Source organism: Rhinoderma darwinii, chromosome 5 (assembly GCF_050947455.1).
Source record: "Rhinoderma darwinii isolate aRhiDar2 chromosome 5, aRhiDar2.hap1, whole genome shotgun sequence".
In the NCBI taxonomy this organism is placed as follows: domain Eukaryota; kingdom Metazoa; phylum Chordata; class Amphibia; order Anura; family Rhinodermatidae; genus Rhinoderma; species Rhinoderma darwinii.
In genome coordinates, this window is record NC_134691.1 from 139,801,544 (window position 1) to 139,873,632 (window position 72,089).

Sequence of the window (72,089 nt, forward strand, 5' to 3'; positions counted from 1 at the left end):
TGTCACTTCTCGATCCGTTTTTGGAGCAGTTTTTCATAGACTATAGAAAAACAGCTCCAAAAACGTCCGTTAAAAACGCAGCGAAAAACGCGAATTTGATTTAAAAACGTCTGAAAACTAGGAGGTGTTTTCCCTTGAAAACAGTTCCGTATTTTGAGACGTTTTTTTTTTTTTTTTTTACAGGTTTGGTTGTTGGACTACGTCGTATTCGAGCACTACCTAGATGACGGCTTTTTTATTTTCAATAAAATGGTTAACGAGGGTTGTGTAAGTGTTTTTTTATTTCAATAAAATATTTTTTCTATGTCTTTGTATTTTTTTAAACTTTCTTGCTACCGCCTTAGTAATGGAGAATACAAAGCAGCTGTAGCTCAAAAAGTGAAACTTATTTTTAATAAAAACAAATTATAAAGTTTCACCAAACACACTGATCGACCTTTTTTTTTTTTTTTAAATCCCTTTCAGAGGCTTACATAGTCTTTAAAGCACGTGACATAAGATTCATTGTTTTCTATGAGAGGGTGTTGAGAACATGGTCTTTGTCAAGTGCATGAAGAGAGAGGAGGGACTAGATGAGTTACCTTTTAATTTAATCCTGCCTTGTGATGATAATGATATAACTGTTGAGCTTGCCCCTAGTGTATAGTGTACCCAGCACAAGCTGAGTGAAAACTGCAATATTTCAGAATAAATTTCTTTGTTTTTTAAAATAGGTAAATATGTTTTATTTCTGATGATAGATTTGCTTTAGCTGTCAGGATGATCATTGGAGCCTCCATTGTCAATAGGTTGTGTCCCTGAACACTGATACTGTCCAATCAGTGCAGACCATGTCAGACTGTGTAGGGGCACAGCCTATTGACAAGGGGAATGGTAACGCCCAGTTGTCAATTTATTCATACATTTCTGGGAGGAACAACAGAGGATCAGCGCAATGCAGAGTTCTTACAAAGATGCTACAGCATTGTCATGGGAAATACAAGTTTTTACTAAAACAAATATAACAGTAGAGCTGACAGCTCCAGAGAACTTCATCCATCAGAAAATACAACTCTACTAGATCCTAATCCAACATTAGGAGAAAAATGCAGGAAAAGTATGATTCCAGGTCACCATCTCACAGAGTTATGAAAGCTCGTTCTACTACAACAGTAGAAAGTGATTCTGCATCCGCTGAATAGGTCTGCAAGAATGTCAATCAAGACTTCTCGTTTAGCCACTAAGGTTTACATGTTCTGGTGGTACTGTCTTGGTGCTGTAGAGGGCATAGAGTGGGCAAACAGGGTACTTTCAGTTTTTGGAAAAAATGCAATAAATAGGCCACATTTAGTTTTTGGTCAGAGAACACTGGTGGCATTGTCTTTATTATCTGTAGTGTAACTGACAGCTGATGGCGCTGCCTCCAGCAGCCTGTGACTCAGAGACTGACCTGTCTATGAGATCAGATTCATTGTCAAGGAGACTATACGATAACTTTTGTATGTTAGTAGGGCCCCCTTGAAGCACTGAATTATGACCACAGACCCAGATAAGTCGTGTTTTTCGTTCTTTCGCAATATGTACAATGACAGAATTTATGTCTGCAGCCTATTAATTGTGGGGATGTAAAAAATGTAATTTTATGCCTTTGTTCATCAGGAGACTTATGGAGGGCATTTATTTAGTAGTAGTGGAAGATAATAGAAATAAAAAGCTAAGTAAAGGGCTGGTCCGAGGAAGGCATGAATCTTACCACTACTATCACTGTAATATAAGTTCACCATAGATGTTATTATAAAGGTTACAAGTTGTATTCTGGTTAATTAATATCATTTTACATTTTTAGTTTTCACATTTCTATTCTATACACCAGATGTATTTTCCCCATTATTTCTTATCCAGTACCTCTGTACTTTTTCTAGTTTGATATTGACTGAAGAAGCATGTGATTTGTGGCCGATCAATGTCATATTGTGCATATGGCCTTGTTTGCTATATAAGTCGCAGTAGACGACTCCATAAATGTGTTCTGAAAAAGCATGACAGATTTCTAATAAGCAATAGAAAATGTGTTCTTAATCTGGCAATGTTTACATGGCATAAATCATGATGTTTACAACTAGGAACATATGGTTGTATAGCCATATTGGATGTGTAATATTGGTGTATATTTAAAGAACTCCATTAACTACACAATAAGGTTACGTTCACATCTAGCTGGAATGCTGTGGATTTTACGTCTGGATTTGTGGATGGAAAACCTGCAGCAAAATATAGTAACAAGTGTATAAGATTTTAACAAATCTCATGCACAAGCTGTGGAAATTCCTGCTGTGGATTACCTGTGGATCTAGAGCAAAATCCACAGGTGCGGACTACCGTTTAATATAAAAAAATTCAGTATACTCACCTTACCAGTTCTCTTGCGCTCCCATGGCGATGCTTCCCTGGTCCCTCACCTGCCCACACTGCCAAAAGTACCAATACCTGTATCACTGCGCTTGATTTGCCAGAAATCTCACCTGGCCTAAACCCCATAGAAAATCTATAGGGTATTGTGAAGAGGAAGATGAGACACCAGACCCAACAATGCAGACGAGCTGAAGGCCGCTATCAAAGCAACCTGGGCTTCCATAACAGCTCAGCAGTATATTAAAAAGAGCAAAAACATATCTGACATTTGTGCTTGATCTCGATACCCTAATTTAGTATATACTGTATATCGGCTATTCTGTGCTGCCCATTGGAGGAAGCCAAATCTATTCAGATTCTAGTTGAGAATAATTTTTACCAGCAGTTTCTTTTTGAAAAGAGATATGTTATTTTCTCTGCAATATTATAATACTTACTGGAAATTTTGAAAAGGCAATGTGATACATACTTTTATAGCCTGTAAATTCACTATTGTGATCACCATTGTGGCTCTGTCCCCTGAGGATAAGTGCTGGGTCACAGTGGAAACTGAAACAGTGAAAACTGAAACCCGTAGAAACCAATCTGGTGTTTTCTCTTTTTTAGAAAATAAGTATATTGCATGCTGTCAGGATCAAAGCACCTGTTGATGGTTTCAGGTTTTTGCTTGTTTCTACAGGGTAAGGAGGAGATAGGCCAGATGGCAGGTGGGTGAGTGAGCAAGCAGCGAGCTTTCATAGAAGTCGCCTGAGGCACATGCTGCAACAAGAGAGTTTCAAAGCTATGCCTGACTTCGCTATTACTGAAAATGTATGTGATCAAAGATCGGTTAATTTCTCCATAGTTATTAGTTTAATTTACTTATTGCTTTTATAGACATTTAACTTTGTAGCCACATGTGTATGAACCACATCAATATCACTCTTTATCTCTGACAGATACAAAACATTGCATGTGAAAGGGTTTGAAGGTTTTACACAGGCGCTTAGACAGTATTTTAGAAGTGCAAAGTAATATTGCAGAAATTATTTCAAGACATTATGCAGAAGTATTGGACATATTTTATTCAGGGCATTAGGAAATGTTCACATGTTGAGGATACGGCGCCTAAGGCATCATGTATACGACCGTAGCCGTGTGCACGGCCCGTGATTGCGGCACAGACGGCTGCGGAGTGTCATCTGCGAGCCGCCTGTAAATCACAGGCCGTGCACACATTGTTTTCAATGAGCCCGGACCAGAAATGCGGCCCGTATAATGACAGGTCCAATCTTTTTGCGGTCCGTGCTCCCGGCCAATACACGAACCGTGGAAACCACGGTCGTGTGCATGGGCCCATAGAAATGAATGGGTCCGCAATGGGTGAATTGTGGCCGCAAAAACACGTTTGTGTGCATGAGGCCTAAATACTTATCAAATCCACTGACTTTCTGCATTCAGTGAATGGGGTATTTGTAACCCCATTCACATGCTCTGGAAATCTTTTGCGGATTAGCTCTATTGAATTACAATGGAGCTAATCCACATGCAGATCAGCTGGAACATCCGAGGCAGAACTCCGTCTCATGTTTCTGCTGTGGATTTTCGACAGGCAAATCCCACACTTGTGAGCATAACCCATAGTTTTGTTCATCTATTCCTTGTCTAGCCCAGTAAAATTAAGAGTTTATTATGCTCTGTTCGCAGCGGCATCATGAGTTCCATCTTAAATCTATAATGGATCTGACGGTCCATCTTAAATCCCATTTTTTTTTTATTACTGGGCAGAATAGTGAAGCAAACTATGCTACTTTGCATGTTGAAAAAAAGTATATTACTAAAATTCTTTGTAGTTTAGTGTATTTCAAAACCCATATTCTAGCACGGTGGCCAAGTGGTTAGCACAGTGTACTACACATTAATGTTAACACATTATTACAACAATCACCATTATGACAAAACAGCAGTGACCATTGTGACAATGTACTGTCAAATCTCTATGTGACAGTACATTACTGCCTGTGCATGTAAAATGCACAGACATGCTAAGCATACCTAAGTTATGGAGCCTTTATTAGGCCAAGGGCTGTCATGATTTGCTGGTCAGCCCCGGCAATCGCGTAACCAGGGCTGACAGGGACAAGACAATCTCAGCCGTTAGTGTAGGAGTGGGGCTGTCAATCACACCCACCCTCCTACTGATCGCATGGGCAAAGTTGTACCTGTGTAGTCAGCAATAATGTACATGTTCGGCATCATGCGGGAACGACATTCCGCCGATGACGTACATATGCCTCATTTTGGGTTAAAGGTTTTAGTCTGTTCTACTAATTTTTGCAGGCACTGCAATAGGAGATATCTAGGTACAGACCTGGACCTTCCAGGCCAATAACGTCATGATATAAGTACATCATGGTGCTGGAATGTGGCTTGTCCTGCACAACCGATGATCTCTTTATGTGAAATGCTGTATTATGCGAAATATGGCTGTTGTGCAAAGAGTTCTGCTTGTGATAATTTTTCCTTAGAAAATGTTGTGCAAATTATGTGTTTTGAGTTTGACTGGATAAATTTATGTATGTACAGTTTATTTATTTTCATTTTCTTATATAGCCCCAACTATATAGTCCACAGAACTGCGCGGAGATTGCCATCACTCAGATCAGTCCCTCATAATTTCCCTATCTCAGAAACACACACTAAGGCCCCATGCAAACGACCGTGCATTTACATCTGCATATTATCCACAATTTGCGGATAGTACAGGGCACATTATATGCTATGGGACAATGCACACGACTGTGGTTTCCACGGTCCGGCATTTGTCTGAACCGCAAAAAAAAGCTGCATGGCAATCAACCACAGTGATACTGTGGTTATTAACCCCTTCCCTCTTTGGCCACTTTTGACCTTCCTGACAGAGCCTCATTTTTCAAATCTGACATGTTTCACTTTATGTGGTAATAACTCCGGAATGCTTTCACCTATCCAAACGATTCTGAGACTGTTTTCTCGTGACACATTGTACTTTAAGTTACTGGCAAAATTTGCTCGATATGTTCAGTATTTAATTGTGAAAAACACCAAAATTTAGCGAAACATTGCAAAAATTAGCATTTTTCTCAATTTTAATGTATCTGCTTGTAAGACAGGCAGTTATGACACACAAAATTGTTCCTAATTAACATCACCCATATGTCTACTTTAGAATGACATCGTTTTTTGAACATCCTTTTATTTTTCTAGGACGTTACAAGGCTTTGAAGTTTAGCAGCAATTTCTCACATTTTCAAGAAAATTTCAAAATGCTATTTTTACACGGGCCAGTTCACTTGTGAAGTGGCTTTGAGGGCCTTATATATTAGAAACGCCCAAAAAGTCACCCCATTTTAAAAACTTTACCCCTCAAAGTATTCAAAACAGCATTTACAAAATTTCTTAACCCTTTAGACATTTCACAGGATTTAAAGCAAAGTAGGGGTGAAATTTAAAAATCTCATATTTTTTTGCAGAAATAAATTTTTAATACAATTTTTTATATAACACAGAAGGTTTTACCAGAGAAATGCAACTCAATATTTATTGCCCAGGTTCTGCAGTTTTTGTAAATATCCCACATGTGGCCGTAGCGTTCTACTGGACTGAAGCACCAGCTTCAGAAGCAAAGGATCACCCAGAGGATTTTGGGGCCTTATTTTTATTAGAATATATTTTAGGCACCATGTCAGGTTTGAAGGGCTCTTGCGGTGCCAAAACAGTGAAAATCCCCCAAAAGTTTTGGGAAACTACACACCTCAAGGAAATTATCTAGGGGTGTAGTGAGCATTTTGACCGCACAGGTTTTTTACAGAAATTCTTGGAAGTAGGCCATGAAAATGACAATCTAAATTTTTTCAAAGAAAATGTAGGTTTAGCGATTTTTTTTCTCATTTCCACAAGGACTAAAGGAGAAAAAGCACCGCAAAATGTGTAAAGCAATTTCTCCCGAGTAAAACAATACCCCACATGTGGTAATAAATGGCTGCTTGGACACACGGCAGGGCTTAGAAGTGAAAGAGCGCTATTTGGCTTTTGGAGCTCAAATTTAGCAGGAATGGTTTGCGGAGGCCATGTCACATTTACAAAGCACCTGAGGGGACAAAACAGTGGAAACCCCCCACAAGTGACCCCATTTTGGAGACTACACCCATTGAGGAAATTATCTAGGGGTATAATGAGCGTTTTGACCCCACCGTTTTTTTGCAGAAATTATTGGAAGTAGGCCCTGAAAATAAAAATCTAATTTTTTTCAAAGAAAATGTAGGTTTAGCAAATTTTTTCTCATTTCCACAAGGACTGAAGGAGGAAAACAACCGCAAAATTTGTAAAGCAATTTCTCCAGAGTAAAACAGTACCCCACATGTGGTAATAACCGGCTGTTTGGACACACGGCCGGGCTTAGAAGGGAAAGAGCGCTATTTGGCTTTTGGAGATCACATTTAGCAGGAATGGTTTGCCGAGGCCAGGTCGCATTTGCAGAGCCCCTGAGGGGACAAAACAAGGAAAATGCCCAAAAAGTGACTCCATTTAGGAAACTACACCTCTTGAGGAATTGATCTAGGGGTGTAGTAAGCATTTTGACCCCCACAGATGTTTCATAGAATTTATTAGAATTGGGCAGTGAAAATAAAAACAATCCTTTTTCTTCAATAAGACGTAGCCTTAGCGCAAAATTTTTCATTTTCTCAACAAATAAAGGAAAAAAAGAACCCAACATTTGTAAAGCAATTTCTCCCGAGTACGGCAATACCCCATATGTGGTCATAAACTTCTGTTTGGGCACACGGCAGGGCTCAAAAGGGAAGGAGCGCCATTTGGAGTGCAGATGTTGCTGGATTGGTTTTCTGGGCGCCTGTGGGCCCAAAATAGTGGAATAATAGATTTGTTTGATTATTGCTGGTGTTTCCATTTATAATGTGGGGGTACATGTAAGCTGGGCAGAGTACATCAGGGGCATAGTCAGGTGGCATAATAATGGGGTAAAAAAACAATAAAATGATCCATAGATGTGTGTTACGCTGTGAGGCAATCCTTTCTGCACAGGCCTGTGTCGCACAGATATATGGTGTCCTTTCCTATGCCCCTTTTGGTCCACACTTCGCACCTTTGCAGTTTGGGGAATTTTGCTGTGAAAGTGTTGTCCTGGTATAATACGGGTACCCTCGCTTCCAGCAGATATGTTTGGGCCCTCCCCTTCCTGGTTCCCTAATTTTAGGTCCTTGATAAATCGCCTCTTGAAACAGAAGAAATGTTCCCCTCGGGCCGGCACAACTGCATATTTTTTAGTTCCTGAATTATTGGAGCCTTAACTAATTTTATTTTTTCAAAGACGTAGTGGTATGAGGGCTTTTATTTGCGGGACGAGCTGTAGCGATTATTGGTACCATTTTGGGGTACATGTGACTTTTTGATCACCTTTTATCCTATTTTTTGGGAGGCCAGGTAAACAAAAAAACGCAATTCTGCCATAGTTTTTTTAGTTTTTTTTATACAGCGTTCACCATGCGTTATAAACTACATGTTCGCGTTATTCTGCGGGTCAGTACGATTCCGGCGATACCTAATTTATAGAACTTTTTTATATTTTACAACTTTTTGCACAATAAAATAACTTTTGTAAAAAGAATGTATTTTTTCTGTCGCCAAGTTGTGAGAACCATAACTTTTTAACTTTTTTGTCGACGGAGTTGTATGAGGGCTTGTTTTTTGTGAGGCAAGCTATAGTTTTTATAGGTACCATTTTTGGATACGTGCGACTTTTTGATCACTTTTTATTCCAATATTTGTAGGGCAAAGTGACCAAAAAACAGAAACTAGTTTTTTTTACGCTGTTCACCGCGTGCAATAAATAGTATAATATTTTAAAACCTCAGGTCGTTACAGTCGCGGCGATACCAAATACATATGGTTTATTATTTTTCTTCAATAATAAAGGACTTGATAAGGAAGAAAGGGCGATTGTGTTTTATTTTATTACTTGAAACTTTTATTGTTTTCAAACTTTTATTTTTTTCACTTTTTTGTACACTTTTTTATACTTTTTTTTTACACTTTTTTTCAAGTCCCACTAGGGGACTTGAAGTTCCAACTGTCTGATGTTTTTTTTCTAATACATTGCACTACCTACGTAGTGCAATGTATTAGATCTGTCAGTTATTCACTGACAGCAAGCCGATTAGGCTTCGCCTCCCGGCGGGGCCTAATCGGCTTCCGTAATGGCAGAGCAGGAGGCCATTGTGTCTCCTATTGCCATAGCAGCAGTCGCCTGTCCCGATTGCCTGTCAGGGCTGGAGATCTGCTAGTAACCGCTACGATGCAGCAATTGCTTTCGATTGCTGCATCGAAGGGGTTAATCGCAGGGATCGGAGCTAGCTCCGGTTAACTGCCATTACAGATGGATGTCAGCTGTAACATACAGCTGACTTCCACCGCTGATGACGCCGGATCAGCTCCTGAGACGGTGCCATTTTGCCGGCAGCTACGGAAGCCGATCAGGCTCCGCCGCCGGGCGGATCTTGACCGGCTTCCGTGCTAGGCAGAGCGGGAGGCCAGTATTAGGCCTCCGGTTGCCATTGCAGCCACCGGAACCCCGGCAATTTCATTGCCGTTGTTCCGATGAGCTGCAAACAGCTTAAATGTAGCGATCACATTTGAACGCTGCATTGAAGGGGTTAATGGCGGGGATCGAAGCTAATTTCGGTCCCCGCAATTACAGCCGGAAGTCAGCTGTAAGATACAGCTGAGATCCGGCGATGATGGCACCGACTCAGCTTCTGAGCCCGTGGCAAACATTTGTCGTAAGTATACGACATTTTGCGGGAAGCACTGGCTTTCCATGACGTATACTTACGACAAATGTCGGGAAGGGGTTAAACCAGGTATTAGTACTTTTGGCAGTGTGAGCAGTTGCCAAGTCCTGCTGGAAATCTTTAATCCATAATGGATCTGATGACAGTAGAATGCGGGACTATAGCTACTAACATGACTGTCCATATATGGACAGTGATGTCAGGAGCTTCCTTGGGCACAACGTTTAAGGTAGCGCTCTTCCCGGGGGTTTGGGCATCGTATCCCACTTTATACCTATACAGTGGGATGCATGTCAACCTTCTACCTCTGACGGAAGTCTGTAAAGTGATGTGAACAGAGCATTAATGATAATAAAACTTTGTGTAAAAGAAAGAAATATATGTTTATTAAAAACTTCATTTGACTAATTAGGCGCAGCTGAGTCATTAAATAAGCATGTGCTAATTTTTTTTACTCCTTTTCTGGAAAAATAAAAAATAGACCCCTGGGGTCTGTGATAACATGAGCAAAAGTTACCTATCCCCCAGCATGCTATCAGCATGTCCCTCCGCTGCCCCCCCCCCCTTGCTCCACTTAGATTACAACCTGTTGTAGCTCGGGCTTGCTGGATGTGATTTCTGTGAATCCAGAATGCTGCTGCCTTCACTAGCTCAAGGGTCAGATGAGAGAGGGATTGTAGCGTAGGTGACAGTGGTATCGTTGGGTGACCCCAGCACTGGGGTACTTAGGAGCGGTAACTGTAGGCTCTGGTGTGTTGCAGGGTCCCATTCACTAATACACCAATGTTTAAACGCTGATCCCATATTTTCAAGTATACTCAATTAGAGGAGGGTTCACAAACGAACCACCAATTGCAGTATACATTTAATACCTTTTTTAACAAGCACTGTGGGCTCTTTTCACAGTGGTGATTGTACCCCTATTTTTAGAGAGTTATCTAATATAAATTATAAGTTTTACTCATTAATCACTTCAGTGAATTGCCTTCACTAGCTCACATGTATCAGCACATCTTCATTCATGTACTGCTTTCTCCTTCTGCACACAAAGATACAGTCTCTATATAATCTCCTTTCAACTGTGCACATACTGTTGCTGAGGAGTTCGTAATTTCCTCCCACCTCGCCCCTACATGTGCTCTTCTTTCTCTCTACACTCTCATACAACCTGTGTGATCTCTTTCCCCCCACCCTCCCCCAAATACTCTGTTGTGGGTTCTCTCTTTTTCCATCTTCTATAAACTGATACAGCCTGCTCTGCTTTATACAACCTCTACCACTGATCTTATGCTGTTCTACTATTAGAGGAGTAGAGGAGAGAGCAGGCTCTCAGTATGGCAAATAAATTATGTGACACCTGGGCCGACCGCAGACACAAGTTGTGTGCCGTCAGCAAGTATGTCAGACAGCACCACGACCAGCCATGTAGGGCACAGACTGGTCTCAAGCACGCGGACTGCAGGCCGCATGCGGCCCCTCAGGCTGTCATCTGTGGCCCACAGGACACAGAGCCGCTAATACAGGCTCTGCTCCAGGAGTCTGTGGAATTCCCTGACATCGCTGTCCATATATGGACAGTGTTGTCAAGGTCTTCCCCAGAGCAGAGTCCCGGGCAGAGCGCTAGTATAGGCTCTGCTCCGGGACTCTGTGGAATTCCCTGACATCGCTGTCCATATATGGACAGTGTTGTCAGGGTCTTCCCCAGAGCTGGAGTCCCGGGCAGAGCGCTAGTATATGCTCTGCTCCAGGACTCTGTGGAATTCCCTGACATCGCTGTCCATATATGGACACACAATGTCTGGAGCTTCCCCAGAGCCGGAGTCCCGGGCAGAGCTCTAGTATAGGCTCTGCTCCGGGACTCTGTGGAATTCCCTGACATCCCTGTCCATATATGGACAGTGTTGTCAGGGTCTTCCCCGCCGGAGTCCCGGGCAGAGCGCTAGTATAGGCTCTGCTCCTGGACTCTGTGGAAATCCCTGCAAACGCTGTCCATATATGGACAGTGTTGACAGGGTCTTCCCCTGAGCGGAGTCACGGGCAGAGCGCTAGTACAGGCTCTGCTCCGGGACTCTGTAGAATCCCCTGACATCGCTGTCCATATATGGACAGTGTTAACACTTTCTTCCCCAGAGCGGAGTCCCGAGCAGAGCGCTAATATCGGCCACATCTATCCATATATGGACAGTGTTGTCAGGGTCTTCCCCAGAGTGGATCCCGGGCAGAGCGCTAGAATAGGGTCCGCGACTCTGTGGAATCCCCTGATATCGCTGTCCATATATGGACAGTGTTAACACTTTCTTCCCCAGAGCGGAGTCCCGAGTGGATCCTGGGCAGAGCGCTAGTATAGGGTCCACGACTCTGTTGAATCCCCTGATATCGCAGTCCATATATGGACACGCGATGTCTCGGGCTTCCCCAGAGCCGGAGTCCCGGGCAGAGCTCTAGTATAGGCTCTGCTTTGGGACTCTGTAGAATCCCCTGACATCGCTGTCCACATATGGACGCGATGTCTTGGGCTTCCCCAGAGCTGGACAGTGATGTCAGGAGCACAGCTGGAGTCCCAGGCAGAGTGCTAGAAGCGGCTCTGCTCCGGGACTCCATCTCTGGGCAAGCCCCTGACATCACTGTCCATATTTGGCACTGTAGCAGCATCTACAGAGGGCACTGTGGCAGCATCTACAGAGGGCACTGTGGAAGTATCTACAGAGGGCACTGTGGAAACATCTACAGAGGGCACTGTGACAGCATCTACAGATAGGCACTGTGGAAGCATCTACAGAGGGCACTGTGGCTGCATCTACAGAGGGCACTGTGGCAGCATCTACAGAGGGCACTGTGGCAGCATCTACAGAGGGCAGTGTCTACATAGGGCACTCTGGCATTATCTGTAGGTGGGTCTGTGGCAATATCTACAGAGGGCACTGTGGCAGTATCTACAGAGGGCACTGTGGCATTATCTATGGGTGGGTGTGTGGCAGCATCTACAGAGGGCACTGTGGCAGTATCTAAAGAGGGCACTGTGGCATTATCTATAGGTGGGTGTGTGGCAGTATCTACAGAGAGCACTGTGGCAGCATCTACAGAGGGCACTGTGACAGCATCTACAGAGGGCACTGTGGCAGCATCAACAGAGGGCACTGTGGCAGCATCTACAGAGGGCACTGTGGCAGTATCTACAGAGGGCACTTTGGAATTATCTATAGGTGGGTGTGTGGCAGTATCTACAAAGAGCACTGTGGCAGTATATTCAGAGGGCACTGTGGCATTATCTATGGTTGGGTGTGTGGCAGCATCTACAGAGGGCACTGTGGCAGTATCTACATCGGACACTGTGCCATTATCTAGGGGTGTGTGGCATTATCTACAGAGGGCACTGTGGCAGCATCTAAAGAGGACACTGTGGCAGCATCTATAGAGGGCACTATGGCAGTGTCTACAGCTGGCACTGTGGCATTATCTATAGGTGGGTGTGTGGCAGTATCTACAGAGGGCACTATGACACTGTCTACAGAGGGCACTGTGACATTATATATGGGTGGGTGTGTGGCAGCATCTACAGAGGGCACTGTGGCAGAATCTACAGAGGACACTGTGGCATTATCTAGGGATGTGTGGCATTATATACAGAGGGCACTGTGGCAGTATCTACAGAGGGCACTGTGGCATTATCTATGGGTGGGTGTGTGGCAGTATCTACAGAGGGCACTGTGGCAGCATCTACAGTGGGCACTGTGGTAGCATCTACCGAGGGCACTGTGGCATTATGTACAGAGGGCACCATGGCAGTATCTACAGAGGGCACCGTGGCAGTATCTACAGAGAGCTCTGTGGCACTATCCTAAAAGGGGCTGCCCAATCTTGACATTTGTGTGTCTGCCAAACTCTGCCAACTGAGCCGCCGGACTGCATTTAGCGACACTTAAAGAGGCTCTGTCACCAGATTTTGCAGCCCCTATCTGCTATTGCAGCAGATAGGCGCTGTAATGTAGATTACAGTAACGTTTTTATTTTTAAAAAACGAGCATTTTTGGCCAAGTTATGACCATTTTCGTATTTATGCAAATGAGGCTTGCAAAAGTACAACTGGGCGTGTTTAAAGTAAAAGTACAACTGGGCGTGTATTATGTGCGTACATCGGGGCGTGTTTACTACTTTTACTAGCTGGGCGTTGTGTATAGAAGTATCATCCACTTCTCTTCAGAACGCCCAGCTTCTGGCAGTGCAGCACTGTGACGTCACTCACAGGTCCTGCATCGTGTCGGCACCAGAGGCTACACTTGATTCTGCAGCAGCATCAGCATTTGCAGGTAAGTAGCTACATCGACTTACCTGCAAACGCCGATGCTGCTGCAGAATCATCTGTAGCCTCTGGTGCCGACACGATGCAGGACCTGTGAGTGACGTCACAGATCTGCACTGCCAGAAGCTGGGCGTTGTGAAGAGAAGTGGATGACACTTCTATACACAACGCCCAGCTAGTAAAAGTAGTAAACACGCCCCGATGTACGCACATAATACACGCCCAGTTGTACTTTTACTTTTCAACACGCCCAGTTGTACTTTTGCAAGCCTCATTTGCATAAATACGAAAATGGTCATAACTTGGCCAAAAATGCTCGTTTTTTAAAAATAAAAACGTTACTGTAATCTACATTGCAGCGCCTATCTGCTGCAATAGCAGATAGGGGCTGCAAAATCTGGTGACAGAGCCTCTTTAAACTGGATTGTTGAAATGCGGCCCGTCAACTTCTTTCTAATTTTTTCTGTATGTGGCCCTCTTACCCGGACGAGTTTGAGACCCCTGCTCTACAGGAACAAAATAATAGGGAATTTTTTATTAAAGACTATTTGGAAAGGTGCTTCATTTAGCAAGCATGTAAACAAGAAAAAAAATCAGTGCAAAGGGGTCCAAAGCCTTTAAAGGTTTTATTTTAAATGTGTTGTAACCTCAATGCAATCGCTTATTCTCACAAATCTAGTCAGAATGTTATATTTCACATTTTTTCAGTTCACACAAGCACAATTACAACTCAGAATAGTTTGTACTGTAGCAGACATTTATCACGTTGTTGCTTACATACTGTTATAGAGTCGGACTGTACTGGCAGGTTCTCTCAAGTCTTGATTAATGTAAGAAATAAAAGAGAACAGAACATCCTAATCATGCAGGCAGGCAGATCCACATGATGCACACTTCTTCACAGATTGTTTACTTGTGTGTTAGTTAATGGCATTGAACTGTTAGGTAGTATATGGAAAGGCATATATAAACCTACAAAGAACCTTAACAAAAGAGAAAGAGGGGTTCCCTACAAAACAAGTAGACAACCTATAAGCACAGAAGCACAGGGAACATAGCACCAAAAAAATATATATAACTACCAAGTAATGTAAAAAATAGAAATCTTTATTAATCATAGATATCAACAATATATGGTATCACAACAATAAATATATAGAACCTGGATAAAAGAGTTCCAATGCAGAGAGCAACCTCAGTAAGGTATAGAGTTAAGGACTAACTGAACAACCCATCTCAGAAACAGCGTCCCATACACTACGTCACCACTAATGCATAAAAATACTACCATGCAACAATTGCTAAATGCTACAATGCATAACTATAGGTACAAGAAGTAGAATGCGACTGGTAAGAAATATGTATAGCAAAACATGGATGCAGCGAAATGCAAAACTAACCAAATACAAGGCTAAGTGGACAACCAGAAGGATATAAAGGAAGATGTACCCAAAGTCATGGTAGAGGAAGGAGGGAAAGGTCGAGAGAGGTGGCACAAAATACCGCGTCGACGTGCGTTTTGCCTAAGACCGGCTTCGTCAGGAGGCGAAACGCGCGTCGAGGTGGTATTTTGTGCCAGATCTCCCGACCTTTCCCTCCTTCCTTGCCCAGCGCGTGTACATTGTATGTTACTTGCCTGTAGTGAACGCCGGAGGGGAGAAGTGGAGCAGTAAGATGAGTATATTTTTTTATTTTTATTGTCCAATTGGGGGTAGTTTGATCTGGGGAGTGCAAGGTACAGGCACGGGCCTCTACTTTGCTATGCCCCATAGAGTGAAGTCTATTACAGCTTAGAGCTGGCGCAGATTTCCGCAATAATTTAAGGCACCTTTCCGGCATAAGTTATAATAAATGTGTTGGCCAACTGCAACATGTCAGCGCCCCTTTTGCTTGTCGAGCCCCCTTTTTCAAAAAGTGCCGAAGGCAGCAAAAAAACCCAAGTCGTAATTTTCTACGTAAATTAACTTTTTGTATAGCCAGACATAAAGAGGGAGATTTATCAACCTTTCTATGCCAGTTTTCTGTCGTTGAAAGGTTGATCAATTCCCCCCTTTATGTCTCGCTAAAGAAAGAGTAAATTAGTTTGAGCCCAAGAATTTAATTGTCTTCTCTGTGCTCTATAACCAAGCTAACCAGAAAGAGAGACATCTGTATACTGCTAAAATGAGGCAAAAAAGGATAGACCGGCCCAAGATTTACATAGTCAATTGTCATTAAGAGTTTACCCCCAATATATACAGTGGAGGAAATAAGTATTTGATCCCTTGCTGATTTTGTAAGTTTGCCCACTGTCAAAGTCATGAACAGTCTAGAATTTTTAGGCTAGGTTAATTTTACCAGTGAGAGATAGATTATAAAAAAAAAAAAAAGAAGAAAATCACATAGTCAAAATTATATATATTTATTTGCATTGTGCACAGAGAAATAAGTATTTGATCCCCTACCAACCATTAAAAGTTCAGCCTCCTCCAGACCAGTTACACGCTCCAAATCAACTTGGTGCCTGCATTAAAGACAGCTGTCTTACATGGTCACCTGTATAAAAGACTCCTGTCCACAGACTCAATTAATCAGTCTGACTCTAACCTCTACAACATGGGCAAGACCAAAGAGCTTTCTAAGGATGTCAGGGACAAGATCATAGACCTGCACAAGGCTGGAATGGGCTACAAAACCATAAGTAAGACGCTGGGTGAGAAGGAGACAACTGTTGGTGCAATAGTAAGAAAATGGAAGACATACAAAATGACTGTCAATCGATATCGATCTGGGGCTCCATGAAAAATCTCACCTCGTGGGGTATCCTTGATCCTGAGGAAGGTGAGAGCTCAGCCGAAAACTACACGGGGGAACTTGTTAATGATCTCAAGGCAGCTGGGACCACAGTCACCAAGAAAACCATTGGTAACACATTACGCCGTAATGGATTAAAATCCTGCAGTGCCCGCAAGGTCCCCATGCTCAAGAAGGCACATGTACAGGCCCGTCTGAAGTTTGGAAATGAACATCTGGATGATTCTGAGAGTGATTGGGAGAAGGTGCTGTGGTCAGATGGGACTAAAATTGAGCTCTTTGGCATTAACTCAACTCGCCGTTTTTGGAGGAAGAGAAATGCTGCCTATGACCCAAAGAACACCGTCCCCACTGTCAAGCATGGAGGTGGAAACATTATGTTTTGGGGGTGTTTCTCTGCTAAGGGCACAGGACTACTTCACCGCATCAATGGAAGAATGGATGGAGCCATGTACCGTCAAATCCTGAGTGACAGCCTCCTTCCCTCCACCAGGACATTAAAAATGGCTCATGGCTGGGTCTTCCAGCACGACAATGACCCGAAACATACAGCCAAGGCAACAAAGGAGTGGCTCAAAAATAAGCACATTAAGGTCATGGAGTGGCCTAGCCAGTCTCCAGACCTTAATCCCATCGAAAACTTATGGAGGGAGCTGAAGATCCGAGTTGCCAAGCGACCGCCTCGAAATCTTAATGATTTACAGATGATCTGCAAAGAGGAGTGGGCCAAAATTCCATCTAACATGTGTGCAAACCTCATCATCAACTACTAAAAACGTGTGACTGCTGTGCTTGCCAACAAGGGTTTTGCCACCAAGTATTAAGTCTTGTTTGCCAAAGGGATCAAATACTTATTTCCCTGTGCACAATGCAAATAAATATATATAATTTTGACAATGTGATTTTCTGTTTTTTTTTTTATATAATCTATCTCTCACTGGTAAAATTAACCTAGCCTAAAAATTCTAGACTGTTCATGTCTTTGACAGTGGGCAAACTTACAAAATCAGCAAGGGATCAAATACTTATTTCCTTCACTGTACTTAGGCAATCAGTGCAATCAGTGCTGGCTCAAAAACAGAAAGACGAAAAACACTATGTTATAAGAGTTGTGGCCAATTACAACTCTATATGATCCACCGTCAGATACTTTTTTTTTTTTTTTTCAAACATTGGGGGATTCTGACCATAGATAAAGATATGGGAAATATCTGCCAGTAACTTTGAGTTTATTCTATAGAATGTAGCTACTGTGTCAGTTGCCCATTTTTACAGACAGGCAAATAATTTGTAAGTGTTTTGACCGGGGAGAGGTTCATGATCAGGGACTTCAATAACTACAAAAACACATGTGTGGTATGTTAACATGCTCATGCCTCAAAAATTCTGTTGGCAAAACCATTAAGAGAACAGAGGAGGAGGTACCGTGACCATGTCTCCACCATTAATTGAGGGATCGATACTGCTGTATGCATATATGTACATGCTGTACGTGGGAGGAATATCAATAAATGAATGTAACCTATGCAAGAAACCTGAATGGATTTAACGTTTGAGTACCCAGACACCAGAGGGACTCAACAAGCATCTATCCTTTACCTGTTTCTTCTGTTATTACTTACCTGCTAGATGGGTCTAAAACTGATGTTGCCCCAGATTTCTTGAATATCTCTAGTACAGGGGCCTCAAACACGCGGCCCGTGGGGCTGTCATCTGCGGCCCGCGGGACACATTCGCTAATATAGGCTCTGCTCCGGGACTCTGTGGAATTCCCTTACATCGCTGTCCATATATGGACAGTGATGTCTGGGGCTTCCCCAGAGCTGCAGCCCCTGGCAGATCGCTAGTATAGGAGTCCCGGGCAGAACGCTAGTATAGGCTCTGCTCCGGGAGTCTGTTGAATCCCCTGACATCGCTGTCCATACATGAACGGGGATGTCTGGTACTTCCCCAGAGCCGGAGTTCTGGGCAGAGCGCTAGTATAGGCTCTGCTCTGGGACTCTGTGGAATCCCCTGACATCGCCGTCCATATATGGACAGTGATGTTAGGTGCTTCACCAGAGCCGGAGTCTCGGGCAGAGCGCTAGTATAAGTTCTGCTCCGGGACTCTGTGGAATCCCCTGACATCGCAGTCCATATATGGTGTGATGAATTTTGAATGTGCCTCACATTAATAGTAATTAACCCCATCATGTTTCTCAGTCATATTTGACAACATTGGGTTAATGTGTAAGGTACATGATGGGGTTAATTACTATTAATGGGAGGCACATGAAGGTTAAATTAATCACACCTCATGCCTTACATTAATAAGGGAAAGAAGTTTTTTTTTTTGTTTTTTTTATAGTGTACACATCATAAATGACGCAAAAAAATTGTTGTGCAGATTATTACGGCCGCGCCAATACCGAATGTGTATATTTTATGTATTGAGACTTGTTTTAATGTTTATTGTAAAAAATGTGTATTTTTTTAAATTTAACATTACTTTGTTTTTACTTTTTTATTTTTAAACTTTAATGTACTGGCATGTATCTATCTATATGCCAGTACATTAGCCTGTGTACTGATAGTACACAGGCAGTTGTGATGACATACCTAAGTATGCCCTAACAGGAAATATGGTAAGACAGCCCTGGGGTCCTTCAATGGACTTTGTGCTGTCTGCCCATATATGGTATGTCCCTCAATCGCGTCACAGGGAAGTGTCACAGGGATTCCCTGTAACGCGATCCAAGGGGCATCCCCCCTTCTCATTTTCCCCTTGAATGCTGCGGTCAGCTTTGATCGGTCAGTTTCGCTCATCTCCACCGTTCGAACCGGGCTGCGGCTGTGTAATACAGCCATTGCCCCGCACCTGACAACAAGTCTGCGTGTGGTCAGCATGAGGTAATGTGGCCGGCGCTGCACTAATGAGCGGCGGTTCAGGCACTGAAGACACAACATGGGTGTGTTTTGCAGTGCGCCCACCATGTTCTGTCTTAAGTGCCACCGCTCATTAGTGCAGCGCTGGTCGCATCGCCTCATGCTGACGGCGCGCACTTGTCAGGACTCAGGAGTGGAGCAATGGCTGTATTACACAGCCGCAGCCCCGCTCTCATACATTCATGTGTTACAATGCTAAGCTGTGCGGCCGCACAGCTTAGTATAGAAATACATTAAATAACGGTATCGAACCGTTTGAGGGTGCACGGCATCGAAACATCGTGCATCCCTATTATAGTAATGTAGTATTGTTATAGTAGTTCAAATAACTCATTGATCAATAATAATTTTGTATTGTATCAAATTTGAAAGTAACTTTAAATTTTTTTATATATGTGGCCCACTTACCCGGCCAAGTTTGAGACCCCTGCTCTAGTATGATAGCAGCTAACAAACTGTATGCCATTAGGGCTGTAATGTACGGCTACAATTACACTTACTTGTTAAGCACTATGTTGACATCCGTGTATGACCTCTTTTTATGCACTCTGTGCATATATGTTACAAGTACCATATTGTGGACCAATACCCTGGCAACAAGTTGTATACTTGGGGACGGGGAATGCCACATTGATAACTATATTGAAATAACTTTAGAGCATTTCCCGGTTACGTAGATCACTTTGCCTTTGCTTGTTTAAACCTATAACATGTTTAGATGATCTTAACAGAAAATAATACATGGTAGCACAAGCCCCACTAAAACGTATCAACTAAAATGAAACAGACAACAGTTTCTTTGAATAAAAAATGGCCACGGTGTTTATTAAGGGTAACATAAGATAAAAATAATTAAAAGAGAATAACCATAAATAATAAAATATAAATATTTAGACCAATAAAAACCAAGTCCGCCCAGCAATAGATGGGTGACAAACCCCTCTAACAAACATTGTGACGGAAAGGAATTCAAGACATTAGGAAGGGAGGGTGGGCGACCGTCCAAATGTTAAAAACTGGCTGTTTGACCACGACGAACCACTTCTTTTATATCCAACTTTCCCGCCTTTGGGAATTTGAATGTCCAATCAGCTGACATTGCCCAGAAATCTTCCTAGAGATAGAAACTACCAGAAACTGCTCATGCACTGCATAGCTGACCTGGGTCCAATCAGCTGGGACCAACATATAAACTGCCCGGAGACAGAAACATCTGGAAACCGGCTCGTGCCACCAGCACAGCTTACCCGGTGGACCCAACAAGATGGTAAGTACCATTCTAATATAAAGATAATAATGGAAAAAAGAGGGAAGGGGGGAAGAAAAACATACCAAAACCAACATACTATATTTATTAAAATCGTATGGGGGCCGTGCGACCATGTGTCCCCCAGGCAATAGCTTGGGGTGCCCCTGAAATCATAGAAACTCTCACCCCTCCTTACTGCTGACGTTCAATTCGCTGATTGGATAGCTTAACTTACACTAGGAATTTACAGGGTGTGTCTTAGGTTTCAAAGGACCGCGTTCATTCTCACACGCTGTCACAACCTTGAAGCAACAGTGCGTTGCTAATCTAAGGGCTGTATCATCCGTACTGTTACAAATAGAAAAATGTAAAAACTTGAAATGTATTCTAAATCAATTTAGTTATGTGTTAGACTCGGCTACATTAATTAAAATCGCAAAAGGGAGAAATAAGCAAAAGTTAAGACACTTTATAAACTCTTGAGGATTTACATATTGTGATGAAAGATTCACTGGGGTCTAAGGTTTTTCCCTAATTTTAGCAGCACCCAGATGTCTGTCTTTCTGGTTAGCTTGGCTACAGAGCACAAAGAAGACAATTAAATTCTGTGACTCATATCAATGAACTTTTGTATAGCCAGACGTGCCCATGCACAATTAAAATAATGTTGAACTTCTTGTCTACTACAATTAATTATTTTTAATTGATAAAATAAAAGTTACATTTTAATAAATCATATAGGAATATAACAATTCAGTGAATTCTCTTGACTATTAAGGTTTGCCCATACCGTTAATAATAGTACATTTACTGCATTTACATTTTTTCAGTGGTTCTAGTTTTTGTGAATTGCCACAACTATAACGCTAATAATTTTGTCATATGAACCTCTACACGCAAAGAACATGTAACTGTTTTCTTTAATTGCCCAAACAAAAATTGCTAGTGTAGGCCTCAGTTATTTGGACATTGTTTTAGTGATATACTATTACTGCCGTGTTGCCCAGTGCTGAATTTTCCGTATAATATCTGTTTGATGTTGACAAGTTATTAGGTAATGGGCAGTTGCTACAGATCATTAACAAGTCCTGTTTTTTAAGGGACAAAATCAATGCAACTAGGAGACATGATATTATCTGTTTAGCTCAAACAGAACTACACGTGATGTGGTAGACAATTTTGACAAAGTAAAAGATACAACGTGGAAAGAACAGGGTACCCTAAAAGAACAAATCAATTTGTTTATGGTTTACAGTTGTTTATAGACTATAATGTAAATTGCGGTTCTTCAAGACAAGTTTATATGAATGACTTGTATTGCATTGTTGTTATGTATTACATTTTTAAGTAACCTAATGTCTGTCTTGTCTATGCTTATAATTTTTAAGGGTGCCTTTAATTACACTCCTTAGGCATCTGTAGATGTATATTCGATATATTGCATCCAGTAATGTTTTGGCTGAATTTTATGTTTTGGATCTTTTCCTTCCCCGTCTATAATGTGCTATGTGCTCTGACCAATCAGATATCTCCTTCCCGCAGCTCCCTCTCCCCTCTCACAGCATGAATCTCACACATAGACTAAGAAACAGAGACTGCAGAGTCATCATGTTAATCCACAGGAAAAATAAATAAATATATTTGTGTGTGTGTGTGTGTGTGTGAGTGTGTGTATGTGTATATGTATATATATATATATATATATATATATATACAGTCAAGTCACATTATTATGAACACCTCCCACTTTCGACGTGGGCTGGCTTGATGGGTAAATAAAGTGTTAGGCTGTCTGAACACATATCACTTGTTGTTGCCATGGGTAAAATGGGCAATTTATCAGAGTTGCAAAAAGGGATGGTCATTGGCTTTCGGGCTAAGGGTGGCAGTATTTCTAAAACAGCGCAGTTTGTGAACTGTTCTCGTGCTGCTGTGTAAGGGAAAGTGTATCATGAGTGGACAAATTGCACCATTGGGAATAACCAAAGTGAAAACTGTGGAGCATCACGTGCCATTGACGTGAGTGGTGAACGTTGGCTACGAAGGTGCGCGAGGGCTGAATGACAGCACACTGTGAAAATCAACCAGAGGACAACCAGACCGTCACGGTTTGTGGGTATGTGGACCCACTAGGCCGCACTGCCGCAGTGGGGAGGCAGCTGGCCAAACAACAGCGCACCCAAGCAATATAACGGATGGAGGTGGGTGCTGCAAGTTGTGCCAGACGTGGTGGATGACACTGGACGTGGCGGGTGACACTGGACGTGGCTGATGACACTGGACGTGGCTCATGACACTGGACGTGGCAGAAGGCAGCAGGTGCAGTTGGACACGACTCCGACACTAACAGGCTCAGGAACAAGGACACAGCACAGGATACAGGTAGCAGGGCATGGGAAAACAACGGGAACAAGATAACACTAAGGGACCATTTGCGAGACTGACATGGGAATACTAACAATGCCCAGGCAATAAGCAAAGGGGCAGGGCCCCTCCAGGGGAATCATGGGCTAATTGATGATGATGATTCCCATGTGCGTGCGCTGGCCCTTTTAAGGCCAGACACGAACGTGCGCGCGCACCCTACGGGACACAGCAGACCGGAGCGTAAGTGAGCGCTGGCTTCTCCTGGGAAGGAGATGCGAGCAAGCGCTCACAGATCCATGGCTGCGGCCGCCGGGGGGTAAGTAATCCCGACGGTCCGCGGCCATGGAAGCTACACAGACGTTTGTCTAAAACAACAGTTCTGCAAACCCTACTGCGTATGGGGCTCAGAAGCAGACAGATGGTCACTGCTCCTATGCTAACAAAGGTGCAACAGAAAAAATGCTTCAATCTGCACTGCGGTAGTGGAATTGGACCACTGAACATTGGCAAAGTGTTGCCTTCTCCGATTAGTCACGTTTTCTGCTTCATCGAACGGACGGACATTGGCGTGTTAGACGAGAAACATCAGAGAACAAACACCCTGCAACCATTGCCGGATGAACACAAGCTGGTGGCGGCATCGTTACGGTCTGGGGATTTTTTTCATGGCATTCTCTTGGCCCACTCATCTATGTGGAAGGCACTCTGTGAGAGGACTGAAACGTAGCTTATCCTTTGAAACATGGAAAAATAAACCACCCCGTCTTGCAGTAATTCTACCTGCGTCTATAGCACGCAGGTACAAATACATGCATTAGCGCTGAATGGCCGGGCATGTTCCCGCCTTAGAAAGACGGTGATTGGCGGAGCAAAATGATTGCCCCACCAATCAGCGCCTTTCAACAACGCTAGCGGCGCGATTACGTCATCGCGCAGCTTCCGTGCTTGAAAGCCGCTGATTGACAGGGCAAGTCATTCTGCACTGCCAATTAGCACCTTTGAACGACGCGTCGTTCAGCTCTAGCAGACCTGCTCAGAAGAGAACGGGATCGGGATCATGTGAGTATGTAAATGTATTTGTTTTTTTGTAATAAAACTGTGAGTGGCACTATCTACAGGGGGCTCTATCTACAGGGAAGTCATCTATATGTGGGGATGTGGGCCACTGTATACAGGGAGGTCTATATGTGGGACACTATCTAAAGGGGGGTCTATATGTGGGGATGTGGGCCACTATATACAGGGGGGTCTATATGTGGGGCACTATCTACAGGGGGGGTCTATATGTGGGGATGTGGGCCACTATATACAGGGGGGTCTATATGTGCAACACTATATACAGGGGGGTCTATATGTGGGGATGTGGGCTACTATCTACAGGGGGTCTATATGTGGGGATGTGGGGCACTATCAACAGGGGGGTCTATATGTGGGGATGTGGATCACTTTATACAGGTGGGGTCTATATGTGGGGATGTGGGCCAGTATATATAGGGGGTCTATATGTGGGGATGTGGGCCACTGTATACAGGGTGGTCTATATGCGGGGCACTATCTACAGGGGGGGTCTATATGTGGGGATGTGGGTCACTATATACAGGAGGCTCTATATGGGGGGCACTATCTACAGGGGGGTCTATATGTGGGGATGTGGGCCACTTTATACAGGTGGGGTCTATATGTGGGGATGTGGGCCACTATATACATGGGTGTCTATACGTGGGGATGTGGGCCACTATACAGGGGGGTCTATATGTGGGGATGTGGGGCACTATCTACAGGGGGGTCTGTATGTGGGGCACTATCTACAGGGGGAGCTATATGTGAGACACTATACAGGGGTGGTCTATATGTAGGGCACTATCTATAGGGGAGCTATTTTTAGGGCAATTTCTATAGGGGTGGGCTATATGTGGGACACTATATACAGGGGTGGGTTACATGTGGGGCACTAGCTACACGGGGGCTATATGTAGGGCACGGTCTACAGGGGTGGGCTATATGTGGGACACTATATACAGGGGAAGCTATATGTGATGCACTATCTACATTGGTGGGCTATACGTGGAGCACTATCTCTAGGGGAAGCTATATGTAGGGCAGCACGGTGGCTCAGTGGTTAGCACTATTGCCTTGCAGCTTTGGAGTCCATATGTGGGCACTATCTACAGAGGGTTGTGTGGGATACTATCTACAGGGGCTTCTATGTAGGGTACCATCTACAGAGGCTCTATGGGGGTCACTATCTACAAGGGGCTATGTGGGCACTATCTACAGGGGGCACGGGGTGTGTGTGTGTGTGTGTGTATGTGCGCATGTGTGTGTGTGTGTGTGAGACACAGTGTATGGCACTATTATAATCAGGGACACAGTGTATAGTGCTATTATAGTTAGTGGTGCAGTGTATGGCGCTTTATTATATTTAGAGGTGTTGAGAATTTTAACTTTGTATATAGGTGCAGAAATGTTTTAAAAGTGAGAAGCTGAAGACATCTGAGCGGAAAACTGCAGATATGGGTCAGGGCCGGGAGAAATCCATCATAGAGGTCTGGACCAGAGGGAGAAGAAAAGAACTAGAATCTGAGATCGTCACCTGTGAGTCGCTCAATGTAAATGTTTATTCTGCCTCTAATCAGCACTGTAGTCACTGTATGATCTGCAGCGAGATGATGGGTGGTATGTTTTTGTTTTTGTGAAACAGCATCTCCCAGCATATCCTTACCATTGTCAGGGCCATGCTGTGAGCTGTAGTTTTAAGCTGTACAAACCTATACGGCAGGGGTTGCACTAAATTGAGCTGTATTTGTTCTGGTGTTGTATATATGTATGAGATTGGTTTTGGTGCTGTATATATGTAATGAGCTTGGTTCTGGGGATGTATATATGTAATGAGCTTTGTTCTGGGGATGTAAATATGTACTGAGGTTGGTTCTGGTGCTGTATATATGTACTGAGCTTGGTTCTGGATATGTATATATATACTGAGGTTGGTTCTGGTGCTGTATATATGTATGGGCTTGGTTCTAGTGCTGTATTTATGTACTGAGCTTGGTTCTAGTGTTGTATATATGTATGAGCTTGGTTGTGGTACTGTATATATGTCAGAGCTTGGTTCTGGATCTGTAATTATATAGGATATATTTATAATAACAAAATTGCAGGGCAGATGGAATTGTTCTCAATTCATTGTATATTTCATGGGAACCTGTCTTGTAGTTTTAACCCCTTGAACCGCCACCATGCGGTAATACATGACCTGACAATATTTCCAAACATTCCCTTGTTTTTTTTCAGATGCAACAAAATCTTTAAAATCCACTTTTAAAACGGCGCACACTATATGCTAATTACACATTAAAGGGTCATGGGGCGGTGCCGCTATCCTGAAGAGTCGCATAGTCCTGCCTCCAAACCCACCTTTCCATGTTTGAGTGATATCTCCCTGGCTGATACAACTTTCTCGGATGCGCCATTGCCTTGTGCCACTATACACAAGGGGAGGCTGTGTGGCACTATACACAAGATGGAGCTGTGTGGCACTATACACAAGGGGGAGCTGTGTGGCACTATACACAAGGGGGAGCTGTGTGGCACTATACACATGGGGAACTGTATGTCACTTATTACAAGGAGAGGGCTGTGGCTCTATCTACAAGGGGCTGAGTGTGGCGCAATCTACAGGGGTCTGTGTGTGGCACTATCTAGTAAGGGGGGACTGTGCTGCACTATCTTCTAAGGGGGGCTGTGTGACACTATATACAAGGGAGGGGGGATGTGTGGTACTATCTACAGGGGGGCTGTATCGCACTATCTACAAGGGTGAGGTGGGGTGCTATCTACAAATTGGGTGTGACACTGCCTATAGGCGGGGCTATTTCACACTGTCTACAGGGGGGTTGTATGGCACATTCTACAGCGGGCACTATTTATATGGGGGGCTGCTTGTGGCACCCTGGGGGGCCCTGGTCAAGAGTTTGCTATGGGGCCCAGTCTTTCCTAGTTACGCCCATGGTACCCACCCAACTCTACGTGTCTACGTGCACACATTTCCTTGTAGCATTAAAAATCCTTACTGTTTTACAGGGGTTGTTCAGAAAAGCCATTTTCATATATTGTATTAGGGAATTCTGAGGTAATGGGGGGGGGCCCTCTGTTCAGGATCATCATCTCATTTCCAGAGTGGAGAGCCGTTACAAAGGGCATCTCTCTTTGGAGGACCTATCCTGTCCTGCAATACACAAACAACCCATTTATCTGAATGAGAACTATGTAATGCTTAGTTTCTCCTGTGGTCACGCTGTAGGGAAATTGCACACTTACTGGCAGGTTTTCCTACAGATTACTGCTGATCTCTGGGGTTAGGCTTGCCACTCGGCTGTTAAAATTCCAGCCTAGCCGGTATTAACATCTGTTGGCTGGTGGCGTTATTATTTCCTGAACGGCAATAATCATGGCCGGTATTTTGCATGCAGAGATTGCAGGGGCTCAGCGTGTCAGCTCAGCAGAAGGGAGGTCAGTGTAGTGCAGCAGCAGTGTGGTGAGAAGAAAACGGGTAGTTGTGCACACTTCATTAATGGGCCAGAAAACACAGAAAGGAGAATAGAAGTATGATACAGGCTCGACTGTTGGAGCATGGCTTGTCTAGTAGTTAGGAGGAGTGGACTCATGACAGAAGCATCTGCTGATAGAGAGTGAAAGAGATAAGAGATGTGAGTAAACTTTACCCCTTCCTCACTGTTAGGATACTTTATGTGGCTTCCACACTCTTCCTCTGCTCTAACCTTTTCCAACAAAGGAAAAAAAATAAAAAATCTTTCAAGTCTCTAGGTCAGATGCTGCTACTGACTGTTAAAATAATCAGAGTTTTTATATACATGTAAGAAAAGACCCATTTTAGATACTTTGCATTATGTATCACACACAGAAATTAGTTAAGATCTGTATTGTGTTTAAATTTAGGGAAAATAATAGTTGGCCACTTTTCTCAAACTACTATTACCAGTCAGGAGTTTAGGATAGCTGGGTGACTGTGAGAACTATAAATGCAAACACATTGATTGTCACCTAACTTATCTATAAACAGATACATCTAATGCTCTGTTCATACTTGCATTAGTTATTTTCTGTCAGGTTTCCGTTGCTTCCTGAAGGTCAACGTAGCATGCTGCATTAAGTTCTGTTCACATACGAGTCGTGGTTTCCATTTTTAACGGATACCACCGATGCCTACAAATATCATTCACATATCGGGGTGTGTCGTGTACCATTGTCGTGTCTGTCAATTAGCAAAGGAATTCTTCCTGTCGAATCTAATGGAATCTGCAAAGGAAGCTTTAAATGGAGCCCCCGATGGAGATGTGAAGAGAGCCTAATTGTATTTAATAAAAAAAAAATGAGAGCTGACACAAACCTGAACTTCTAAGTAGATGTTATGTTTGTGGCTGCGGGCCGTCAGCTCCAATTCCCTCCTGACAGCCGCAGCCACGAGTCGGCAAGCTTTGGTCTCAGCCTCCTCCTCAGGAGACGCCAGCGCTCGCTTCTCCTCACCTCAGCCGGATCCCGTAGGGTGCGCGCGCACGCTCGTGCCCGCTCTTAAATGGTCAGCGCACGCCCCAGACTTTTGATGAACATCAGGCCATGAGTACCCTGGACTATAAGAGGGGTCCAGCCCCCTGCTTCGATGCCTGGGCGTTGTTGTTGTTTCCTAAGTTTGTCTATGTGATGGCCTCCTAGTGTTTACCTGTTCCTGTTCCCTGCATTCTGTATTATCCAGGTCGAGTACTGTGCTGAGCCAAAGTCGTGCCGTGCTGTATACCACGCCTGACGTCTGCCTGCTGCCTAGTTCCAGCCGAGCCTGCCTTGCTACTGTCTGAGCTGCCACAGGTACCCTATACGAACTATAGACATTGACATGCGCCCTGTTGGCCAGCTGCCATACCGTCAAGGCGGTACGGCCCAGAGGGTCCACAGACCCTTCGTGACAGTAGATAGGAGTAATAAAAAGTAAAAGGATCATGACAAATCCATCAAACGGATCATCACGTATCCTGAAAAAACAGAAACCATGATGCCAGTGTTAAAGGGAAAGTGTCGCTAGAAAAAAAATAGTAATTTTTTTTTAGTTAAACAATTAGTGTATAGGTGATTAAACATTGTTCTAATTTTTTTAATTTTTTTCACGAGTCAGGAAATATTATAAATTAGATTCTAATTTATAATATTTTCCAGCGCTGGTCACTAGATGGAGCAATTCCCAAAATTGCAGCATTGCATGTGGTAAAGCAACCACATTGCTTTATGCTGCAAAATTTGAGAAAACTCACTCGCTCTAGTGAGCTCTCAGAATCCCCCCTCCCTTATCCTGTCTAGTGCCAGGAGAAAGGAGGGGATTGAACGGTCAAACCTCCTACACTGTGTGCTGCCATTTTTTGAGCTAACACACAGTGTAGTAGGTTTACATACAGTAGTAAACACACACTAAAACACGAACATACATAGAAATCACTTACCTGCTCCTGCCGCCGCCGCTCCCTCCGGTCCGTCCGCTCCATCTGCTACCGCCGCTCCAAATGCACAAGTCCGGAAGCCGCGACCGGAAGTAGTAATCTTACTGTCCGGCCGCGACTTCCGGTCCACAGGAAAATGGCGCCGGACGTCGCACAGTTCAACTTGGACTGTGTGGGAGCGGCGCATGCGCCGTTCCCACACAGACGGCGTACAGCATAGTGGATGGAACGGGCCCCGTTCGCATTCACTATGGGACTGTATGTGCCGTATTCCATGTCTGTATGTGTCGTTAATCGACACATACAGAGATGGAAAAAAAATGGCAGCCCCCATAGGGAAGAAAAAGTGAAAAAATCAAAAAAAGTAAAACACAAACACACAAATAAATAAAAAAATGTTTAATAAAACACTAAAATCAAATTGATCTAAAAAATTTTTTTTCCGTGACACTGGTCCTTTAACAGCGCCTTAAAAAAAGGCTAAATAGGTGGGGGCGTGGCCAGCTATGAAGGAGTGAAGACGTGTCCTCTTGAGCTCCCTGACTATACTTTGTTAAATCGACTGGCATCCAGCTTTTGAAATAGGGAAAGCATCTAGAAAACAGAGGAAGAGACCCTCGACTCGTTCCTCATACCTACAAGGGGATATCAGGGCTTACTTTGGACGTAATGTGCCACCACAGCAGCAGAGCCCACACCTCCATGAGGCCCTGCAGGATCCTTAAGACTCCGGATCCCTGCGGGAGCCCGTGGTCTGCACAGCCGAGGATCTGATTCCTCCTGCCAGCCTTCAACCTGCGGGCTGCCAGCACTTGGACTGTGCCTGCTCCAGGCCGCAGCCACATGCGGCCCAGTCACCGGACGCAGAGCGGAGTAGAGACCCTGTGCTCTCTGCATTGCCGCTGTCTGCCTCCAATCAACCGGAGCCCTGCGGACATCATCCCGCATAGCAGACTTTATGGCCAACAGACTTTGAGCAAGGGGGGGCCTACACCCCTAATTCCTGTCTCCCCTAGCAACGCCGGGGCACCAGTAGCCTATATTTCCCAACAGGGTCAGTGTAACGGCTGCCGCGCCGTTCCCCTCCGTCCCCACGGCCTATGCTCCGGTTCCGGCTTATTTATTTTGCCAGTCGATTAAAGCCACTTTACCATTATGTCAGGGGCACTGACGGCTCTGATGCATAGCTGTTACTTTCCCCTTGTAGGTTTTGGACCATTCCAGGGCGCTCTTAGTGCCCTATGGTCTCATGAATGTTTACACTTAGGTTATGCAGCAGTCTCCCTGACACAGCCTTTTTTGTTGTTGTTTTTCTTGTATTTTAATGCTTTGTCTTCTCTCCATAGCTCCCTGTTTTCTCTCTTCAGCTATCCTCCCTCCTCTTTTCCCCCTAGACAAACCTGGACCAATGTTTTTTCTTGCGAGTGCAGATGGTTTGCATACTGATTCCTCAATCGAAACGATGGTGGATGTCACAGTAGCTACATTCAATGCCAAGGGGCACAGACCCTCCATCATCTGCACAGACGTAAGGTCCGCATTGCCTGTTTTCAGGAAACACATTTTAAGGAAGGTACCACACCCACCATTAAACACAGATTCAACACGCACTCGCACCTTAACAACAACCCACTAGAGAGATCCCATGGAGTTGCAATAGCTATTCATAAATCCCTTACCCATCAAATAATTAGTTATACGGCTGACACTGCAGCCCGTTATATTATTTTAGTTCTCACAATTGGAGGCAGAGAATTTACCATTATCAACGCCTATGCCCCCAACCATGGCCAAGTATCCTTTTTAACGGACCTCATTGACACAGCCCTCCCTTTAGTCCGGGGCACTATACTGTTCTGCAGAGATTTTAATCTTACCCTAGATTCGACCCTGGACAATACCACCGGTCACTCGAGTGTGGCTTACAATGCCGTTAAAACAGTTAAAAGTGCTCTCATGCGCTTGCAACTGTGCGATGCATTGCACCTCCAACATCCCACTGATAGGGATTATAGTTACTACTACCCTCCGCATGGCACCTACAGTCACCTGGACAATATACTCCTCCAACATCCCGCTCTCCCTTGGATGACTTTCACATTCATTGGTAATATTTTGTGGCCAGACCATGCCCCTGTATTTTGCACTTTACAACTCCCCTTTCTCACTAAAACCTCCTGGATGTGGAGACTCAATGAGACTCTCTTCCTGGATGAGGTCTGCCTCTCTGACCTGAAACAATCATTGGGTCACTTTGTATCTGACCATACCCACAACACCACATCTCCTGTAGTGCAGTAGAAAACCCTCAAGTGCATACTTAGGGGAATCCTTATAAAGCATGGCACCCGACTTAAAAGAGAAAGGGCTCACGCCCTCAAAATTGCCCTACAGAAAGTCTCCTCTTTTGAGATGTCACATAAACATGCACTCCGTATCTCAATTCTACGTGACCTACAGTGTGCTCGACAGGAGGCCAGACGTCTTTTAGACTCGGCACATAAACGAACTTTGCAAATTTGCCATAGTAGATTCTGCGAACATGGTGACAAGAGTGGCCGCATGTTGGTCAGAGCAATGAAAGGCCAAATCTCCCAATCCCATATACCCTGCATTAAATCTACAACTGGCCTTTTAGCTCATACTACACCTGATATTGCTAAAAATTTCCACACTTACTACTCCAGCCTTTATAATTTACGACCATCTCCAACGTCCCCCCCCCCCACTCCACCCGGGGCCCAGGACTCTCCCTCCTCCCCTTTTGCTCGTTTGTCCACAGAAGACATAATGGACATGGAGGGATACTGCTTCGCTCCAGAAATTCTCGCTATTATAAAAGATCTTACAGGGGGAAGAGTCCGGGACCGGATGGATATACCGCCAAATTTGATAAACTTCTAGTTGACCAACTCTCACCCCTCTTACTCAAATCCTTTAACGCAATTTCCCCTGAAGTCCTATTTCCACCTAACTCTACCCTGGCACATGTCGCGGTCCTCCCTAAACAGGGTAAAGACCCCCAGTTGTGTACCAGTTATAGGCCCATCCCTCTACTTAATGTGGATTAAAAAATGTATGCCATGTTCCTGCCCAATAGACTGAACAAACATCTACCCACCTTGATTCACCCAGATCAGGTGGGTTTTGTGCCTGGCAGGGAGGCCTGCGACAACACACTCAAGACCCTAGACATTATCCATCATGCTCAATCCCATCACACCCCCTCATGATTCTTTCATTAGATGCCGAAAAGGCGTTTAACAGAATCTCCTGGCCCGCTCTCACCTCTACCCTCCAAAATATAGGCTTAGGTCCTTCCTTCATTGCTAGAATTTTTGCCCCTTCTCAGAGTACCTCTGCGCGGCAAAAAATGAATGGCTCTCTGTCAGAACCCTTCACCATACATAATGACACTAGGCAGGGCTGCCCCCTCTCCCCTCTTCTCTATGTGCTGGTTATGGAATATCGTATGGCTTCCATTCCAGACAATCCAGACATACAGGGTATTTCTATATATATTTCTATATATACTTCCTCCCTGTAATGTCCTCCGATATCTCATAACAGCCTGGACATGCTGGAAGTTGTAGGTCTCTGCTCTTCTACCTCCTCCTCCTGTAAACTTTCTTTGTTATCACATAACATCCTGGACATGCTGGGAGGTGCAGTTCTCTCTGTGATGGTCACTTTACTAGAGGGGCAGATGGTCATTGTATCGGGGGGGGGGTGGACTGAGGCTGATGGTGGCTTTACTGGAGGGGGCTGATGGTCATTTTACTGGGGGTGACGATGGAGGCTGATGGTGACTTTACTGTGGGGGCTGAGGCTGATGGTCATTTTACTGGAGGGGGCTTATGGTCTCTTTACTGAGGGGTCATTATACTGTGAGTGGGTGGCTGATGGTTATTACTGTGAGTGGGGGGCTGATAGTCATTACTGTGAGTGGGCGGCTGATGGTCATTTTACTGTGAGTGGGTGGCTGATGGTCATTACTGTGAGTGGGGGGCTGATGGTCATTACTGTGAGTGGTGGGCTGATGGTCATTACTGTGAGTGGGGGGCTGATGGTCATTACTGTGAGTGGGGGGCTGATGGTCATTTTACTGTGAGTTGGGGGCTGATGGTCATTTTACTGTGAGTGGGGGGCAGATGGTCATTTTACTGTGAGTGGGGGGCAGATGGTCATTACTGTGAGTGGGGTGCTGATGGTCCTCGAGTGGTTTCCACCTCTGACCTCCCATTGAAATTAATAGGAGGCAGAAAAAACCTGCGGCGTCCGTTTGGTGCTTTTTTGTCTGCGGTTTTTGCATTCGCTTCAACGGCATAACAAAAATGTGTGCAAAAAACACAGCAAAAAAAAAAGAGTCAAACAATGGTGTCAATTCAAAATCTGCCTCGAAATTCCTAAATGAATTTCGAGGCAGATTTTTTCGTTTCTGCCTTACAAAAAAACTTTGTGTGAACATACCCTAAGAGTGTAGTGCTTGTTTTTAGACATATTTTGTCGTTTTGTAAACATTTTTTGGTAGGGGTGCCCTGAGAATTTATTTTTTTCCTGGTGTGCCTCGAGCCTGAAAAGGTTGGGAAACTCTGGTCTATACACTGAAATTAATATGGATCTTTGCCTGTTCGCTGGATTTTATGTTTTTCTTGTATGTTTTTGAATCTTTTGTATTTGTATACTATTTACTTTCTGTTGGTATAAAATAAAAATTCTTGAATTTGGAAAAAGAAAGGCTAAATGAGATTTTTATCTTGACAGAATGTAAAAAGGGGTGGGGTAATAGCGGGGTTCACTTACTAGTGTCGCCCACTACTACTACCTCCTTTATATCAGGGTCACTAGGGTTATACCAAGTTCCCCTACCTTTTTCCTGTATTTACGTTAGTCTACCTGCTTTGCTACTAATTAAGGGAATACGACCGTATAGTAGAAATAAAGGTAATATTTATTTATACAAAATAATCGCACCTAGATAAAATACACCAGACACTGTAAATAATCACGGTATAGTATCAGTGTATCCCAATACACATAACTTAATATGTTTTAAATACACTACACGTGGTAAAAGTATAAACAAGGTATTATAAATACTAATCTATACCACCACCCACTTACCTAAACATACATATAAGTTACGTAACAATACACTACATGCTCACTATTTCTGTCTCACTACATCATAAATATAACTGTCCCTGTACACTAAGGGTTAACAAGGGATGTGGTAGATAAAGGGTTGCCAAGGGATAAACAGGTAAATGGTGGTAAATGGTTAACATGTGGGGAAACAGGTACCAGGGGATGTGCAGGTCGGTAAGGGATGTAACCAGGGGATGTGTAGGTAGGCAGGTGGGAAAGGATTAAACAGGGATATACCAGGGGATGTGAACAGGGGATGTGCAGGTCAGCAAGGGTTACTCAGGGGCAGCAAGGGTTAACTCAGGGGCAGCAAGGATTAACTAGGGACTCAGAGGTAGTTAGGGTTAACTCAGGGGCAGCAAGGGTTAACTAGGGATATACTCGGGATGACAGGGAGAGACAGAGATGGGGTTAAAGTGTAGCTGTGGCTACACTTGATACTTAGCGTGTCGCTGTGGTGAGGAGCCGGAGACAGCAGGCAGGAGACAGGAGCAGGTCATTGGTGGAGGGTGAGGTCCCACTGGAGAGGTGAGCTTCTTTGGTGTTGTGGGAGGCAGGACTCAGCACCTGAGCATACGGACGCAGAGCTAGTTAAACCCTGCCGGTACGCTCGTAGCGGGATGAGTGGCGCTCCCCCCGGCTAACATGGGTCGGCGCGGTGATATGACGTCACCGGCCGACCCCTGGAGTTTAAAATGGAGACAGAAGATCAAAGCAGTATCTCCTGTCTCCATGGCTTCCAAGCAAAGCAGGACAATAACTAATTGTCCTGCTTTGTTGTGAAGCCATTTCTCATGAGCAGGGCTGTGCCTCTACAGCCCTGGCTCATGAGACATTACATACACTATATATATATATATATATATATATATATATATATATATATATATATATATATATATATATATATATATATATATATATATGTTAGGGGACACGACACAACTCTGGCAGTGAGAACTTGGGAAATCACTCTTTATTTCTGAGTTTTCGGGCTTCCACATCTCCTCATAAACACAGATCAGTTTAGCGAGCGTGTTGAGCCATTTAGAGGTTTTATTAAAAACGCTTTTCTTGCTAATGCACATCTTATCATGTGCATAAGCCTCGTCCAGCAGAGTGGAACACAGCATTCCTGCTGACCTATATGTAGTGGGTGTTATGGGATTGAATGAGCTGTTTTTAGCAAGTTGTTTGAGTGTGGAGGAGTCCAAACTCACTCTATCAGAAGTCATCTCAGTCTGCGTTTTCCTCCTTGTCCCTTGCTGCATGAAAAAAGGTCCTTTTACTCCGGAACGCCTTTCCCCGACCAACTGGACTTCACTTGAAGGAGACCGACGTCGATACTTCTGAAACTCTTCTGTATGTGTTACTTGATCGCCCGATGATTCGTCCGGGTGGAGCAGCACGTTGCAAAGCAAAATAAAAACGTTAATACCTTAGAAAAACAACAATAAACAACTAGGTTCGATGTTCTCTATTCTATCCTGTATCAGGCCTTAAATAAGACTGTGTAACTTGTCCAAACTTCAAGGTCCAGACGCACAGTATAACATAACACTTCACCGTGTACGTACGTCAACTGTCCACGCCCTTTCCGCCTATCTTATTTAACGTTTTAACAACATTTTATTGTACAAAGCACATAAATAAAATTTTCAACAGTTTGGGCTGGCTCGCCAATGTAAAAGGGGGTGGGTTAATAGTGGGATTCACTTACTAGCGTCGCCCACTACTACTACCCTCTTTATATCAGGGTCACTAGGGTTATGCCTAGTTCCCCTAACTTTTTCCTGTATTAACGTTAGTCTACCTGCTTTGCTGCTAATTAAGGGAATACGACCATATAGTAGAAATAAAGGTAATATTTATTAATACAAAATAATCGCACCTAGATAAAATACACCAAACACAGTAAATAATCACAGTATAGTATCAGTGTATCCCAATACACATAATAACTTAATATGTATTGAATACACTAACACTACACGTGGAACAGTATAAACAAGGTATTACAAATACTAATCTATACCACCACCCACTTACCTAAACATACATATAAGTTATGTTACAATACACTACACGCTCACTATATATGTCTCACTCCCTCCTAAATATAACTGTCCCTGTACACTAAGGGTTAGCAAGGGATGTGGAAGATAAAGGGTTACCAGGGGATAAACAGGTAAATGGTGGTTAAGGGTTAATGTGTGGGGAAACAGGTACCAGGGGATGTGCAGGTCAGCAAGGGATGTAACCAGTGGATGTGCGTGCAGGTAGGCAGGTGGGAAAGGGTTAAACAGGGATATACCAGGGGATGTGTACAGGGGATGTGCAGGTCAGCAAGGGTTACTCAGGGGCAGCAAGGGTTAACTCGGGCAGCAAGGGTTAACTAGGGATGTACTCAGGGGATGACAGGGAGAGAGAGAGATAGGGTTAAAGTGTAGCTGTGGCTACACTAGATACTTAACGTGTCGTTGTGGTGAGGAGCAGGAGACAGGAGCAGGCCGTTGGTGGAGGGTGAGGTCCCACTGGAGAGGGGAGCTCCGTTGGTGGTGTGAGAGGCAGGACTCAGCTCCTGAGGGTACTGAAGCAGGGCTATTTATAGCCTGCCGGTACGTTTGTAGCAGGGCGAGTGGCGTTCACCCTCGGCTAAAATGGGTCGGCGTGGTGATATGACGTCCCTGGCCGACCCATGAGCGTGTGAGCGAGAATGCCCATGTGCGCGGGAAGTTTAAAGTGGAGACAGGAGATCAAAGCAATATCTCCTGCCTCCAGCGCTACCAAGCAAAGTAGTACAATAACTAATTGTCCTGCTTTGTTGTGAAGCCATTGCTCATGACTGCATTATTTACTGATTTTTATTTTAGTTAAAATCTTTTCAACTTTGTCCTTGCTAAGATTTAGCTTTGCATTCTTTTGCCCGGGGACCTCATACAAAGGATAAAACCATCTTACTAAATGGATAACAAAACAATTTTGTAGCACCTTAAAAGCTGACATTTTTCACCTGCTCTATCATGATTTACACTCATTTTATGCCTTGTGTTTACTGTTCGTTGGTTTGTAAGATTTGATTATGATTCAATGTATATTACCTGACAGTTCCTTCGTTTGGAAATCACAAAGTATTGTTAAGGTTTCGTTCACATCTGCGTCAGGGCTCTGTTCCGACTACGCTATTGGTTTCATCAAAATGACGGAACCCTTGCACAACAGAGACAAACGGAATCCATTGGCACCGGATCCGTCACCGTTGAAATCAACCTATGGTTTACAACTATCTCTTGTCTCATGCCTATTTCAGAGCTCTAAAGTATTTTCTTCTTTTTAATATTTTAATTTTGTCTTTTTATTTTTCAGTATTATATTTGTGATCTTGGATGAGTAAGGTTATGCTGGATCAGGAACTACACTAAACTGTCCTAAATAAATTTATTAGCAGATGAAATATGGTTTAATATACTTTCATCTTTGTGCTCCCGACACGTTTCCAAATAATCTTTGTAGGACTCATCAGGGGACTCAATAGAGTTAAAATAGTGGTTTCAGTCCAGCGTAATCTCCAGCTGGGCTGCAAAAGTAATATAGATGGCTTCCCCAGAGTGGTGTATATAGTGGTGACTTTCGAGTTTTGAAGTCTGTCGACCATTCATACTCTCTGGCTTCCGGCTTCATATGCACCTAAGTGCCGACCTTATTCTATGACGCACGGCATTGGAGCTAGCCCTGAGCCTTTGCTTAGTGCGCTAGATGATGAAGCACAGAACACGTCAGAAGGAGGGTATGAGTGAGTCAGTTGTCATAGAATACAAATACAACGATGGTTTCCGTATGTACAGATCAGTAGGATATAGATAACTATACATACGGTCCCCTTATACCAGATTAGTACAAGGACGATATACAGTAGTGGGTAGTATCGTCATTACTGTTGAGAGACCAGTCTATATTCACAGACCATAAAGGGCATATAAATTAGCTGGTTGTCACAGTTGTCATTCAGATGAGACAAAACAAAGTGAAACAGGCTACAACATTAGTACAAAGGAGGACAACAGAAGAGAGCTAGTTAAACACTCACCCTCCAACCAATATAGAGAACATATATGGCTATACCCACATGCATAACAAGCATGCATTTATGAGTGCAACACGATCCTATTTATTTTTAATTGTTTTTTTTTTTGCTTTATGGTCAAGTGCATGTGTAACGGCAGTCTGGGTAAACTTGTGGAAATGACTCCACAACCACGCATCCAGACCTAGTGACATCCCATGCACTTGTCCCAACCAATTACTAACGAGTTGGGGCATTGAGACAGATGATATACACCTGTGATAGAATGTACTTATGTCCAAGACCTATCCATATCCAGTGAGTTAAAGGGGTTTTCCCATGAGAGACATTTATGACATATCCACATGAAATGTCAGATAGATGCGGGTCCCACCTCGGAAACCCGCACCTATCTCCAAAACTGGGCCCCCTAAACCCTATTCAGTCTCTCTGTGTTGCAGCTGAATGAGGTGAATTCCGACCATGAAAAAGATTATATGGTCGTGAGTTATGTAAACAGCTTAGCTCGCTGAGCTACGCTGTTTCCGTAAGTCCCGTGGAACTGAATGGAAATTACAGAAACAGTATAGCTCGCATGCTACGCTGCTTCCATAACTGCCATTCACTACTATGGGAGTTATGGAAACAGCGTAGCTTAGCGTGCTACACTGTTTTCATAACTCCCGACCATATAACCAGGAAGTGGCTGAGAGTCAGCGAGATCAGACAAAGCTAGAACAGGGTTTTAGGGGGCCCCGTTCTAGAGATAGGTGCGGGTCCCAAAGGTGGATATGTCATAAATGTCTCTCATGGGAAAGCCCCTTTAATTCCCCTGTACCAGAGAAATATAGCCTATCAAGATGTATAGTCAAATATAACAGAGAGGTATAGCCTATCAAGATGTATAGTCAAATGTCAATTGCATTGCTAAAATGAATCAGGTGGTAGGTATAAATTATTAGTCCTCAGATTCAAGAGATATTGAGTAAAATAACTAAGGTTCAGTCCATAGGGCCCATTGTTTCCATTAAGTCTCTCTTTCAAGCACCCCTTTCTCCCAATTGCATCCTCTATCTGAGGTTGTCATTTGTTCGTTACACATTAATTTGACGTAGCTTGCATCGCCATCGTGTTGTGTGTTTATATGTCTCGCCGCTGGGGTGTCACGGGAGTGTCTAATATCGCCTAAATGGTCACATATTCTTTAGCGAAATTTCCACTCAATTTTTCTTATGTACGTCATGCCACAGTCACAGGTCGCTTTGTAAATCTCACTTCGTGACCTACAGTTGATGAATTTATTTATTTTAAATGTCTTATTTATCATTGAACTCCTAAATGTCTTGCCACTTGAGATGGAGCTACAGGCAATGCATCTGCTGCTCCTAAAAAAGCCATGTATCTTTCTGTCTAGCCATGTGCCCTTCTTAGAGACTGGGGTAAAGCGGCTGTGCACTGACCTGTCCCTGGTGATCTGGGTACTGGGACCTATAACATCTTTAGTCCATTTTCAGGATTTCCCAGTGTTTCTTAATCACCTTGAGTGGGGCACAAGCCCCGTTGTCAAAAGTGGTTATCAGCCTAATCTTATTGTCACCCATTTCTTTAAGATTTAGGATTAATAGATCCTCTCGCTGGAAAGAGCTTTCTGAAAAGCTGGTCTCAGCACCTAATCTGCATATCCCATATTTTTTAAGCAGGATCTTAAATCCTGTGCCTATTGTACAAACTCCCCCTTTGCGGAGCAGTGTCGACGAAGCCTTAGGTATTGACCCCGTGTGATACCCTTTTTCAGGGGAACCGGGTGGCTACTATCCCATTTCACACAGGAGTTCATGGCTGTGTGATGACTGTATACTTCATTCTGAAGTTCCCCTGAGTCTGATGTACTAATCAGTGCATCTAGAAATGGTAGGGCATGTCGGTTCATTTCCAAATTGAATTTTAGGCCAATTTTATTGTTGTTAGTGCACAGCATAAATTATTTGAAGTCTGCTTTTGTCCCCCCGCCATATGACAAAGATGTCATCAATGTACCGTGCCCACAGTTCCAACTTCTCCACATGAGGTGTCACCTTGTCACCAAAGATGAAGATAACTACATTTCTCCTGCTGGGGGTCATGCAGGACAAATCTCTAATCTTGTCATTGTGACTGGGCTGGGCTACTTTTCATAGCATGCATCAATGACCGAAAAAAATCTAAAATTCAGTTCGAGTTTTAAACAGATATTTGTTATTAGTCACTTTCTTTTGTGCCCCCCCCCCCCCCCAAAAAAAAGAACCCTGAATCTAGTGGTCGAAATCTGTTGTTATGGCTGAAAAAGTCACTAGTGTATGGCTAGCTTGAGACTCTGCCATCCACACTTTGTGGTGGCATTATATCTAACCAACACTCCTACAAAACACTCTTAAAGGTATATACCCAATACTATTGTGTTTCCTTCTTTCACACATATTACACATTCAAAAACATTTTATTTTATAGACTGAAAAATAAATTGTGGGAATTGTACAGACTCTTACAGTTAACTATTACAGACTTTGTTAAAGAGTGCCTACAACTATGAAGTCATAGTTCGTATCACATGATGCCTCTTATCCACTTATCATGATTTCTGTCAATGCTGGTGTCTGAACTGCTGTGACTGCATTTTACCAGAAAGTACTTTACCCCATGTTTAGTACTAAGAACAAACCCCTTGAAGCAAAAGTTTTATTTCAAACATTTTTCATATCAAATCACCAAAAGAGTATCAACCAGCCTAAGAGCTTTTACCAGCCTGGGACGCCACAAGCATGTGGTTATGGCTACATTGCTCCTTAAATTGATCTATTCCATCGCCCACTGATAAAACTGCCTAGATTGTGGTAGAAACGCATTTGGGAAGGAATAGAGGAAATAGTCTAGGGTCTTACTAGGGTGAAATTTATAGGGTCGACCTTTCGGGGTTAATGCTCTGGGCTTGACTAGGGATGGGTGAGAGAGTTAAAATTACAGCCGCTCCACATCCTTGGCCGGAAGAATGCGAACAAATGGCGATGAACTTGCTAAACTTTAACATAAAAATGAAGTGGTGCTGAGAAATGTGTCCTGCTAGCAAGTTAAACTGACCCTTTATCATTAACCTGTTCCTATATGTGCCTATTATACAATATTTTTGGGGAAAGAAATACTCTTTTGGTGATTTGTTATAAAAAAAATGTAACTGTTTGAGGTAAAAAAAAATAATTTAAGGGCCTTGTCTTGCGGAGTGTTTATTCATTATTCATTTTTCTGGGCCTGCTATTTCATACTAGCTTACCCCTTAATCATTGATTTCTAAGTGTATGGACTGGTATAACTCCATCATCATACTTCTGTTCTGCCTATTTCAATAGGTAGGAGTTGTTAAGTTGGTTTCAACTGTAAGTTATTGAATGTCTAAATCCATCAACTATCTATCTTTTCTCTTTATATTAAAAGCCCTTGAATTCAAAACTCAATGGTGCAGAAATCCTTATTAATCTATAATTATATAAAAATAGTCCTAATGCAGTGTTACCAGAAGATCCTGTGACATCCTTTCTTCTCTTCTTGTCTTCTCCAGTGCTGATCCATTACTTCAGAAATACTGTAGTGGTAGGATCTGTGCGTGTAGGGCCTATGGCTGGCAGTGACAACAGTCCAAGGATAAAGTCCAACTTAGCTTTATTTTTAAGGTTTTACAAAATAGGTGCTTTCCAGCATACAAGACTTGCTGCCAATTAACAAAATATACTCCTGCCTGTCTGGGCACTAACTATACACAAATGCAGGTTTCCTCATCTATGCACAAATGTGGTTAGCACTGTGGTCATTGGGTCAGACTTTCCACAGGAGGTCTATGTGGTTTCCTTGGCTTTGACACTTTCTGCACTAACAGCTATAACGGTTCTCACCGGTTTGTTCGTGGATCCTCGGTGTCGTCTGGGAGATGATGCTTGGAACCCAGGCAACACTTGGCACAGTGGGTAGAGGTGGTCGGATGGAAAGGCAGAAGTCAGGACAGGCAGCAGACGTCGTAACAGGTATGATAGCACTTACCTGACGCCGCCCAGGGCTAGCAGAGCGTCCGGATCAGGTAAGTGGAGCACGGGATGAGCACGCGGTAATGGAGGGCGCAGGAACCGGAGCAGAGACCGTGGGGAAGGCAGGGAACGGCGCGGCAGCCATTACAACTGCAGAGGTTTTATGACTCAGCAACGAGCCCAGCAGGGGCACAACTAGAATTCATAGGGCCCAATAGCAAAATGAGATGGACCTACACTACCTAGTAACAGGAAACTGAATCAGCAGCGTAAGTAGTAATAATTAAAGGCATTCATAATAGCGCCATACATCAGAGAACCCACATAGTAGTGCTAGATATCAGAAAGTCACCGATGAGTTATTCCCAACAAAAAAGAACAATCTTTTTGCATCTGAGTAAGCTCTTAACCTCTGGGCCCCATAGCAGCTGCTACGGCTATAGTTACACCCATGGAGCCCAGTAACTTCGCCTTTGCTAAAAGATCTCAGTTTGGTAGTGTGGCTTAAAGAGATTTTCTCACCAAAGAAATTATTGGCATGGTTGACATTTCACTATAATTGGCTTATAAATTGGCGACTGCTACTTTATTCTAACAGTGGGGGACGGATGGACCACCACCGATTGGACATTCATGGCACATCCTAGCGATATACCATCAATGTCATTCGTGAGAAAACCCTTAATTTGTCACAAACATTTTTCACTTTTATAAAGATCATTCTGCATTTTCTACTCCAAAAAACGTCAGCTAGGCAATGCCGGATCAAGCCTGGCATACTTTGTAGAAGTGCCAGTAAAAGAACTGTCAAAAAGGTGTCCAATGCTTCGAGCTGCTAAAAACAAGTGTCTGAAGAATCAAAGCTTAATGGGACAAGACTGCAGGTAGATAACCTCCTTGAGAAGTAACCTCTTCCACAACTGTTTCTGTCCCTAGGTTACTAAATCACATAAACTGAACTAAACACTGTTTATAGAGGGCCAGGTGCAAGCAACCTAATCTTATCTTGCATTTGTTTTAGGCAGCTGCAACTGTTGTTATCTGTTAATAAGTTACCATATTCAGTTTTTATGTTTGATTTTTGTATTGTCTATGACATTTATCTTTCCTGAGAGATATATTAATAATTTGTAAGCTGACATTATTTACCCCAGCTAACTGTAGATATGTGCTACCTCTAAGGTGGCATCAAATCACTTTATAGGAGCATATGTTCTAATCATTTGAACTATTCCCTGTTTAATACAAATCTGTCATTTACAACACATTTTACTGGTCTTGTGACAGATAAAGCCATATGCTTTATATACCATATGCCAAAATGATCTTCAAGAAATATGTCATATACTGTATGATAAGAAATGGGACTTCAGAGATGTATTAACCAGTAAAGAATTAAGGTTTTAACTGAGTGGCATAAGTAACAAATATAACTTACTTGAATCCTCGATTTAGACACTGAACCTTCTTTTTATTTCCCTATTTTTTAACTTAAGCTATATACATTAGATATCTATCCACCTGACTTTACCGCACATCCGTTTTATTCCAGTAAAGCACAGGGGTAGCTTTTACTAGATATTTATCATCCCTGGCAGAAGCATTTGGACCATGGACATTAAATCCAACACGTCCAATACACACTTCCCATTCCATAACAGGTTATTGAAATTACTGGGATCAACTTTCAGAAATTGAATAGGCCACATAAGACTGCATAATGCTGGGGCAGCCAGTTTATTATATTATTATTGTATTTATTTTTTGCAATATTTTTGTTATACTGACAAAACCAGCAGCTCTGCACACAGAATTAAAGGGGTTGTCCAGTCCCTAAAAATGTATGGCCTATCCTCAGTATCTGATCACTCGGGGTCTGAGTCCTGGGACCCCCGTGGATTAGCGGTTTTGAAGGGGCCGCAGCGCTCGTACGTTCTGCTTCCCCTTCATTCCGGTCACTGCTCACACTGTGAATCTGTGACACAATAGTAGCGGCGGTTCACAGTATTACAGCCTTCTTCCATTGAAGTGAATGGGAGAAGACTGTAATACTGTGAACTGCCTCTACAAGCGTGTCGGCAATTCACAGTGTGAGCAGTAAAGGAAATTAAGGGGAAAGCAGCAATCATACGAGAGCTGCGACCCCTTCAAAATAGCTGATCGGCGGGGTCCCGGCAGTCGGACCCCGACCGACCAAATTTTAGAGACTGGACAAACCCTTTTAATTTGAATTGTTTCGTGACCACAGTAGACTTTTTTTTCTAGTCCATTTTTATTTTCTCATTGTAGATTTTTTGTATTCTATTTTCTGTACAAGAATATAGGGCAGCCATCTTGCATGAGCTGCTGTTCACTGCGTTTAGAGATATGCTTTACAGCACGTGCACCATAGGAACCTGTAGACTGAAAATGTTGATTGACTTCTATGGGTGAGCTTTCTAGGTATTCTTTTTGACCTGTACAGAGGTCACTGTGCAGGAAGGGGGAGAAGGTGAACTGTTTTTTGAATTGTATGATCCTGTGTTATCTATATATACTGTAGGTGTTACCTTTCATTGCAATCCTGCCTGTGATGATAATGAGATGACTACTTAAATGGGCTCTGTCACCACATTTTAAGTGCCCTATCTCCTACATAATGTGATCGGCGCTGTAATGTAGATAACAGCAGTGGTTTTTATTGAGAAAAATGATCAATTTTGACCAAGTTATGACCTATTTTAGATTTATGCTAATGACTTTCTTAATGCCCAACTGGGCGTTTTTTAGCTTTTGACCAAGTGGGCAATGTAAAGAGAAGTGTATGACGCTGAACAATCAGAGTCATACACTTCTCTCCATTCATGTCCTCAGCACATAGTGATCTTGCGAGATCATGCTGTGCTGTCACTTACTCACACATTAACGTTACTGAAGTGTCTTGAGAGTGAATAGACATCACCTCCAGCAAGGACGCGATGTCTATTAACACTCCCGACACTTCAGTAACGTTTAGTGGTAGGCGCGTTATGTGTAAATCAAATGGTACAAACCCCCAAAAAAATTAATTAACCTTTTAATTCAAGGTTGTAATGCAACAAAACAGGAAAACCACCATAAGGGGTTGAATATTTTTGCAAGACAATGTAAATGTGTCAAGCAACTCAATAATGTCACCTTAGAATATACAATACAACAAAGAGGTCACCATGATATTAGAATCAAACCTCTGAGAGAGCTGATAGTGATACGCTTAGGACAGCAGGCTGTATTATTTATTGCTTTGGACCTGTATATCATTTTCACTCTAAAAATATGGTGACCCCTTCTATTGCATATTCTTACGTCACTTTGGATGTCACATTAGTTACCTGTTTGACACATTTATACAGTTCAATGAGGATTGCCTAGACTGGAAACTTTGGGATATAAGAATGTTTTGAAAATGTTGCATTCAGAAAACACAGAGCATATTAGAAAGTTGCAGGACATATTTTAAGGCCTAGTTAACATTGAGTTTTTTGTATACAAAAAAAAAACCTCTCTCAAATTTCCTTCAGGAATTTTGAGGCAGATTTTGACCTCCCTGCGCTTTTTCTGCCACAGTTTCCGCAGCATTTTTCGCCCACGGCCATTGCAGCTAATGCTCGGAAATGAGCGCCTCATTTTTTCTGCTTCCCATAAATTTCAATGGGAGGTCAGAGACGGAACCACGGCAAGAAAGGACATGCCGCTTTTTTTTCCGGGCTGGGGGGGGAATTGTGGCGTTTTTTGGCGCTGATCCCGACGCGGTTTCCATGTCAAAATCAGCGCCAAATAACTCACAGGGCCCAAGAAGTTTGTTTTTTTATACATAAATCAAAATGTTTTCAATATTATTTAACCTTTTCAGCTTTGAAAGAAGACACCTTATAGGTGATGATTTATTAATTCCAAATACTGTACAAAGGACCAGGTGTAACAATGCTGGTTCTATCTGTTTACTTTTTTGTGGTGTTGTGTGGCGGTCTTTGTTGCGGTGGTGCTGTATCTGTGGAGAGACGTGACCCAGAGCAAAGGTGGCTTAGCCTGGCAGAATGTGGGCTGTTGCTCTCCTGGGTTGCTCCCTCTGCAGGTGCTGTATTGCAGTGGCACTGGTTGTCATGCGATACTTCACTTGATAGTAGGGACCCACTTAAAAGAGCACGCCGTGTAGTGGCAAGTGTGCTTATACAGTTTGATTAAAATATTTAATATGAACATCATGTTCATACATATTTCTGTATTTCAATAATTTTTTATTTTAAAAGAAGAAAAGAGGGTTACAAAAAATGATATAAAAAAGAAAAGGGGATAAGCATACATACACTTAAGAAAATTTCTCAGCAGTACAACAAATATTACTGATCCAAAAATCTTTAGCAATATAGGTAATTATACGCATATTGATGAGTAGGTAAGCAACTTTTACTTTTAGAAAGATACATATCTCTTATATCACAGAAGTAGGTAGGTTCACTGCGTGTGAGCTTCCCAACCATGGTCGCCAATGGTTATACATTTTTACCCTGGATTGTAAACTACCCACATATGATCTCATGCTGCATATGTTGTTTTACTAACGCTATAACCTCAGACACTTGAAGTGAAAGCTAATTTACAATTTCGAGCAATCACCCTGCGGGGTGCCGTCAAGATATGTGCATAGGTCCATCTTAGCATATAGGGAATATTATCTAGACCCAGACACAGTATTGCCAAAGCAGGTCTAAGTGGGGTACTCAAGCCTGTAATTTGTGTGATTAATTGAGAGACCGGTTTCCACAGATGAGCCACAGATGGGCAGGTCCACCACGTATGCAACAAGGTTCCTCCATGCCCGCAGCCTCTCCAACAGAGAGACTGATAATTGGAGATCACACAGGATAATCTTGCATGCGTAAGGTACCAACGTAGCTGTATCTTCCTATTTAGTTCTGCATGGTTTATGAAGTTTGAACACTTAATTGACCAATATAGAGCAGTTTTCTATTCCTCTATAGAGAATATAGTCTGAAGTTCCTCTTCCCACTTAATCATGAACCCAACTTTATCAAGAGGAGATTGATTACCTAGGGAGGCATATGCTTCCGACAAGCCTCTTATGGCTGGTCCCTTTCCCAGGACAAAATTATAGAGACAAGGATATTGGGAATTACCTTGTACTATGTCAATAGATGATAGAAAGTGTTGAATATGCACAAACCGATAAAACAGAATTAGGTAAAGAGAATTTCTTATGTAAGATGTCAAACGTGACTAAGATGTTATTATCAAACAAGTGGGCCATATTGGTAATCCCTTTTCTAATCCATTCCCCCAGACACAGGTAAGGTACATGATATTCCATAGCAAGTAGGGGAACCTCCGATATCGATAGATTAAGAAATTTCCTTTTCAAAATAGTAGACCTCCATATAAAACATGCGGCTCTCATAGTATATAGTGGCAACTGGATACTAAATGGTTTTAAAAATTGGGCAGCTAAGTAAGATTTAAGAGATTGCTCTTTAACAAAGGATTCTTCTATGCTTACCCATTGTTGGGGATTGGTCTGTACCCACCATTCTTTGACTTGGTCAACTAAGTTAGCTTTATAATACCTACTAAAGTCTGGGAACCCCATCCCTCCTTTCTAATAGATGGATAAAGAACAGACTTATTAATTCTTGCTTTAGAAGAACCCCATATAAATGTCAACATATTGGACTGAAGTTGTTACAGAATTTGCGTAGGTAGACACAGAGGGAGACATCTAAATTTATAAAGGACTTTAGGCAGAACAAATATTTTTACCACATTTATTCTCGAAATCTAGGACAGATGAAGTTTGAAATAGTTGAAATATTCAGTCCGCAGTTCTGCTAACAGAGGTTGAATGTTAATATTGATCAAATTCCCCATATTTTTTGGCAACAAAATACCCAAATATGGAATATGATCCGACACTCATTTAAAGGGGACGTGGCCTGCATGCCGATGGTGCTGGCTGCATGAGCAGGTAGTTCCGATTTGAGCACTTCGTTGCATAACTCTGCTCACAACGGCTTTAACAGAAACGAATTTCTTGCTACATACAAGTGTATCTGCTTCTTAGAAGAGTCTAGAGCGAGCCTGGGACGTTTCCTCAGATCGTCATTGGGGGCTGCTGGATCTGAAAGCGCGCCAACAGATCTGTCTCATTCTGGCTGTAGTTCTCCGGCTTCTCCCCCTCCTTCCTCTCCAGCTACTCCTCCTAACGAGATGTCGGACGCTGTGCGTGGAAACTCTCCACCACTATACCCGCAACTTACCTCGCTCCCTGTGACGGAGGACAGGATGAAAGTGCTGTTGGCGTCATTGCGGACCTCGCTGCGGGAGGACATGATGGGTATGGCACAGGGCATTAAACGGGAGTTATCCAAGCTAGGGGAGAGAACCTCTAAGCTGAAGGAAAAAATGGCAGAGCTTACATCTTCACATAACGAGTTGATAGATGCCAATGAAGCATTAGAAAATGTAGTGAATCGCGTAGATGACAAGGTCAATGATATGGAAGATTGGCATAGACAAAATAATGTTAGGCTGTGTGGCATCTCTGAAACTGTAAGCACAGATAATCTTGAAAACCTGTTTAAGAATTTGATTATGTTGACAATGTGATATGGAAGACAAAAATATTTTCTTGAAGACTCAACCAAGGGGCTTAAAGTAAACCAAGCAGCGGTACAAAATTGGCCATTTTGGAGAAGCGGTCCACCACCTCCTATCTGGTAGGGAATCCCTGAGCGGGAGGCAAATCGAGATCTCGGTCCAAAGTTTGATTGGAATGAGCAAAGGCTGGAGAGGGCCAAGGGTGCTTGCCTTGAAGTTTTAAACTAAGCACAGACGGAACAGGCAGCACTTGTCTCCTTTTCAGGCCACCAATAGTATTGCAAGAGTAATTCACAGGTTTGACTCCAGGATATCCCAACATCAGTGCAGAATAAGCCCAAGATAACTCCTTACGGTGGAGATCAGGCGGTGCAAAGGAATTCTGCAAGGAATTTCAGCAGACATATTGGTAGACGGATCAAAGGACCTAGAAAGAGCATCCACTCTATGATCCTTGTCAGCTGGACAGTAAGTCAAAAGGAAATGTAAAAAAATGAAAAGACTTGTGCTTGGCGTTGATTGAGCCTTTGAGCAGACTGGAGATGCTCCAAATATTTGAAGATCGTGATGGTCTCCGATGGAATAGTTTTTCTTGGTAGAAGAGAACTTCTTAAAGAAGAAGCCAAATAGAAAGTGTCTCTTACCCATTGAATGTTGGAGAAGAGCCGTTCCGTCTCCGATCAAAGAAGATTTAACCTTCAAGAAGAACGGCTTATTAGGATATGGAGATCCAGAGCCTGTCTTGGGATGGCAAGAGGCTTAAACTGAAGAAGTATGCTAATCCCTGGTATTAGCCCCCATTTTGGTTAGGACATTGAGTGGAGAGACTACTTGAGAGTAATATTTAATAAATTGGCGATAATAATTTGCGAAGGCCAGGAATTTTTGCAGAGCCCTGAGACCCACAGGTTGAGGCCAATTTTGGATAGCAGTACACTTGACTGGATCCATGCAAAGGCCCTGAGATGAGATTAAATAGCCCAGGGCGTATAGATAATTTTGTTGGGGCCTGAATAATACAGAATGGACGTGGGAACGATTTTTTAGTGATTGGTCAGTTCATGTAGCGCCGCCAAATACGAGGGGTGGAGTCTTGGTGCTTATAGTAACCCAGCGCCTGTAATGAAGTATGCCGTTGACATCGATACGAGCATCTTCCCGTGACGCACAGCAGAATATCTGCTGTTGAATTTTATTATCGCTGGCGACGAGGCCAGAGTGACCAAGATACGGACCCCTGAGGATGAGTATCTGAAACGCGTAGGGTCTTTCATTGTACATGGAATGTTTGCATAGGGGACAGTAGCATTGTGTTACACCCAGCGCTAGGAGATCCGGTGTTTGCTCATGGACACTGGTGCTTTTTGGGGATTGTACTATTGCTGTGCCCAGGACAAATGCTGGTTCCAGTAAAATATTGTTATAAACACTGAGATATATTTATCACAATGACTCAGTGTTTCTTGTTTAATTCATTTTTTAATTTACACGGTGGGGCCTATTTCACAGTGGTGTGTTACCCCTGGTTTTAAAACGAGTTACTAATAAAAGGTATATTTTACTCAGTTGTCACTTCAGTGAACCCTTGAATTTTCTTATATTGTGGGAGCACAATTATATCTATATCAATTTATACAGTGAATTTACATTAAATCCATACAGTTTATTATTTTCATTATATCTGGGTATGGCAGCCTTTGCACTCTCTGATTTAAACACTGAAGGGTGGATGAGTGAGGCAAAAAGTGTCTTTTCTGAATGTGAACTGATGTATACAGCACAGGGTGCATCTCTCAAATCTACCTTTAAAAACCTTAATAGACTACATAAGGATTATACTAGGAGCTGGTGGGAGATTCAGAGTTTGGAAAACTATTTAAAAAACAATATAGTTCCCAGAGGCCTTAGGGTCCCCATTGTTCCAGCATCAAGATTAAAAACCACTAATATAAAAGAAAGGTGGGAACAGGAGATCACAGGGAGTTCACTTAGGCTTATGCAGATTTTAGTGGAGGAAGAGAAAGTCCAGTTTGACTCTATTAGTGCTGAGCTCAAAAAAGAGATCGAGGCAGCTAAGTCTTTGGTAGATACCCCTGGTTTTGATAAAAAAGATAAAATCCTACAACAAACTCTAGAAAGGTTCACTAATCATTTAAAGGAACGTAAACACTTCCAGTTCCAGAGAGACCTACAGGAATTTAGGGAGAAAAAAGCTTACGACTTTGTTAATACCCAACAACAGCAATATCAACAGACTAATAGAGGGCCGAGGGAATCTGACCCTTCCACATCAGAGAGTGAAACAACAGACTCTGAAAGAGTGGGCCCTTTCTTTGGTGGTAGCGGTGGGAAACATAAATACAGGGGAGGAGCTAGAGGCAGAAATAGAGGCCGTGCTAGAGCTTCTTCTAATAGTGGCAATAATTTTTTAGCCAACAATCCCCCCATTTCCCGCTACATGCTGAGGGGACAAAAGGATTAGTGAAGGGAAGTAGTACGGATAGGCTACGAATCATAAACCTATCTGAATACAATTTGAGTACATCAGAGAGTACGCTATTAGAAAAGGGACTTTCCTTTGTCCCCACAGTGAAGTTCGATTCATTTTCTTGGATAAAAGATCTTAATTTGTTTGCTCGTAAGCTCAAATGGATCAAATTTTTCAAACACCATAATAGGAAAAAATGTATGGAATTGGGTTTAGAAGAATCTGATATGGAAGGCCTTGTGGCCTTAGAGGGGTTACTAGAGGAATCTGGTAGAACCCCAGGTCTAGGTCCTTTCACCAATCTCAAAATGAAGAGTAGGAAGTTGCCACCTATAGGAGATTTTACCAATGTGGATTTATTTGTGGAGATGGTAGGGGATGAGATCAAAAATCTTAGTCAGGACATTAGGGGCATAGACAACAACTTGTCCTGGTCCGAACGAGTAGCTCTGACCACTTTAGAGAAAAAACAAAATATTGTTCTAAAGACATCTGATAAAGGTGGGAACATCGTGGTCATGAGTAGAGATGACTATAAAAAAATGTGTGAGGACATTTTACTCAATCCTGACTGTTACACCATTTTAAAGGACAACCCCACAGCACTGTTCAAAAAGGAGCTGCTGGGCATCTTGAGTGATGCAAAGAGCAGATCTTTGATCAGTGCGAGTGAGTTTGGGTTCCTGTTCCCACAATTTCCCATCATGGCGTGTTTTTATAGCCTGCCCAAAATCCACAAAGGGTATCCCCCCTTACGTGGCAGACCTATTGTTTCAGGCATTAACAATTTAACTCAAAATGTGAGTACATATGTAGATCAGGTGTTGCGCCCTTTTGTCTTAAGTCTCACATCATATGTACGTGACACTATGGATGTTCTGAAACAAATTGACGGTATTACTTTGGAAAAAGACACACTGTTGGCTAGCCTGGATGTTGAGGCGTTGTATTCGTCCATACCTCACAAATTGGGGTGCAAGGCGGTCGAGTACTTCCTTGGATCAAGGGGCACTCAGTTTGTAGCCCATAACCAATTTGTTTTGCAGTTACTACAATTTGTTCTTGAAAAAAATATATTTATCTTTGAAGACAAGATCTTTCATCAGCAATGTGGCACTGCAATGGGGAGTCCTGCTGCTCCCACCTATGCAAATTTATTTCTTGGCTGGTGGGAGGAGACTATTGTCTTTGGGGACCAATTTGCCAAATGGACTTCGTCCGTTGGATTATGGATTAGATATATTTATGACCTGCTGCTTCTTTGGAACTCAACAGCTGAGGAGTTCCATAGTTTTGTAGCAGCCCTCAATACAAATGATATAGGGCTAAGGTTCACATGTGAGATCAGTGAAAAAGAATTGTCTTTTCTGGATTTGAAAATTATAAAAACAAGAGAAGGCACAATTCGCACCAAGGTACACCGTAAAGAAACAGCAACCAATAGTTTCTTGCAATGGAACAGTTTTCATCCTTATCCCCTCAAACGTGGCATTCCAAAAGGCCAATTTATGAGAGTACGTAGGAATTGTAGCTCCATGTGTGATTTTGAGAGTCAGGCTCAGGAACTCAAAACAAGATTAAAGGACAGAGGTTTCCCCAAGGGTGTAATCAGAAAGGCCTATGAGGGAGCAAGGGACGCAGACAGGCAATGTCTTCTGGTTCCTAAAAAACGTAAAGAAGAACAAGTTACGAGACTCATAGGCACCTATGATTCTAAACAAAATGATATTATGCAAATCCTGAAAAGGTATTGGCGTATTCTCAGCTCTGATACAGATTTGGTAGATCAGATCACACAATGGCCCTCTGTCACGTACCGGAGAGGGAAAAACATTAGGGACAGAGTCATGCACAGTTGTTTTGACCCCATTATACCTAGGGGTACGTGGTTGGACAGACAAACACCAGGCACGTTTAGATGTGGTAGCTGTAAAGCTTGTGACTTTATTCTCAAAGGGAATAGCTTTATCAGTGTTGCAACACAGGTAAAGTATAACATTCGGGATTTTGTCAATTGCAAAACAGCGGGGGTAGTCTACCTTATTACATGCCCATGCCCCCTAAACTATGTGGGCAAAACGGCACGACAATTTCGGCGCCGGATAAGGGAGCATGTTGGAGATATTATCCATGCTAGGGACACCTCAATATCAAAGCATGTACATGCTAAACACCAAGGCCGTGCAGCATGTTTAAAGTTTCAAGCAATTGAACTCATTAGACCCCCTAAAAGAGGAGGCGACTGGGACAATTTAATTCTACGCAAAGAAGCCCAATGGATCCATAGATTGGCATGCACACAACCAGCGGGTTTAAACGAGCAGACCAATTATACGTGCTTTATTTAATATGCAATTCCATTCCTCTTGAGGCGGCCGGTTTTCACCCTGGGCTGCCTTTTTGGGTGGGTGGTGTATTTTTGTATTTTGCATAGTGCATTTTGTTTTTGATATGGCCATCTTGGCCAGGCAACAAATAAAGAGATTTTTTGTCAGAATTTCTAAGTGGGAGGGACCCCGCATTTTTGTCCACTCAACATGTGTTTATAAACTATAGAGTTGTTTTTTGAGGTAGTCCACTTGCGGTGGGTAACTGTCCCGCAAGACATACTTTCAAATCAATTATCGTTTTGCTCTTACCTTCCTCTAACTTGGCAGTCCGGGCGATATGTCCTTGGCTTCTACTGCGCCTGCGCGGTCGGTTTGATGCGGTCGATGATGACCCCTGGCTGTCAGCTGACGGCGGGGGGTCACATGGGCAGGTGTCACGAATCGTGAGGGCGTTGTGATTGGTCAGTTCATGTAGCGCCGCCAAATACGAGGGGTGGAGTCTTGGTGCTTATAGTAACCCAGCGCCTGTAATGAAGTATGCCGTTGACATCGATACGAGCATCTTCCCGTGACGCACAGCAGAATATCTGCTGTTGAATTTTATTATCGCTGGCGACGAGGCCAGAGTGACCAAGATACGGACCCCTGAGGATGAGTATCTGAAACGCGTAGGGTCTTTCATTGTACATGGAATGTTTGCATAGGGGACAGTAGCATTGTGTTACACCCAGCGCTAGGAGATCCGGTGTTTGCTCATGGACACTGGTGCTTTTTGGGGATTGTACTATTGCTGTGCCCAGGACAAATGCTGGTTCCAGTAAAATATTGTTATAAACACTGAGATATATTTATCACAATGACTCAGTGTTTCTTGTTTAATTCATTTTTTAATTTACACGGTGGGGCCTATTTCACAGTGGTGTGTTACCCCTGGTTTTAAAACGAGTTACTAATAAAAGGTATATTTTACTCAGTTGTCACTTCAGTGAACCCCCCAACGATTTTTTAGATCTTGGGAGTAGACGAAGAAGTCTTCTATGTAGACAAGGACATACTGACTGAGAACATCCATAAAGACGTAATCCACTCGTCTGCCTTCTTGATCCAAATCAAATTGTAGTCCCCCGCAGATCCAACTTGGTAAAATAACAAGCTCTCTCGATGTAGTCTAACACTTTAAAGATCAAATAGGTAGCAGATATCTGTTCTTCACAGTTATCTTGTTCAGTCCACGATAATCAGTGCATGGCATCAGGGTTACATCCTTCTTGACAAAGAACCAAGCTCTGGCCCGGGGAAGAAGATTCATGAATAAACCCTTTTTCCAAATTCTCTTTGATATAGACAGGCATCGCTTCAGTCTCTGGTAATGAGAGTGTGTATATTCTACCGCTGGAAGGAGTGTGGCCTGGAAGAAGCATAATATCACAATTGTGGGGAAGATGTGCTAGGACAGTCTGTGTTGCCTTTTTAGAAAATACGTCTGAAAGGTCTTGATATTGCGATGGCAGCTCGGACAGAAGAGCAGCAGGCCTGAGCGGTAATTCCAGGTTGTGATTATGACCACAAAGGCAAAGCTGGAAACAGGAAGATTCCCAACAAACTATTTGGGTCGAAGTCCAGTCGATGGTAGGAGAATGTAGTTTAAGCCAGGGTAATTCCAGGAGCATGTGACTGGAAGAACCAGGAAATTCTCTACGACATGGAAGATCCCCACTTAAAGGAACAGTGTCATCACAAATATTTTATTAATATGTTAAAGATGTTAGTGCCTTAATATAAACGTTTATTTTCATTTGTGTGTTTGTGTTTTACTGTTTCTTTTTTTCACACTTTTTTTTCCCTATGGGGGCTGCCATTTTTTGTTCCATTTCTGTGTGTGTCGATTAACGACACACACAGACATGGAATACGGCAGCCACAGTCCCATAGGGACTGCGAACGGCTCCCGTCCCATTGACTGCCGTGTACGGCGTCTGTGTGGGAACTGCGCATGCGCCGCTCCCACACAGTCCTATTCGAAATTGGCGCCGTCCGGCGCCATTTTCCTGTGGACCGGAAGTCGCGGCCGGACAGTAATATTACTACTTCCGGTCGCGGCTTCCGGACAAGTGCACATGGAACAGCGGCAGCAAAGGGAGCGGACGGGCCGCGGCGGCAGGAGCAGGTAAGCGATTTCAATGTATGTTAGTGTTTGTGTGTGTTTACTACTGCATGTAAACCTACTACACTGTGGGTTACCTCAAAAAATGGCGACGCACAGTGTAGCAGGTTAAACCTTTCAAACCCCTCGTTTATCCCGGCACTAGCCAGGATAAAGGAGGGGGGGATGCTGAGCGCTCACTAGAGCGATAGCTTTTAACCCAATGTTGCAATGCTGCAATTTTGGGAACTAGCTCCAAACAGCTCCATCTAGTGACCAAAAATGGGTAGTATTATAAATTTGAAAAAATTTATAATATTTCCTGACTCGCGAAAAAAATAAAAAAAATTTGAACAATGTTTTATCACCCACACACTAAATGTTTAAATTTTAAAAAAAAAACATGTTTTTGGGGCGACACCATGCCTTTAATGCTGCACCGGAACCTTTTGAAGAGAGATGTGTCCCTGTGACTAAAGCATCCATTGACCAAAGTTAAAAGTAGGGACTTCTGTAGAGTCACAAGGGGAATATAAAATTTTGAACATTTTAAAAATGTCCAGCTGTACCTGATTCCAGGAAGGCAATACTGGCTTCTTCAAGAGCTTTGAAATTCACAATAATGGAAACCGGAATTTTATTATAGGGAAAGGAAGTGTCAGGCCGAAGGTGATCTCCCCTTTCTCACTTAGGCCTTGGAGTTTTCTTAAAACAAAAAAAGAAAAAGGGGGTTAGAATGCTAAAACATAACAACAGATATAAAGGTTACAAATACAATACAAATGTTGTCATTTATAGCTTATTAGAAGACAGTACCCAGATATCAATCAAGCACAAACCGGAAAAAAATGGAACACTCTTTCTGGTTCCTGTGAATAGTGCATTTGTAAGATAGTATAACTCCAGAGTAAAGGGATTAGGACGGTACCTGTCCCTATTTTTCCATTGCAACGAGGCTGTTGTTCCCCCAAAACCTAATCACGGCGTGTCCGCCCCGATCTGGGGGACCCCATCTGGAGTGTGTCATTTAAGCTAAACGCTATTAGGAAACGCCCATTCCTTTAATGATCTCCATGACTACTCTTCCGGCTTCTGGGAGGTTCTGTTTTTTCCTTGAGCCTAGCTCTTTTCTCTAGCTTTCTGCCTATCAGATTTGATTTAGTATTTATACCTGTCCTTCTCACTCAGTCTTTGCTTGTGATTTTCCTTAAATTGAGGTGTCTTAATCAAGCTTCTGACTAAACCCCATACCTCTGACTTTTGGACTTCTTGGAATACTGACCTTGGCTTGACTCTCGTTAACCCCTTGTTTGCTTATTTGCATTATCTGCTCCCAGCTGGCTCTGACCTATGCTTTACCTGGTATCCACTTGCTTATTGATTTGGACTTTCTTTTTAACCTCTGTGTGGTTATCCTGTTTAGGTTTTCCTGCATTGCACCTCTTATCCAACATTGAACTCTGCTAAAACAACCTGGGTTCTATGCAGCAAAAACCATCCCACTTTGCTGTGGGCTCTGGCGAATACCATAGAATAGCTTTAGACTCTGTTGATCAAAGTTGTGGCAAATTTGAGGTTGTGGATTTATATACACCCTCTCTCCCAGCAGTCTCCAGCAGCCTTTGGCGAATCGCTCTCCAAGCAATTCCATAATAAACGCCCTACTGTATGATGTCCCTGTTACACATTTTACTGTCTTGATACGTTTCATCCGGCAGTTTACTCTGGACTTGTCAGAGGACCAGGATAAACTTAGATACTATAACAGTTTGTTAATGCGCTGGCTTGTGTGTGTATATACAAAACAAGACTCCAGACGGGGTCGCAGGTAAGACTGTTTGATTTTCTTATGGCAGCCATTTTCCTCCTTTTCTTCTTTGAAATAAACATGTTCTCTTGACCGAGTGTACATATTTGTTGGAAGAGATTAACTAATTGTTATGGCGGGCTTGACATAATTCAGGAAGCGTAATTGGGAAATCCAGTCACTAAGATGTCCCACAAGGGGAGGGAGTCACAGGCCAGGCACAAGGTCAAAAACAGAGGGTAGCATTATACTACAGCTACAAGCTGAAGAATGGTTCAGAGGCTAGCAAGATCACAGAGAAAAGGCAAGGCACACAGGACTATGTACAATAACAAGAGTCTCCTTACTATGACCAAGAGACTATGAACTGAGACAAAAACTTTAACCCCTTCCGTCCACAGCCATTTTTCGGATTTTAGTTTTTTTCTCCCCACCCTCCAAAAGCCCTAACTTTTTTATTTTTCCATCAAAATTGTCGTATGAGGGCTTGTTTTTTGCGGGACAAGTTGTAGATTTAGACGCCACAATTTATTGTACTATATAATGTAATTGTACTTATTAAATGATTGTAGTAGTGTTCACTTAACTGATTTCCCTGCAGGGCTAAATAATATACAATAGTAGCAGGACGTGATCCTTAATCTAAAAATTAACCTTTATTAGATTTATTTAAAACGATACAAAAAAATAAACACCCTGGTGTGAAAGTGTTTAAAATACAATTCTGACCGGCGTTAGTATCAGGACTGTATCCACTAGTGTCACTTTATTTTTGTGTGCACTAGGGTCGGACTAACATCTACACAATTCCCACACTAGCCTGGACCCTGATCACAAGTCCTGTTTGTGTGGGAATTGAAGTTCTTTCCTCTGTATATGTTGGTGGCTGCTGGTTTGCTCTGACAAGAGCGGCCTCCAGACTCAGAGCTTCTATACTATTCTAGCAGATTGTCCCTATATTAATTTCACTGCTCCAACATGTTTCACCAGCCTCTTTTACTTGCTCCTCAGGGAGCTAACTGGCAGCATAACGGGACCGTTTTGATAATGGCAGTGGCAACCTGATGACAGCATTGCTGCTGCTACATACTCATAACCACGCCCCCCTCCCTGTTCACCCCCCCCCCCCTGTATCCAATCAAGAGACAGGAAGGCGCGACTAGAGAGCTCAGAGCTGCCTATTCTCTGATGTAAGAGGGAAAGGAGCTGTGCGTGTGAAATAGAGTAACCATGGGGATCAAACAGCGCATCCCCACAGCTCAGTAAACATAAAGGAGTGGTCAGATCTCCTGATCAGGAAATACTGCAGCAGAGTGCATTGCAGAGAAATCTTGCAAACCATTTTTTCAGTGACCGCGTTAGCGGACACTGCATCATATAGGGACTGTAGTTAGATAGTATTAAACCAGTCTCCTAAAACTCACACATTATCGGGACATATTAGATGGATATATGTGACACCCTGTGATACTTTACTTGTATGGGTAACAGATTTCATCTTGTGGATCCATCTGCATTCTACCTGAAGAATCCTTTTATCCCAGTTACCACCTCTACAATTTTTGGGAACACCCGGATTCCCATAAATTTTATAGAAGCAGGATTACCCCGATGTACCGTATGGACATGTCGTGGTGTATCGCTCTCATTTTGGATATCATTAAAGTGATCCGGCATCCTGCATCAGACATTCATATCTAACCAGGTATACAACCCGCTGTATTTACAGTTAATGAAATATTTGATTTCAAACTGTTCACCCGTAGCTGAGCTGGTAAATGTGCTTGAGGGTAATAACTGGTCACAGGCAAAGCATGGTCCACATCTAAATGTCAGCAATATAATTTGTAGACCCTGTTTAAATGGGCAAATGGGTGCAGCGTGCTATAAGAGACGCCCCTTGTATGTCTGATTAACGTAGTATAAAGAGGAAAGCATGGACAAATATTTCTCAGTAGGTTTTTCTTTTTATCAAAATATATTTCATTAATAGAAAAAAATAGTATCCAAAGAACATACTCTTGATAAAAAATATATATTAAAAAGTGATATCACCCATTGTGCCATAGACCGTTTAGAGGATCCGGTTAGATTTCTTCGGTTTCCAGGAATAGCAGCATAGACTTTACGTGGCGGATGTGGTCGACTTTTTTAAGAGGGCTTGGGCCCAGGATATTAACCAGGTCCTGGTCATGCAACAGAATCCTCCATTGACTTTCCAGGATTTTTCTAATTTCTCCATTAGCCTTATCAAAGACCCCAATTACTGTAACGTCTACGGCCGCGGTCTGTCGTTCTAACTTACCCCTCGATGACCGCGGCCATAGACGTCCTGCTGCTGTGCTGCATAGACGTCCTGCCCTGTGAGGCGCCGGCACTCACTTCCGGGTATCGAGCCTGTCTCCTGTCTCTCTTAAAGGGCCAGCGCGCGCACATGAAAATCATCATCATCATCAACGCATGAATTCCTGGACTATAAGAAGGTCACCACCCTTCTTATCCTCGCCTGAGCGTTGTTGTTGTTGTTTCCCAAAGTCTGTCTTGCAAATGGTCTTCTAAGTGTCTTCCAGCTTCCCAGTATTCCCCGTACCTGTATCCTGTATCCTGTTTCCCATGCTATCCAGTACCATCCTGGTCTACTGCCGTGCTGAGCTGTTGTCGTGTTTTGCTGCATCTCCATGCCTGTTCTACTACTCCACGCCTGAAGTCTACCTGCTGCCTGGTCCTAGCCGAGCCTGCCTTTCTACTGTCTACATTGCCTCAGGTACCCTTTCTGGACTATAGACTCTGTACCATGCTTGTTTGGCCAGCTGCCATCCCGCTACGCGGTACGGCCCAGTGGGTCCACACCCGCTCCTCGTGACAATTACCCTGAACCGTCTAACTTCTTCTCTGTTTTAAGTTTCTGGGCTAATAGGAATTACGTTCCTTGTCCACAGCCATTGCAAATGCCTCCTGCAAAATGCGATCGGGATATCCCCGAGTTTTAAAACGACTATGGAGATCCTTAGCCTGTGTCTTGAACGTTGAGGTTTTAGAAAAGTTCCTCCTGAGGTGGAGGTTTTGCCCCCTAGGTATACCCTTTTAAGAGCATATGGATGTCAGCTCTACCCCCTCAGACGCCTGTTAGTGTCGGTACTTTTCCGAAACACAACTGGTTGTATATTTCAGGATCACATTCAAGGAGAATGTCCAGAAAGGGCAGTGCATGTTTATTGGCTTCTGCCGTAAATTTCAGACCCAATTCATTGGAGTTAATTTGTGCTACAAAGTCCAGAAATGTCCCTGGTGCCATTCCACAGCACAAAAATATAGTCTATGAATCTTAGCCAGAGGCAGATATGTTCCTCCTACCAACCCATGAGCAAATTTGCGTACGTAGGAGCAAAAGGGCTCCCCATAGTATTTTCGCGCTCCCAATGCAAGGTGATGGTGGATGAAGCTATAGAGAGCCTTTAAATCTATAGAGCCCAACAACATAGTGTTATCGGTCTGTATCCCCTCCAGTTTTAATAATAGGTCTCACGTATCCCTGATGTACGAGGGTAATGTGTCGACAAAGGGGCGTAGTATGACATCTATATATGTTCCAATATACTGGTTTATATTCCCATCCCCAATACAATTGGTCTTCCCCTTAGGGGTACTATCCCTTTATGGATTTTTGGAAATGAGTAGAACGTGGCCAGAACTGGAAGTTTTGGGAACCAGAAGTCATACTCATCTTTATTGATCAGTTTGGAGAACAGGGCTCCTAGAAGGAGTCTATCAAGTTCTTTCAGGAAAGCACAGGTTGGTTTCATGTCCAACTTCCTATAGAATGTAATATCTAACAATATTTCCAGACATAGGGATTTGTAAGGAACAGTTCCAGACATATGGAAGAGTCCAAGACCACCACATTCCCCCCTTTATCTGAGTGTTTAATTGTGATGGTCCTGTCTTTTTCCAAATTAGACAAAGCCTCCCTCTCCACTCTATTTAAATTATTGAGCCCCCTTGTCTTTCCTACTAATTCCTCCAAATCCTGGTTAACCAGTTTTTGGAAAATTTCAATGTTGGGATTATCTGCCTGTGGTGGCATGCACACACTTTTTTGTTTTAGATTAGTGAAAGGTCCCCAAGGATAAGTCCCTTTCATTATGCTCCATAAGGTCCACCAATGACCTCACTGCTATTAGATCACTTGCTTTCAGATTATTTCCAAGACAAACGTGTCTATACAGTACGGCCTAGTGTTTAAACCACTGGAGCTTGCTAATGAATAGGGAAAGGACCTTAGTCTAAACAAAGGGATTATACTTCTCGGTTGGTACAAATGATAGGCCTCTTTTGAGAACTATAAATTCTGACACGGGTGGACAGTTTCACAATTTGCATGTTATCAATAATTACTGATCCTAATCCTGATTTGCAGAAGTTCAGTTCCGTAGGGTGTAGGGCTAGGCGATTAATCAAATTAATTCAATTAATTTGCCCTTAAGGCCTCTGACGATTCTGTTTTTTAACAGAATTGTTGAATCGATTGTTTAGTGGCGCCATGCTGCAGGAGGAAGTTCCACCCCGCCACCTCGTCACTGCCTGATCTGCCTTGTCTGAGAAGCTGCACCCGCTCTGTCTCTGCTTCCACATGGAACAGCTATTGTGTAGTGAACAAAATTATTTAGTACGGAACAGCAGGTCGGTGGGAAATCAGAGACTCCTAGTATATAGCCACATCGCCCTGTAGATACTACTCCTCTTAGTAGATAGCACCCCCCCTTGTAGATCGCAAAACCAACCTCCCTTCAGATCGCTAACCCTTCCCCCTTGCAGATCACCCCCCCCCCCTTCTCTTGTAGGCAGCAGCCACTGTAGCTCCCACTAGGAGCTGTATCCCTGGTCAAAGTGTCGGCAACTTCTGGCCGGGGATTCAGCCCCTAGTGGCAGCTACAGTGGCCGCTATCTACAAGAAGGATGAGGTGACTTCCGGTTCCGGCCCCGGCATGTAGAGATGCACGCCTGAGAGCGCTCCTGCCTCCGTTCCACATATCTCCCTGTCAGACCGTACTTACGTCCTCTGGGGAAGCACAAATCATCCAGCCATCTTCCAGACGCAGTACCCGTTCGACCGGTGAGTGCATGGACAGATTTGTCTCAGTAATGGGGAAATCCAAGACGCAAAGCAAATCAGGCCGCGTGGCTGAACAACTGCCCAATATGGCGGACGGGCCTGTCCCGCCTAGTGTCTTGCCTGAACATTCGGAGCTCAGCTCCTCACAAGTACGGGGCATGGGCGACACAGCCTGTGTCATCGATTACAAGCAACTGGCGTTACAGGTGGCACAGTTAATTACCCCAGATTTGCAGGAATCTCTGTCTAAAACGATAGAAACCTCATTATCGCATCTGCATGCCTCGGTGACACAGCACGAGGAGCGTCTTGATAAGCTGGAAATGGCGATTCAGGATATGGATTCTGGACTTGAGGAGGTACAGCGACTGGTACGAGATACACGGTTGGAGAACAAGAAACTGTGGGAGCGGGTAGAAGATCTAGAGAACCGTTCTCGGCGGAATAATCTGCGCATCGTCGGCTTACCAGAATTGGTACCAGCTAAAGATCTGAGGCGTCTATGTGGGCTGGATCTGCCGCCAGCTTTGGGCATTCACCATCCATGCAGGGTGGAAAGAGCACATAGAATTGGAGCTGATTTGCGTGCGGCAAAGCCAGATAAACGTAGCGATGTGAATACAATGAGAGATCGCCCGAGGCAAGTAATTGTAAAGTACCTAGATTACTCTGACAAGATGTCTGTGCTCAAATCCTTCAAGAACAGAAAAGATGGATTAGATTACAAAGGCCATCGTATCCTCATCTTTGGAGACTTCTCGGCGGAAGTCACTAAGAAAAGGCGAGCATTCTCTCAAATTTGCTCAGATTTATACAAACGCCAGATGAAATTCGCTTTACTGTACCCTGCGGTTTTAAAAGTTTTTCATTCAGATGGGTCATTTGATTCGTTCCAGTCTCCGGAAGAGGCCATTGCAAGCTTGAAGCCCTCAACTTCAAAGGATGTACCTCATCGCTCTGCTCCGGGATTTCGGAAGCAGAGCGTAGAAGGCAGTCGGGACATTACTACAATTCCGCCATCTTCTCCGAAGCCTCAGCGGGTGGTACGTCTGGTTTCAGCTGATACCTGACAAGATTTTGGTGGATAATATGGTCGGACAGAGCTGATGATCACTGATGATTGCCTGTTTTGAATCAGCTTTTATATTACCTGCCAGAGCAAAAGAGAAGGGTCTGGATGACGGTTTTTCATTTCTTCTGAGTCTTGCCGATATGGAAGATGTGGTATGGACATACTAACTGTTTCATGTTGTTCTTTATTAAGCAACCCCAGTTGATTCTACTTAGGAAGGGGGGAATGGAAGGCTACTGAATGTAATTGCACTATGATACATAACCTAGTTGCTTTTTTGGTAATGTATTTCTGTATGTCGGAAATAAGTGAAGTCTTATTGCACCAATGGGTGGGTGATAAGGTATTAATTCACACCTCCAGTGCGGGGATTGTTTTATTGTTCTTAGTTAAACGGTTGAAGAGGCAGTTTATGTTGTGGGAATCCATGCTCAGGGACATCTATTTCTGTACCGTATATTTAATAGCTCTTATATGAGAATTATATAATGGAACGTCAAAGGATTAAGGTCTCCACATAAACGCATGATGGTATTACGTCATCTGAAACGTTTGCGTGCAGACATAGCGCTTTTACAAGAAACGCATTTGGCAGAGGCAGATTTCTTTAGGATGAAAAGGCTGTGGGTGGGTCAAGTGTTCGGATCCCCGGCTGTCGATTCGAAAGCGGGAGTTATAGTTCTTATACACCAAAAGTTTTCCTCAACAGTGTCACAGGTGTCTAGAGACTCGGAGGGTCGATGGATAAATGTATTACTTACTGGCGCCACTGAACAAATCAGTCTGTACAATGTCTATGGCCCAAACCACGTAGCTCATCTTTTTTTCATAATTTAAGCACTACAATTGAAGTGGATCGGCATCCACATAAAATTCTAGGAGGTGACCTAAATGTCGTTTTACACCCGAGTGAAGATAGGACCACCACAGCTCAGGGGGGGAGAGCCACCTCTATCACAACTGAAACGATATTAAAAAAATTCCTTACAGCCACTGATTTGACGGATATCTGGAGACTTCAAAACCCAGATGGTAGGGAATATTCCCATTATTCACATCCACACCAATCCTGGTCTCGCATTGACTATATGTTAGTATCCCCACTTTTATTACACCGAATGCGAGGGTGTGTAATTGAGCAGATGCTTATCTCGGATCATTCCCCTGTAGTATTGGAAGTACATGATTGCTTCCCCCACGGCACGGATTATTTATGGAGATTTCCGTCAAGTCTGGCTACGGAGGAATCCTTCCAAAGCAAACTTAAAGGATGGTGGCAGGAGTATGAATTGACAAATGGAGTTCATGCAGATAACACCCAGCTTTATTGGGATACAGCGAAGGTAGTCATGCGGGGTCACATTATGGCATATGTTGCTAATTTTAAGAAAGTAGCTAAACAAAAAATTGAGACTTACAGTACAACTCTCAGGACATCTTACACTCTTTTCCAGAAGTCGCCTTCTCTAGTTAATAGAGAAGCCTGGAAAAAAGCCAAAAGCGACTACGAGCTGTGGTTAGATAAGGGTGAGAAACTGAAGCGCTCGGCCTTAGAGGCGAAATTGTTTCGTTTTGGCAACAAGGCAGGTAGTCTTCTGGCCAGGCTCTCAAAAGGTCCATGGTCACACTCTGTTATCGCTAGGTTGAAGGATCAATTGGGGCAGATGCAGAATCACCCCAAACAAATCAATTCCATTTTGAGGGATTTTTATGCCACTTTATACGCTAGTCGCCAGAGTATACCGGGGGTGACTCCTCTTTCTTTAGATTCCCTGAATTTGCCGGTTCTTACCGAGGAAGAGAAGGTCTTGTTAGATTCACCAATTACGGAAGATGAGCTCAAATCTGCGATCAATTCCCTGAAACTTAATAAAGCGCCAGGCCCTGATGGGTATACTGGGGAATATTTCAAAGCTCTGAGGGATCAAATGGCTCCATGTTTGCTTCAACTATATAATGGCTACCTGTCTGGGCAGCCGATTCCACCAGCCTCTAATGTTGCATATATAAAGGTATTGCCGAAACAGGATAAGGATCCTGTTCTAGCATCATCTTACCGACCAATCTCGTTAATTAATTTGGACCTTAAGTTGATGTCTAAAATAATGGCTGATAGGCTAGCCTTCATTCTCCCTAGATTAATTTCACCTAGCCAGGTGGGCTTCGTCAAGGGCCGCTCAGCAGTGTCAAACATACGGAAAATTCTGAGTGTTCTAGATGACGTAAATCTTAATACTTCTGCTCATCCATCTCCGGCAATCCTTACCGTGGATGCTGAAAAAGCTTTTGATATGGTGGACTGGGGATGGTTGGGTAGGACTCTAGATTCCATGCATATAGTGGGCCCTTTTCGTACATACTTGTCCGCACTTTACACTGAACCGTCAGCACGGGTATACACTCCTGGTTTCCTGTCATCCCCTATTCCTTTATTTAAGGGCACTAGACAAGGTTGCCCGCTTTCCCCTCTTCTTTTTAACATTGCCCTTGAACCTTTTATTAGGGCATTGGAGGCTGATGGGGACATTCATGGTATAGCGGTAGGTTCGACAGTAGTTAAGGCGTCATATTTTGCAGACGATGTATTGGTCTTTTTATCAGACCCGCTTAAGGACCTTCCTAGGGTTTTTGACCTACTGAGGGCTTTTGAGGCCTCTTCTGGGTTTAAGGTGAATGTGGAGAAATGTGAACTCCTAGATTTGTCCCGTACACGAACCTCAAGTAACTGGTCCACTCTAAACACCCGGTGACCATAGCCAAAAGGTCAATCAAATATCTTGGAATCCATATAGGCCGTACCCCAGATTCTATATATACTCTCAACTACCCCCCCCCCCTGTTGTCTAAATTGGTTAATGAATTAACGAGATGGCGCAGCTTGCCATTATCTTTTATGGGAAAATGTCATTTGCTTAAGATGATAAGCTTTCCCAGATTGCTGTACCCGATGCAGACTATACCCCTTCTCCTTAGACACACTGATATTTTGAAGCTTAATGCAGCCTTTACTTCCTTTATTTGGTCCCAAAAACGACCAAGGATAGCGCTGAAGAAGCTTATGTTACCCAAAGACCAGGGAGGCCTCAATTTCCCGGACCTTCGTAGGTACAATTTAGCATGCCTTGCTCGCCATGGGATAGATTGGTTGCAGCAATCCAACTTTTATTCCAATTATTCCCTAGAGGCGGGAGTGGTGTACCCGCTGCAGTTGTCATCGTTACTGCATACTGCTTTTGGTATACTTCCTGTCAGTGTGAGACACAGCATATTACTACGAGATACAATAATGGCATGGAAGTCCCTTAGGTCTTCATTTGGGCTTCCTCAGCGTATATCCCCACACATGAATCTATGGGGACACCCGGGCTTCACGCAGGGGAGAGAAAACTCTAATTTTCGACATTGGCGGGCTTTGGGCATTACAACACTCAGGCACATTTTGCACCCCTCTGAAAACCGTGTAAGGAGCTTTCAGGAACTGGTAGATACTTTTAATGTCCCTTTGCATCATCATTTAGCTTACTGTCAGCTACACTCCTTTATACGCTCCTTAAGTCGAGGTGTGACACAGGTGTGGTTGGAAAATCCCCTTGATTCTATGATTGAATCTCCTCCAGCTAAAATCTCCTTATTACATCTGTATAAAACATTTCGGGATCAACAGGGGAGGTCTACGGCAGCACTTCTGTTTAAAGCATGGAGCAAAGAGTTCCCGGTCTCAGAATTATCTCAACAAATCTTGGAAGGGTGGTTAAAAGTGAGAAAAGCGGTAGTAAATGAGCAATGGCGTGAGACACATTTTAAATTTATACATCGAGCTATTTATGGTTTCAATATTCCCCCACACCCAAATGCGCCAGATAGATTGGAAGCCTGCCCAAGATGTGCCACTCCCAAAACCGATCTTCTACATGGATTATGGAAGTGCCCCAAACTCGTTCCGTATTGGACCGAGATAGTGCAATTTATAAAAGATACTTGGGAAATCTCACTTACTCTAGACCCACTGTCTCTGCTGTTTCATGTCTTTCCTGATCTCCCTAGTGTACCACAAGCCCTTCATGTATTCTTGCTGATCGCTAAAAGATGCTTATTGGCACAATGGCTTACGCCCCTTATACCTACACTTACAGATCTAATGTACCAGATGAAGAAGGGTATACATATGGATAAGTTAGACATAGAGCGTACACCGGAAGCTAAAGCTTCCAAATTTTTTCAGAAATGGAAGACTTTTATTTCCAAGCATTACCGACAAAGCGAGATTGTGGAATTGATGGCACCATTTCATTACACGTCCTGGTATTTGACAAGAGCGGTGGCGGGGACGCTTGGTAACTTGGGGCCTCGGTGAGGGTCTAGCGAGGGGTGGGGGGGTGCACAAAGCTTGACCATGAAGATATATATGATTATTAGATCTGATGTCCAGATGTCGTATATTGGTTGCTATTGAAGATTAATTGAAAACTGATGGGCCCCTGAGCTATGGTGGGGGGGGGGGGTATGTTTGATTGTTTAAGTTACTTTGGTCTAATGTTATTTGTAACAACAAGTACCTCAATGGTAATTTGCGATGCTGCGAATGTTGCAGAATATCGTATTCTCTGCTGTATCTTATGCAATATGTTGCTATTATTGTACATTTCCTTTTCTCAGGGATCAATTTTGATGTATAATATTTGATTTCTCTTTGATTTTCTGTTTCTTGTAATGTTATAAAATCCAATAAAATTTGTTTACAAAAAAAAAGAAGGATGAGGTGGGGCGCTGCGATCTGCAAGGGGGTGTGGGAGGTGCGATCTACAAGGGAGGTGGGGTGCGATCTACAAGGGAGCCGGTGCGATCTGCAAGGGAGTGGGTGCGATCTACAAGGGAGGAGGGTGCGATCTACAAAGGGGGTGGGAGTGCGATCTACAAGGGAGGGGGGTGCGATCTACAAGTGAGGGGGGTGCGATCTACATGTGGGGCTGCGATCTACAATGGCGTGGGGGTGCGATCTACAAGTGGAGGGGGTGTGATCTACAAGGGGAGGGGGTGCAATCTACATGTGGGGTGCGATCTATAAGTGCGGTGGGAGTGCGATCTGCAAGTGGTGCTGCGATCTACAAGGAGCGGGTGGTAGTGGTGCTGCAATTTACAAGGGGGGCAGGGGTGCGATCTACAAGGGAGCCGGTGCGATCTGCAAGGGAGGGGGTGCGATCTTCAAGGGAGGAGGGTGCAATCTACAAAGGGGGGGGAGTGCGATCTACAAGGGAGGGGGTGCGATCTACAAGTGAGGGGGGTGCGATCTACATGTGGGGCTGTGATCCACAAGGGCGTGGGGGTGCGATCTATATGTGGAGGGGGTGCGATTTACAAGGGGAGGGGGGTGCAATCTACATGTGGGGTGCGATCTATAAGTGCGGTGGGAGTGTGATCTGCAAGTGGTGCTGCGATCTACAAGGAGCGGGTGGTAGTGGTGCTGCGATTTACAAGGGGGGTAGGGGTGCGATCTACAAGGTGGTGGGGTGCTGTCTGCAAGGGTGTGTGGCACTATATGGGGGGCACTGTTACTATATGGGGGGACTGTATCACTATATGGAGGCACTGTGGCATTATATGGGGGCACTGTGGCACTATATGGGGGCACTGTATCAATATATGTGGGCCCTGCATCACTATATGTGGGCACTGTCACTATATGGGGCACTGTGTCACAATATGGGGGCACTGTGTCACTATATGGGGGCACTATATCTACAAGGACATTGTGGCACTATCTACATGGGCACTGTGGCACTATATGGGGGCACTGTCACTATATGGGGGCACTGTGGCACTATCTACATGGGCACTGTGGTGTTTTCAGGGGATTGGGATAAAAAAAACTCTGACAAAGGAAATCTATTTGGAGACACTGATTAAAAATGGACATGAAAATCTGACAATTGGCCATTTTTTTTTCAGTGTAAGTGTAGCCTAAATGACTGATGCCAGGAGTCTCGTTGACATGTCCCGTGTTTGGGCCGGGAAATCCGGCTGACACACGGACCGTTTTTCACAGTCCAATCACGGTCGTGTGAATCCGGCCTTAGTGTAATTTATACCCTCCATCGTGGGGTCCTTCTCAGACCTCAGACACTATAATGTAATCTCGCCCCAGAGTGCCCGCTCGGCGCTATCTGCCTGGCCCTGCTGCAATTTACACTGCTCTCGTCTGCAATGTTGGAGACCGGCTGAGGTGGTGATGGGCGGAGGGGGATGTTAGTGCACGCAGCGCATCATTGATTATAATTTCTGCTAACCTGTTCCCTGCCTGGAAACAGATTAACAGAAATTATAATCAATTAGATATACATTTTTCCAATAGTATTTCTGATAAAGTATTTGCAGAGGTTAAAAGTTGTGGTTATGTACAATTATTGTAGTAATATATGTTAAAAAGTAAGAAAATAATTTATTAAAGGATCTCTTGGTAATTTTTTCAGTTTATTTAACAGTCATAAGAAAATCGAGATTCAAATCAAAAATCGCCCATAAGGTTGAAAAAAATCTAGATTTTATTTTTTGGCAAAATCGCCCAGCCCCAGTAGGGGGTATTGGTTTAGAAGCAGGGCCTGGGGAAAAAAAAGAGTTGACCATGCGGTAAAAATGTCAATTAACTTTATTCTGCGGTTCAATGCGATTACAGCGATACTAAATTTATATTGTTTTTTTAATGTTTACTACTTTTACAAGGAAAAAACTGTTGTTAAAAATAATTTGAGTTTTGTCACCATATTCTGAGAGCCATAACTTTTTTATTTTCCGTCGATTGAGCGATAGGAGGGCTTATTTTTGCGGGACGAGCTGTAGTTTATATTGGTACCATCTTGCCATACATGAGACATATTGATCACTTTACATTTTTTGTAGAAGATGAGGTGACCAAAAACCAGCGATTCTGGCGGTTTTATTTTTTTCGTTTTTACGGCGTTTACCATGCGGACTAATCAATGATATATTGTAATAGTTCCGATTTTTACGGACGCATCGATACCAGTTATGTTAAGTTTTAGGTTTTTTTTACTTTGTGCTTGTGGGAAAAGGTTTTTTTTTTTTAATTTTAAAGTTTTATTTTTTTTTTAAATTTATTAAAAAAACTTTATTTGACTGTTTTTCACTTTTTTTTTTACTTGTCCCCCTAGGGGACTTTAACCAGCGATTGTTGGATCGCTTGCACAATATACTGTTATATTAATTTATTCCAGTATATCGTGCTACCGACAGTCTCTGATGAAGCCCTACCGGAGGCAAGGCTTCTTAGGAGTACAAGATGACCGACCTGGGGACCTTCATCAGGTACCCAGACTGCCATGCCAATCAACAGCGCCTCCCGATCGCGTCTCAGGGGGGCGTTGGAACGTTACAGTGGGCCTCCCCATTTCTAGTCATTTAAATGCCGTGGTCGCTACTGACCGCTGCATTTAACGGGTTAAACAAGCGGGATCCTGCTCGTTACCCTGAAGTGTCGACTTTAACACACAGCCAACACGCTCGCTCTATGAAGCGGGCTCAGCTCGTGAGCCCGCTCCATACTCCACCACTCGATGTGCGCCGTATATATACGGCGGATGTCGGGAAGGGGGTAATTATGAGCCAGAAATGAAGAGTTAAGCAAACCATACAGAGGCTTCTTCACAAAAGGCATCAGCAAATGCCTTGCATGGGTCTGGAGGCGGCTTCTTCTCAGGTGTAGGTGGAAAGGCCATACAGGTTAGTGTAAAGACATACACAATTTAGTGTTGCTTATCTAACATAGAATCAGGTACAGCTAAGGTTCCTATACACATTACACAAAACTCGTCCGAACCTGTCGATTTCGGTCGAATTGGACAACGATCTAATATGTATGGGGGCCATCTGACTC